We start from the raw sequence: 72,089 nt of genomic DNA, 5'->3' as shown, positions 1-72,089 counted from the left end.
TCTGGTATTTCCCTTCAACCTGAAGAAACTTTAATGAGCATTTATTGTCATGCAGGATTTAAGGTAGTAAATCTATTAGTTTTTCTTTATATGGAAAGATTTTATTTTGCCTTATTTCTTGAAGGATATTTCTAGTAAATCTAGAGTCCTGCACTGACAGCTGTTTTGATTCTTTCAGAACTTTAAAAACATTATTTCATTCTCTTTTGTACTCCATAGTTTTTTTTTGTTTTTGTTTTTTGTTTTGTTTTTAAATTCAAGTTAGTTAACATATAGTATAGTCTTCTTGGCTGCAGGAGTAGACTTCAATGATTCATCTCTTAGATATGACACTCAGTGTTCATTCCAAAAAGTGCCCTCATTAATGGCCATCACTCATTTAACCCATTCCCCAACCTACCTCCCCTCCAGCAACCCTCAGTTTGTTCTCTGTTTAAGAGTCTCTCATGGTTTGCCTCCCTCTCTATTTATCTTACTTTTTCTTCCCTCCCCCTATGTTCATCTGTTGAGTTTCTCAAATTCCACATATGAGTGAAATCATATGATACTTGTCTTTCTCTGACTTATTTCACTTAACCTAAAATCCTCTAGTTCTATCCATGTTTTTGCAAATGACAAGATTTCCTTCTTTTTGATTGCTGAATAGTATTTCATTGTATGTATATACCACATCTTTATTCACTCATCAGTTGATGGACACGTGGACTCTTTACATAATTTGGCTATTGTGTTTTTATTTATTTTAGTTTTTTTAATGTTATTTTTGAGAGAGAGTGTGAGGGGGGAGAGGCAGAGAGAGGGAGACACAGAACTCAAAGCAGGCTCCATGCTCTGTGCTGTCAGCACAGAGCCCAACATGGTGCACAAACCCATGAGCTGCAAGATCATGACCTGAGCTGAAGTCAGTTGTTTGACTGAGGCACTCGGGCACCTCCATGATTTGGCTATTGTTGATAGTGCTGGTATAAACATTGGAGTGCATGTGCCGCATTGACTCTGCATTTTTGGATTCTTTGGATAAATCCTTTGTAGTGCAGTTGCTAGGTTGTAGGGTAGTTCTGTTTGATGGCTAACAGACACATGAAAAGATGTTCAACATCACTCATCATCAGGGAAATACAAATGAAAACCACCTTACAACTGTCAGAGTGGCTAAAATTAACAACTCAGGAAACAACATGTTGGTGAGGATGCAGAGAAAGGGGAGCCCTTTTGCATTGTTGGTGGGAATACAAACTGGGAAAGCCGTTCTGGAGAAGAGTGTAGAGGGACTCCATAGTTTTTGATGAGAAAGAAACTGTCCGTTAGTCCACTGTTTGCTCTGTTATTTAAACTTACTCTTGGGGCGCCTGGGTGGCGCAGTCGGTTAAGCGTCCGACCTCAGCCAGGTCACGATCTCACAGTCCGTGAGTTCGAGCCCCGCGTCAGGCTCTGGGCTGATGGCTCAGAGCCTGGAGCCTGTTTCCGATTCTGTGTCTCCCTCTCTCTCTGCCCCTCCCCTGTTCATGCTCTGTCTCTCTGTGTCCCAAAAATAAATAAACGTTGAAAAAAAAATAAAAAAAAAATATTTAAACTTACTCTTGTAACTTTCAAGATTTTCTGTCTGAATTTTAGTATTTAAACAATCATGTTTGTGTGTGGTCTCCTTTGTATTCGTGGTGGGATTCATTGAGCATCTTGAAACACTAAATTTATGCCTTTCATCAAATTAAGTAACCTTTTGGCCATTTTTTTTTTTCTATCACTTTCTCTTCATTCACTCTGGAACTATATATATTTTCCATCCTGTTTTTTTGTCTTCAGATGCAGAATTTCATTATTTTGTTGACTTTTTTCTCTCTTATCTTTATATTGCTAATAAACCCCCAAATTCCTTGTTTAAGACATTTTTTTCTTTTGTATTTTAACCTCTCCTTTGATTCTTCCATATGTTTTCTAAGATTTCCTAAATTTTCATTTACTATGGGTGTTTTTTCCTTCACCTCACTAGGTTGTAAGGTAACTGTTTTAAAATTCTCTTTTCCAAAATCAAGGTCATATCAGGGCCACCTCCTACTTATTATATTATTTCTTGAAAATGGCCCATATTTACCTGATTCTTTAATACATTTTGTACACTGAACATTGTAAATATTAAGTTTTGAGGGCTCTGGGTTACATTTTTCTGAAGATTCTGAAGAACGTTGCTATTTTTAAAAATTTCTTTATATTCTAGCTGGAAAATGTCAGCATGAGTTTGATGCTTAATTGAATCTGGTACCCTACTTCTGCTCTGACCAGCTCTCTGGCAGTCATGGTTGCCTATACTCCATCTCTTGGTTCTTCATTTGCGAAAAGGCAGCAGGACTATCGATTAGAGATTTAGCATTCCTGTCCCATACAACTGAAGCCTCGCCTCATGTCATTGCCACAAAATATGGTGCTCACCTAATGGTCCTAACTGTCCTCATAAGGTTTTACTCCTCTCAAAACTGACTTCTTGTGGCACTTGGGTGGCTCAGTTGGTTAACTGACTTCAGCTCAAGGCATGACCTCATGGTTCATCGGTTCAAGCCCTGCATGGGACTCCATGCTGACAGCTCAGAGCCTGGAGTCTGCTTTGGATTTTGATTTTGTGTCTCCCTCTCTCTCTTCCCCTATGCTACTTGTACTCTGTCTTTCCCTCTCAAAAAATAAATGAATATATATACACACACACACACACACACACACATACATACATAAACACACACACACACACAAACCAACACTGACTTCTTTTGCCCATTTTCCATAGAAAAATTATTTTTATTTTGTATTTCACAGTTTGTGGTTGATTTTTGAGATGGTTACTCTATTGAGGGCTTATACCACCATTTCAGAAGCAGAATCTAGGCATCTATTTTATAATCCTGAATTGTCAAAGTGTTTTGTTTACATTACAGTAAACTCAGAGTTTACATGGGATATAAGGATTTGAATGTATGCTGAGGCTTGTACGTCTCTTAAGTGTTTTACTTCCTCTTATTGATGTGGCATGGATGCTTTATTCATTCTGCAAACCCAACAAATATATAAACAAAGGAAACCATTAAGCTAATAGTACTAGGATTTGGTTAGAGTAGTTTTAGGTAATGGATTACAAATGAATATTCTATTAAAGCAGAAATATCTTTTTTAAGCATATATATTCATAATACTAAAATTATTAAATAGAAAACTATCTGATAATATTTTTTGATAAATGAAGAAAGGGAAAGATTTTAAGAGTGAAACATTAGACTCTTAACAAATAAAGGAGAACAAAATAGGTCAAAGTTGTGATTAGTAAATCAAACACTTCATGGCTTAAAGATAATAAGACAAAAACACATCTGTATGAGAATAACATCTGTATGAGAATACATCACTTTTGTGCAAGGACCAGGCATAGAAGAAAAGAGAAATGTATTTGCTCTTTTCATTTGGCCTCGTTAACTTGCACATGGTTTTGCTTCTGTATCTCTTATGTAAATATGATACAATAATAATTACTATACATTTGAATTTCTAAATTCAAACTTCTCATTTTCATGGAAAGTATCAGTATCTCATATTCTAGAATGTTTGCCAGTTAAAAAATATTTTTAAAGTACACATTTTTATTAAAAAAAAATCCATACTACAGCTGACCCTTGACCAATGTGATGATTAGGCATACTGAACCTCCACATAATAGTTGAAAATCCATGCACTTTTGACTCCCTCAAAACTTAACAAATAGCCTACTGTTGATCAGAATCCTTATAACATAAGCTATTTATTATCACATATTTTGTGTATTATATGTATTCTGTACTGCATCCTTATAAAGTAAGCTGGAGCAAAGAAAATACAGTTACAGTACCATACTGTGTTTATTGCTGCAGCAAATTTATGCCCTCTCTACAAGACAAATTGTCAACACTTCACTATTGTTTTATAGGATACAAATCATTATAGATGTTCCAGTTTGGATTGGTTGTGGAATCCAGCCCTATGTCAGGCTCTGCACTGAGCTTGGAGCCCACTTACAATTCTTTCTCTCTCCCACTACCCCTTTCCCTCCACTTACACACGAGTTCTCTCTCTCTCTGTTTCTCTCTCTCTCTCTCTCAAAAGAATGAAAAGATGTTAAAACTCATATTTATTTACTGATATAATCATTTATGCATTGATAACCAGCAGCAATATGGTTGCTTTTTGGTAGCCTAATATAATATGATTGATACTTGGAGTCAATTAGCCTATACTAATGAATCATAATTTTTTTGTGGCATACAGTATTGCATTCATATTCATAATACAGTATTGGATAGATTTTCACATTTTTTTTAAAACTTACCTGTGATCATTGGCTTATAGGCAGTTTCTCTATGAAAGAAAGAGGCATATTGTATGGTGATATAATTCTTCCATAGCAAAGTTATAAAACAATAAAAAAACCACATTAGTTTCATATTAAATATCACTTACTTTATGCCAGTATGAGGATGGGCTATCTACTTCTATACAAGTTTTGTACATGATGTTCTATATGATAAATACTTAGGCAATAATCATAAAAACATCTTATAATTCTTTCTGTACAGTTTTTAGTTCAAATGAAGACACACACATATACAATATAAGTTAATTGTATGGCATGGTTATTTACTATTAAGAGCAAGAAGATCATCATAAAGGGGTTCATCCTCGTTGTCTTCACATTGAGTAGGCTGAAGAGGAGAAAAGGGGAGAACTGATCTTGTTATCTCAGAGGGAGAGGAGGACCCAGGGGAAGCAGGTACACTTGGTGTAACTATGAAAATGACAAATTCTCCTTTTTTTTTTTTTTTTGCTTCATTTCTCTAAAAATGTTTCTACATGCTTCCAGTCCTTCCACTGCTTGCTTTAATTTCAATACCTATATCATAGAAGGGTCTATATTATAAAAAGAAGTCAAAAGTAGCCTTGAATAATTGGAGTCCTTATGCCAGATTGTGTGATGTTGATTTGTTTTCTGGAACTGCTTCATCTTCATCAGAAGCACTCTTCTCCGTGAAGTCATCTTCTGTTAATTTTTCTAAAATCCATATCTAGAAACCCTTCACGCACATACCACATTTTTTTTTTTGGTCATATCCATAATCCAAGTTCCTTGATTGGCTCTGGCATAAATCCTGTGAAGTCATGTATAGCATCTAGATACAATTTTCAGCAGCAGCAACTTGCTTCAGGCTTGATGGCTTTCATGGATTTTTCTATAGCCATGATGGCATCTTAACAAGACTTTCACAATTGACTCTATATTAGGATTCTCTTTCATAACATTGAGGATCCTTTCCATAGAGTACTGTGTATAAAGAGCCTTGGAGATCCTTATGACCCTCTGATATAGAGGTTGAATTGAGGACATTGTATTTGGGGCACCCTAGATCACTTCATTGCTTTTGGTATTGAACTTCTGGGATTCTGAGTGGTCAGGGGCATTGTCCAATATCAAAAGAACTTTAAAAGGCAGTTTCTTACTGGTGAAGTACTTCCTGACTTTAGGGACAAAGCATCAATGCAATGGAATATAGAAAAAAAGGGTGGCTGTCCAGTCTGCATTGTACAACCAGAAGACTGGCAGCTTGTGTTACCTTTTCCCTTCAAGACTCGCGGGGTTATCAGGTTCATAGTTAAGGGCAGTCATGACCATAAACCCATTTACATTTATATGAAACAGAATTAGCTTATCCCTTTCTGCTTTAAATCTTAATGCTTCCGGGGCGCCTGGGTGGCGCAGTCGGTTAAGCGTCCGACTTCAGCCAGGTCACGATCTCGCGGTCCGTGAGTTCGAGCCCCGCGTCAGGCTCTGGGCTGATGGCTCAGAGCCTGGAGCCTGTTTCTGATTCTGTGTCTTCCTCTCTCTCTGCCCCTCCCCTGTTCATGCTCTGTCTCTCTCTGTCCCAAAAATAAATAAACGTTGAAAAAAAAAAAAAATTAAAAAAAAAAAAAAATCTTAATGCTTCCTTCTGTTCCTTACTAATCAAGTCCATTATGGCTTTTTTTTTTTTTTTTCCAGAATAGGGTACTTTAATCTGTGTCAAACCTTTCAAGGCAGATATTATTTCTCCTCAATGATTTTTTTTAACATTTATTTAATTTTGAGAGAGCATGTGGGTACTAGTGGGGGAGGGGCAGAGAGTGATGAAGGAGAATCTGAAACAGGCTCTATGCTATCAGCAAAACTGTAATGTGGGGCCTGAATTCATGAACCTTGAGATCATTCCCTGTGCTGAGGTCAGATGCTTAACCAGCTGAGCCACCAAGGCTTCCCCTCAATCATTTTTAAAAAAATGTACATTTAGGGGCACCTGGGTGGCGCAGTCGGGTAAGGGTCCGACTTCAGCCAGGTCAGGATCTCGCGGTCCGTGAGTCCGAGCCCCGCGTCGGGCTCTGGGCTGATGGCTCAGAGCCTGGAGCCTGTTTCCGATTCTGTGTCTCCCTCTCTCTCTGCCCCTCCCCTGTTCATGCTCTGTCTCTCTCTGTCCCAAAAATAAATTAACGTTGAAAAAAAAATTTAAAAAATGTTCATTTATTTTGAGAGAGCCCTTCTGCATATACAGGGGAGGGGCAGAGATGGAGGGAGGGGGGATAGAGAGAGAGAGAGAAAGAGAAAGAATCCAAAGCAGCCTCCATGCTCACGTGGAGCCTGATGCAGGGCTCTATCCCATGACCCTAGGATCATGACCTGAGTTGAAATCAAGAGTTGGCTGTTCAACTGACTGAGCCACACAGGAGTCCCTCTTCTCTATTATTTTCCTAATGGCATCTGGGAACTCACCTGTTGCCTCTTGGTCAGCTGAAGCTACTTCTCCTCTTATCTAGGCATTCTAAAAGCTAACCCTTTTTCTAAAATGATCAAACCATCTTTTGCTGGCATTAAATTCTCTGGCATTAGATATCCTTCACCTTTTGTTTGAAATTGTCATATGACTTTGTTTTTTGTCAAATTATATCTGTCCGTAGATACGTTCCTTACAGTCTGTGTTCCTTATAACAATCATGCACCCACATAAAAGCTGCATTTTCAACATGAGATAAAATGGTGTTTTGCAAAAAAGTGCCAGATTTTTGGGCCTTCTGGTGTAGCTGCAGTGACAGCTTTATGGATTTTTTTAAACAATGGTCCTTATGCCAGATTCATTTATCTTGAAATGGTGGGCAACCACAGTGGCAGACCTCAGTGTGTCTTTGGTGCACATCAAACAATTCAACTTTTTCTTGTAATGTGACAATTTTTCTCTGCTTTGTAGAGCCACTGCCAGCATCACTACTTCAGATGGGTCTCATGGCTCTATTGCAGGTTTGTGTTTTTTGCCTAAATATGATGAAAAATATGTGAGAGCCAGGAAAGATCATTTTTAAACTGCATTATGCAATTTATTGTAGAAAGGAGCTGCTCACGCAGAGATGAGTGTCACATGTCATTTTAAGGGAATATTTCCAACACTTGACCTTACTGCAGTTGAAACAGGAGGTTGCTCCAAAATGGATATTAGTATAGTAGGTACTACAATTTGATGCAGTTGTGATTTAATATGGCATTACTATGTTTGTTTACATTTCTCTCAACCGTAATTGCCACTATGTATGGTCTGCAAGATTTATGTAGGTTTTGATAGTAGATTTTGTGTATGTTTATAATACTGTTGATTATATATTTAAATTACTGATTTTGTGTATATTTGTAATATTCATAATAGACTTGTATGTATTTTATCATAATAAATGATAAAATATATTTTATGTATTCATGGCATACCTAATTTCTGATATTTTTTGGGTACATGGTTTCCTAGTGTGCTCAAATTGTTGCAAATCTTTAAAAAAATTTTCCAATGCATTTATTGAAAAATATCTTTGTATAAGTGGACCTGTGCAGTTCAAACCCCTCGTTTAAGGGTCAACTGTAGTGTTTGGCATGATACCAAAGATGTATGTTACCAACAATGCACAATGTGAGCTCACCAGTTTGATTAGCTAAATGCATGAAAATATAATCGTCATGCGATAATTGCACAATTCAATAATGTAAGTTAATGTAAGGTATTGCGAATTATCTTACAGTTTAGTGGGAGAAGTAAGGTAAGATGAATGATAAAGTAAATGAATGCTGTTATAGAAGAGTATTAAAGGCTTTGGTAGTTCAGAAATGGGTACAGTTGCTTTTGATATGAGGCTAATTACCTGGGAATCAAGGAAACCTCTTTATAGAAGTTATGTTTGAGATGAATCTAAGAAAAATATCAGAATTTCATGTTTATGATTATAAAATGTTCTCCATCTCTTAGCCCCTCTTTTGACTTTTTTGTCACTTTTTCTCTATTGGCCTTTTCCATTGAGCAGATGCTAAAATAGCAAGGTAAAAATATCCTTATTTACCATATCGTTCTTTAGTAACTGCTTTACTACTCTTCCTCCATCTTGCTTTATTTTATTTTCCCTCACAGTAAAAAGAACAGTAACAGTAATGTGTTTTAGGAAGCTTAAACTCCCTTCTTATGTTTCCTTATCTGCTAGTCTGTTTGCTTCAGACATTAGCTAAACTTTCACTACTTCTAGAATTCCTTTCCTCCTGTACCACTACCTGTTTGGAGCAGAGCTTCTCCTCTATATAGGCTTACGGTTTATGAGATTCCTCTACATTTAACATTTAGTCTAAGAAATAGCAATAGAATATGTCTATAAATGTCCCTAATGCATATGTACTCTGTTGGCATGTATGATCATTTCAAAAACAGGAGTTTATTGTCCTGAAATGTGTATATTTAAGGTCCAAAATATGCATATGCTCAATGTGTATTGAGTGAACAAATTCACAATATATTAAAAGGAAAATGTGCATATGTAAGAAATTACAACAATTAATTACGCTAACATGAATGTAGTAACTGCATTTATAGTTCAGTTATATGATAAGTGTTCAGATTGGGTCTGGTTGGATCAAACTGAGTCCAGGGTTATTTTCTTCTAGATTATGAAATAAAATTTTTTTCAGCTAAGGTGAGAGCCTATTCTTTAAAACTCATGTCATGTATATTTGTTTAAAAACTGCTTTATTGAACTGTATACAAAAGAACTGCATATGTTTAATGTGTACGATTGGGTGAGTGTTGACTTATGCAAATATCTGTAATACCATTACCATATTCAAGGAATAGACACATCCAATATCTCCCAATGTTTTCTGTGTCATCCCTTATTTTTTTTGTGTGTGTGGCAGAATGCTTAACATGAGATCTATGGTCTTAACTTTTGAAATGCACAATACCATATTAACTAAAGGCACTGTGTTGTAGAGCAGTTCTCTAGAACTTAGAATAACTGAATCTAGAATAACCGAAACTTTATGTCCATTGGATAGCTTCCTATTTCCTTCAGCCCCTGACAATAACTGTTCTTTTTTCTAATTTTATTAATTTAATCAGATACTATATGTGAGTGGAATCCTTATAGTATTTGTCTGTGGTTGGCTTATTTTCCCTAGCATAGTGTCCTCCAGGTTCACCTTATTGCAAATGGCAGCATTTCATTCTTTTTTGAAGGCTGAATAATAACCCACTGTGTGTTGACACCCCATTTTCTTTATCCATTCATCTGTCAATAGATAGTTTGTTTTCATAACTTGGGTATTGTGAACATGCTTGTGTGCACTTCAGCTATATCTTCAAGATGCTGATTTTGTTTTCTTCAGTTATTGATGGAACTGGAATTGCTGCATTATGTGATGTTTCTATTTTAATTTTTGAGGAATCTCCATACTGTTTTCTGTAATGGCTGTACCAATTTACATTTCCACCAGCAGTGTAGCAGGGGCCTCTTCACATCCTCATCAGCAGTTGATACCTGTGTCTTTTTGATAAAAACCATCCATCCTAATAGATGTGATATTTCACTGTGCATTTCCTTGATAACTAGTGATGGTGAGCACCTTTCATGTACCTATTGACCATGTGTATGTCTTTTTTGGAAAAATACCTATTCAGGTTCTTTGCCCATTTTTAGATTGTTTTTTTAAATTTTTAAACTTTTTTTAATTTTATTTTTTTAATTTGCATCCAAATTAGCGTATAGTGCAACAACAATTTCAGGAATAGATTCTTTAATGCCCCTTACCCATTTAGCCAACCCCCTCCCACAAGCCCTCCAGCAACCCTGTTCTCCATATTTAAGAGTCTCTTAGGTTTTGTCCCCCTCCCTGTTTTTATATTATTTTTGCTTTCCTTCCCTTATGTTCATCTGTTTTGTCTCTTAAAGTCCTCATACGAGTGACATCATATGATACTTATCTTTCTCTAATTTCACTTACCATAATGCCCTCTAGTTCCATCCACGTAGTTGAAAATGGCAAGATTTCATTCTTTTTGTTTGCCGAGTAATAATATTCCATTGTGTGTGTGTGTGTGTGTATACACACCACATCTTCTTTATCCATTCATCCATCGATGGACATTTGGGATCTTTCCATACTTTGGCTATTGTTGATAGTGCTGCTATAAACATTGGGGTGCATGTGCCCATTTGAAACAGCATACCTGTATCTCTTGGATAGATTTTGCTATTGAGTTGTATGTTATATATTTTGGAAATTAAGTCCTTATCAAATACATGGTTTGTGAATGTTTTATCCTATTTATAGGTAACCTTTCATTCTGTGGATTATTTCCTTTGGTGTACAGAAACTTAGTTTGATCATCCCACTTGTCTATTTTTGCTTTTGTTTCTTATGATTTGGGGATCATATCCTAGAAATTGATATGAATAAAGTCAAGAAGATTTCCCCTTATATTTTGTTCTAGGAGTTTTACAGCTTCAGAACTTATGTTTAAATATTTAATTGATTTTTAGTTGCTTTATGTGCATGGTATAAGATAGGGGTCCAGCTTCATTTTTTTTTTTTTTTTGGCATATGGATGTGTAATTTTCCTAGTAGTGTTTGTTGAAGAGATATCTTTCCGTCATTGTGTATTCTTGAAATACTTGTCAAAGGATTAGTTGACTGTATATGTGGGTTTATTTCCAGACTCTTTATTCCATTCTACTGGTATACGGGTCTGTCCTTTATGCCAATATCCTACAATATTAATTACTGCAGCCTTGTAATACATATTGAAATCAGGAAGTGGGATACTTCCTGATTTGCTCTTCTTTCTCAATATTGCTTTACCTGTTCTTAATCTTTTGTGGTTTCATATGAATTTTCAGATTGCTTTTCCATTTCTTAAATTTATTTTTAATGTTTATTCATTTTTGAGAGACCATGCATGATCATGGGTGAGACAGAGAGGAACATACAGAATCTGAAGCAGGCTCCAGACTCTGAGCTGTCAGCATAGAACCCACAAACCATGAGATTGTGACCTGAGCTGAAGTTGGATGCTTAACCAACTGAGCCACTGAGGCACCCTTGTTTTTCCATTTCTGTACAATGTGGCATATGGATTTTGATGGAGATAGCATGAATTTGTTGATCACTTTGAACAGTATGGAAATATTTAATAATTATTCCAATCCATGAACACAAGATGTCTGTGTGCTTTAATTTCACCTATTGTTTTGTAGTTTTTAATGTATAAGTCTCTGATCTCCTTCATTAGGTTTATTCTTAAGTACTTTATTGTTTTAGATGTTATTTTAAATGGGATTTTTTCTGATGGATTGTTGTTAGTGTATAGAAATCAACTGCTTTTTATATGTTGATTTTCTATCCAGCAACTTTATTAAATTTATTCTAACCATTTTTTTTGGTAAAATCTTTAAGGTTTTCTACATACAGGATCCTGCCATCTGTAAACAGATAATTTTTCTTCTTCCTTTTCCATTTGGATTCTTTTTATTTCTTTTTCTTGCCTAATTGCTCTAGTAAGCACTTCCAGTATCCATTATCCACAGTTCACTATGATGTAGTTGTGGGTTTTTATTATGTTGGGATAAGTTCCTTCTATACTTAGTTTTTTGAGTATATTTATCATGAACAAGTACTGAGTTTTGTCAAATGCTTATTCTGTATTTTATATCATGTGATTTTTCCCCCTTCATTTTGTTAATATGTGTCACAGTTATGGATTTGCATATGTTGAACCATTCTTGCATCCTAGAGGTAATTCCAGTTTTTAAATTACAGAGATTAAAATTTTAGGTTTAAATGTGAATTTTGTTATATAATGCACTTATAAAGAGTTTATGTAAGATCCACATAGTTTACAACAAGCATAAATAGGTAGTGATTGAAGATTGTATGTTGAAATGGGGTAAGGAGACCAATGATTAAACAAATAACAGACACTTTCCTTTATGGATAGGATTCAGTGGTGGTCCCAGTGTTTATGCTAATATAAATGAAAATCTCCAAGGAATACTTTAGTATGGTCTTAGGTAGATAAGTGCCAGAAAAAGAAAGGTAACCAAAAGAAATAGACTCTTCGCTCCTAAAGAAAAGATGCAACACTTATAGTTTCTGAGAATGTCAAAATACATTTTGTGTATAAAAATATGTGTGTACTTTTATGATTTTAGTTTTAAATTTTGTTTTATCCCATTCCTTCATCATTTACTATTATTTAAAATCATAATACCAAATAGGATAACATCTTGAGAATTCTCTTGCATTTTATAATATAAAAGAAAACTAACAAGATGATTGAGTTTTTTTTTTGCAAGAATAGAAGTTTTACGTATCTATCAATTTGAGAAAAAATGGAAAGATTGAAAATAATCCAGTTTCATTAAAGGATAAGAAAAAACACATGTCAGAATACATTTGTCAGATGGACTATTTCAGTGACAGTACAGAATTTTTTGGTAAAGAAGCTTCATTATTTGGAAGAATTCTCACCCTACTATGAGAATGGAAAAGGAAAAAGTACAATGTGTAAATTATCCCATTAGTTAAGATATATGTTCAGGAGACACATTTGCTTCAGTAATTCCGGATTCATTTTTTGCCACTTTCTCCTAACATATAATTAGGAGAAATATACCACATAGAAATCTGGGACATGTAATGAAGCCATATATTATTTTTAATTACACATTTAGATAAACATAATAGCTAATGTCACTTTAGACTACATTAAATTTTTCTTTTTTTTTTCCACTTTGTATTGGCAATATTTTAACTGCCTTGATTATGCACCTGATACCTCCTCCTTTATCACTGTCAAGAACATATATCATAAATAATATATTTTCCAATTACAGTTGTGTGCTTACTATTCATTAAAAGTGTATTGGCCTGGATAGTACAAATATAATAGGCTAAATTTATCATTCTTAAATGAAAACAATCACCACTAGAAGATAGGAAGATACAGAAAATGATTTAGAGGTATACAGAATAGTTCACCTCAAATTTATATGACTCTGACTTTGGTTTTATACAAAATGGTTTGTTTTCCGTATCATTTTAATTAGTTGCATTATGCTCTCAAGTGGCGCTGTGTTGGTGGTTGACAAATATGTAAATATGAAGTGGCTTCAAGAACATTCAATTATTTCTTTAGTTAATATTTTTAAGCTGTCTACCTGTCATAGAATTAAGCTTCCTCAAAATGTAACCCATAAGACGCATGCACAAATGACTGGCTTTTCAAATCTTAGGCAATCTATATAATGCTATCATAATATGCTGTTGTTTAGACAGCCCCCTCTCCAGGAAAATAGTGTCCCTGTATTCATCACTTAAAATGACGTACTTCTTTGAATATTTATAATAATCATAAATCAAAAGGTCTGTGTTAAGGATGAATAACATATAAATGACAGCATTTATATGCATATGTAACTATTGAAAGTCATATTTCCTCCATTAATATCTGACTTAGAATCTTTTGCAAAAACTCAGACATCATTAAGAAGCAAGTGGAAACATCAACTCAGTGGCAGCTGTTATAATTTATGCATGATCTAGTGCACCAGGGAGATACCATCTCTAAAATTAGTAAAACACTAAACCACATTGTGGTCAAAATTTTTATTGCACCGTAGTCTCCTCTTATCTGCAGAGAATGGATTCCAAGACCCTTAGCAGGTGCTTAAAACCAGGGGTAGTACCATATGTATCATATGTATTGCATTTTTTTCCCATGCAGACATATATGTATGATAAAGTTTAATTTATAGATTAGGCACAGTAAGGGGTTAGCAATAATAGGACAATTTATAACAGTATACTGTAATAAAAGTTATGTGGACTATGGTCTCAAATCTTCCTGTACTGTACTCACCCTTCTTGTAGTGGATGCTTATTGAGGGGCATTTCTGAGAGGTGCCTGGATGGTTCTGTCAGTTAAGTGTCTGACTTTGGCTCAGGTCATGATCTCCTGGTTTGAGAGTTCCAGCCCTGCATCAGGCTCTGGGCTGAACTGCCAGGAGCCTGCTTGGGATTCTTTCCCTCCCTTTTTCTCTCTGCCTCTCTCTCTCTCTCTCTGAAATCAAAAAATGCCTATGTGTTGAGATGAAATGAGGTGACATAGGCACTGTGTCATAGTGTTAGGCTGCTGTTGACCTTCTGACAATTTGTCAGGAGGATCATCTGCTTAAGGACCATGATTGACAGTCACTGAAACATTGGAAACATAACTGCAGATAAAGGGGGATTGGTGTATTCGCTAATTATAATTTTGAAAAATTATTGCATTTCCCTAATGAAATTAAGCAGAGACTGAGAAAATCTGTATTTAAATTGGTGAATCTAAAATTTTGGTTATGTGAGAAGCATTGAGGATCTTATTAAAGATGCATACATACCTGGATATTAGAATTAACGATGTCTGGGATAAGACTGGCCTTCTCAATTTTTATAAATATATTCTATAAATATATAAGTAACAATGTATTTACAAGCCATCTGTGTAATAGTCCAATGCAACAAATGAAACTTTACTAATAAACTGAAATCATTTGTATAACAATGATTATTTGCTCTTGGGTATTTCCCTTCTGTTTTCTCAGGGGTAACCACACTCCTCAATCCATGGTAACAAAGATAGTAAAGTATTAAAAGTCTTCTAGATGTAAACTATATTAGACCAAAAGGAAATAGAACAAAGTTATAGCTTTGTAGTATTTTCTGTCTAACTCTACAGACAGAGAACAATTTCCCCATAAGCAGAGAAATTACAAACCTACATAGGAGGTTGCTCCTTACATACAACTTGATCTCTCCACTCTGATCCAGGTAATACTTGTTCCTCTGGATTAACAGTGTAAATAACTCTCAGAAGCTATTACTTCAAGAATAGGATGAGTCATTTACATTTTTATGTTCATTAGTGTAGCTTGCTGGATTTTAAATTCCAAATAATTTTGAATTATTTCAATAATTTCAAATAATTTTGAAGCTTAAGTGCTAACTAAAGAGCATTCTGGCTGGATGGCATAGAGGGAAACTTCTTTTACTTTCAGGGCAGCAGAAAATGTGTCCTCAGAGAAAGGAGGAAAGAGGAATATTGAGAGAGTTGGGGGAGAAACAGTAAAGGTAATCTTTAACATGCTGACATTCTAACATGAAAATTACGACAGTATTTTTCGTCTGCATGGATAAGGAAGGATAGTCTACATACAAGCCATTGCAAAGATGCCCAGCATGTGGTTAGGTGGCCTTAGTGGCTTGGGAGACCTAATCTTTTCAAAGCATTGATCTACTGCATTTATTTTATTCCACAACAAATTTGTAAAAATCTTTACCCTCTGAAAAATGAAGGATGCAGACTACCTTGTGCAATTATTTAGATTGTTCTTCTAAATGTATCTGTTCCTAAGGGTTTGACTGAACATACACCACTAAAAGCTGAGACTCTGCTGACACAGACTTGAGTCCGTCGCTGCCACTTCAGACCATCGGTGTTACCAATCATATATTCTGACCAGGTCTTTGAAGCCTATATATTTGAGGTTAGGCTATAGATTAGGAATGGTTTCACACCAGCGATGTTCAAAACTACTTTTATATAGCTTAATTTATATTCTCCCATAGTTACAAAGACCAACCAAAGACAGACTGCGAGCGGGGGAGGGGCAAAGAGAGAGAGGGTGAAAGGCTTCAGGCTCTGAGCTATCAGCACAGAGCCCATTGGGGGGCTCAAACTCACAAACCATGAGATCATGACCTGAGCCGAAATTGGACTCCCAACCAAGCCACCCGGGTGCCCATGTAGAGCTAATTGTAAATGGTGTAATGGCATTTTATGGTCCAAAGTACTTCTGGATGTGCTTCATTTTGGGGTTGTTCTTGTAGTAAGCCACGCATACTGGCAGAAATTGTACCTGCAAGGCAAATAATACAAAGGATTAATCATGCAAACACACACAGATATTCAGGACTGCAATGATTAGTTTACCCATGTATCTCAAAAATACTTCAATTTCATTTTAACCAGAAAAAAACATAAAATGGAGTTTATGATCACAAAAGATTATTGATGAGTAAAAACAGATAAATTTGTCCTACTGGCAGTGTAGGATATAGAGGTGCTCTTATATGCCATCCTATCAAGTTTTGGGCAGATATCTTTCTGTATTTTAGTTACTATAATTAATAAAATAACAAATGTATGTGCTCTTCTAAATATGGTCTAGGTGGATTTTATAACGAATGACAACAGGTTGGGGAAAAAACAGCTAAGGCAGATAGAGGAACATAGTACTTTTTTTTTTTTTTTTTAAGGAGGGTGTGCATAAATTTACCAAAGGGAGAAAAATAATTTAGTGTAAAAGTTTATTTTTCAGGAGAAAAATAATTTAGCATTAAAGGTTATGCCACACAAAAGTAAAAAAGTTGAATAGGGGATATATGCCATGAGAGACAGCATTTATCAGTGTAGAAAAATTTAGAGTGCGAATTGGAGGCACAGTGTTGACCGTCACTTAAATACTTGAATGTTAGGGCTTCTCAGATGTAATTAAGCTGAGGTAGAAAGGGTCTTTGCTATGTGAATGAAGGCAAATGAATTTGGTGGGTAAGAGATAAATAGTAAATACACTATGTTTTTGAACCTAGATATTCTATTTTCCATTATTTGATATGAAGTAATAACTAAGATTATTGTACCAAGTGTCATAGTTAATTTTACATGTATTAGCTATTACATGATTTGCCTGGATATCTTTATAGGTAAATTTGCTACTTGGAGATTTCTTGGGGAAGAATGAATTATTTCCTCATCTTTACAGCCATAGTAAGCTGTTACTATTATGTATTATATATTAGCATAATCATTTAATAAGTTTGACGTAGATACTGGTCTGGGAACCCTGTGGTATTAAGAACTGGTTCTTTTTCTGTTTTGTTCCTTACACAATGTTTGTGGTATGTTCAAGTTCTGCCAATAATATCACTTTGGAGGTGCCTGGGTGGCTCAGTCAGTTAAGCATCTGACTTCGGCTCAGGTCATGATCTCACAGTCTGTGAGTTTGAGCCCCGAGTTGGGCTCTGTGCTGACAGCTCAGAGCCTGGAGCCCACCTTAGATTCTGTGTCTCCCTCTCTCTCTGCCCTTCCTCTGTTCATGCTCTGTCTCTCTCTCTCAAAAATAAACATTAAAAATTTGTTTTAAATCACTTTGGCATATTCATTTTCTATTTTCTATAAAGAGTTGAATCTTAAACTTCTAGGTCTACCTACCCTCTATAACAGTTCTATTTTGAAGGAAGATTCCAAATTTTCACACATACCAAAGTTTCAGAGTATGAGGGGAATTCATCAAGAATTTCTTTAACTTTTGAAAGTGTCTCTTCTGAGTGGTTTCATACTACCCCAGTTTTTTTTTTTAATTTGTCACACATATTGCTGAGCACTTTAAAAAATTAAAATTTTTGTGTTAATATATATAATTTCCATAAAAGGCCAAAAATAACTTTAGGAAATGTATTTATTTCCGATTTTGATATATGAATCATTTTAGAACTAGAAAAGTATAATTATATACAACATAAGATGATATATGATCTAGTAGTGAACAGACTCTAAGTCACTTAAAAATATTTAAGTAAAATCAAATAGTATTTGTCTTCTTGACTTATTTTACCTAGCACGATACCCTCTAGGTCTGTCCACTGTTGCAAATGGCAAAATTCATCCTGTTTATGACATATATACACACACACACACACACACACACACACACACACATACCACATCGTCTTTATTTAGCTATTTATGGACACTTGAGTTGCCTTCCATGTCTTGGTTATTGTAAATACTACAGTGAACAAAGTGATGCATATGTATTTTTTGAATTAGTCCTTTTGTTTTCTTTGGATAAATATCCAGAAGTGAAATTACTGGATCATACAGTAATTTTATTTTTTAATTTGAGGAACCTCCATATTGTTTTCCACAGATGTTGCTCCAATTTTTATTCCCACCAACAGTGTTCAAGGGTTCACTTTTCTTCACATGGTCACCAACAGTTGCTTTTTGTTGTCTTTTTGATACTAGCCAATCTGGTGTGAGGTGATAACTCTTTGTGTTTTGATTTGCATTTCCCTGATGATTAGTGATGTTAAGCAGCTTTTCATGTGTCCATTGTCCATCTGAGTTAATGTTTTGATATGTTTATAAAGGCACACATTTAGGTGAAATGATTTAGTATTATTTAATCTCAGTTTATAAAATTAAGCTCATAAATGTACATTCTACCTAAAATAACCGTATATGCAGATGATAGAATTGAGAATGTATCACTTGAATTTTGATTAATGTATTTGGATCATTTCTATCATTTTTTATCACAGTATCTCCCTGTTACCTCAGTGCCCCAAAACGTCAATCACATGTTTTATCATTGAGACTAATCCAGATTTTGTTTGTAAACAAAAAAACAAAAAAAAAAAACAATTATAGCAATATACTAGGTCTCAAACATCTAAAAGCTGAAAGAGTTAGAATCCAGGTAAGTGATAAAATTTTGTTGTACCAAAAAAAAGAAAAAATATTCCCGGTGATTTTTTTATAATCCAACCTTTAAAACAAAATTTCACATTATCTACCCACCCAAAATTTTCTCGTAAAAATAAAGTGCTAGTAATAATTTCTAAAGATTTATTTAGATTATTGTCTTTATTTTAGCCTACATGATGATTGATGAGCAAACTTTATTGGAGTGATTCATCAGTTTAAGCATCCCTTTTCAGCATTACTCAAAAGGACCTTGATTGCTGATACCTCAAGAATATAAACCATATTCTTCATCTCCAAGTATCTTGCTAGTGTCTTATTTAGAAAATGAATCAGTTTGACTTTTAGATTCTGTAAATAGTATACAAAATTTGCATATAGAATGACAAACTAGTGTTGTAAGCAAAGCATTAGGAATTTTATCAAAAATTCTACAATTTTGAAAGTTTAATCATGTCACATGAATGGACATTAATGGAAAGTTAGATGTATTTTTTTTTTTTACCAGAACATCACATAAGTTTACTTCAGATATAACTCCAATATTAAGTCAAAATATTAAGTCAAAGTCTTAATATTAAGTCAAAGTCCTAGTATTAATCAAAAGCCTCTTTATGAAATATGTTTTACATGTTTTTCTATTCACATAACATAAATATAGATACACGCATCTGAATCATCTTGGAGGGAAATATCAGTGACCAAGTGAACAGTGCCAACATGGGGGCTTTTTCACTTAGGAGCTTCTTGCTATGACTTACACGATCTATAATTCGGGATTTCTAACACTCAAATTGAATTTTTTATAAAGAAATTAGTGTGAATAGTTCCTTGTTTATTAAAAAAAATACTTGATTTCTATTTGAAAATGATTAAAACAATTATCTGAATGCAAGCGTCATGGGAAGAATTATTTTTCTGTCATTCTTTCCATTCACTGGCATGTTCTTAGCCTTCATCTGTTTGTGACACATAGAATTTGCCCAGTATTTACTGAAGAAATAAATACACATTGTGATATTTGATAAAATATCTTTACATTTTTCTGTTAATAAAAGGAATAGCATAACCATTTTCAAGGATTAAAGTGATTTTTTTTAATGTTAATTTTTGAGAGAGAGTGCGAACAGGGGAGGGGCAGAGGGAGAGGGAGACACAGAATCTGAAGCAGGCTCTGTGCTGTCTGTGCAGACATGGGGTTCAAACTCATGAGAGTTCATGACCTAAGCTGAAGTCAGAAGCTTAACCAAATGAGCCACCCAAGAGTCCCTAAAGTGCTGTTAATTACCCTCTGATACTAAATACCCTTTTGGGATATCAAGCTTTAATTCAACAACAAATGTTTATTGACTACTTGATGTGTGCCAGTACTGTGTTATCATATGATAAGCAGGTCAAGTTTTTGTATGTTAGAGTTGCTACACATGCTTACATATTGCAATGCTGGTAAAACCTACCTTACCTTATGTGTAAATAAGCCCTCATAACTGAAGTCTTTTCCTTCAAAAATGTTTGTAGGGAAATATGGGGATTTGTTCATACTGTTTTCTTTGCCTGAAATATAAAAATGAATGCATCCAAAATTTGTTGTGCAAACTGTTACATAGGGTGTAAGTATTAGTTTTTTGTTGTTTTCAACCTAGAAAACTGTACCCTGTTCCCATGGATCAGTTGGATATGGTAGTGTCTTCTAAGAACATCCCTTTAATGTCGGTTTCATGTAATCACTGCCTAGCTTGTGTTTAGTGAGTGATACACTCTCTTCATCGCAGAGGGCTTAGACGGTCATCTACTTCGTTGGCAGGGGAGATTTTCCAGTCCTGTATTTCTTGCTGTCTAATATATCCTCAGGAGCACACAAAAAAATACATAAGTCTTTGTAATAAAGCTAACTTGGGGCTTTTTAAAGATAAAATTGTATCCATTCACTGAGAAATACAGGTTATTGCCTCTGTCACAAAATCTGTAAGAATGATGACAAAAAAAAAAATCAGGACTAAGCTAACTGGTGGTATTTTTATCAAGCGTTCGTATCATTTATCAGTGGGCCTCTAAATCCATGTCAGCACAGATTTTAGGAAAAGCCCTAGGTGATGTCAGGATTTATTGGCAAGTACACAGCTAGCACAGCTGGAATTCTCAAATGACCCAGAGTCTGTAGAACCACCAGCTTCCTAGCTTGCAAATTCAAACAATTCGGGTCAACAAGGATGCTACGTATGAGTATGAGACCATGTGCAGACATTTTAATCTTGTAACATTAAGGCATCATTATGATGTATGTCTAATTTGGCAGAGTTTAACCTACAGCTGGATTAAAAAACAGCAAAAACCTTGGACATTTGAAATTAATTTCTCACACCCAAATAATACATACAAACAGAAAATGTACTCTTTGAGTTAGAGGTGGGCATGCCAAAATAATCAGGAAATATTACTTCTGTTTGCTCATATAAAAAAAAAAAACCTCACACCACAAATATGAATATCTACAATAGAATGTTTTAACTCAAGAAACCTAAGTTAGGGGTTCTGGAAGGAGAATTTGGGTCACCAAAATAAAACAAAAACAAAAATTTAGTTTCTCAGTTGCCTTTAACAATTTTTTCTTTCTTGAGACAGTTGTAGGGTTCAACAAAAAGACTATTTAACATTTAACACTTTATAACAATCCTTTGGGAAACTTTCAGTATTTTCAAAAGGACCCTTTTGTTAAGTGAAGACACCCGAGATTGCACAAATGCAATGTTGGCACTTTAGGCCTGTTTGGAAGGATCTTTTCATTGGATATTTTGCAGTTCAGTTGACTGAATGGAAGAGGAGCATGTATTATGGAGAAAGGGCAGTGAGGCTACCAAGATGGTTCAAATATTGCTGTTTTCCAGAAACTCAAACATAGTTGGGGACTTTGCAATCCAATAAATATGGCAAGAATTGTACAAACTTTGCAAGCCTAAATTTTATAGAGATGAGAAAGAGATTAAGAAAAGCAAATTTGAGGTAATGAGTTTGAATTGTGTCTCACATATTGATAAGACCCTTAAAAACAATACTAGCTACGTTTTAAAGTTCTAAATGAGGTTTGGAGGAGAGAGAATGAAGAGGAATTATAAGAATAGTAAATTGATCAGCTCGATAGATATGTTGGAAGAATGGGGTATGTGTAACAAAACTTCAGAATTATAGTTCCTTAGGGACTGTTTGGGTATTTACATATTCTAGTACTAATATCATTATTATTTAAGACAATCCTAGAAACATAAAACCAGGTGTGGTTGGTGTATTAAAGATAATATACTCCTATACTCTTTCTATTTTGGAATTTCTAGTTTCTGTAGGCCCCCTGATCTTTCACAGTAGGTACTGTGGAGAGACTGTCTCTGTAGGAAATCCTGGAAGTTTCAGAGCAAGGATTTCTCTTGCAATACTCAAAAAGAAACGAAGTTGAAGGTTTTAAATGTGGTTTGTCCTTGTACAGCTAGAGATAATGACCTTGCTTATGAAAAACATAAGTTATGAGAACTTTGGACCCATTTCTATTTTTTAAATCAAGACTGTAAAAAGAAAATCAAGACAGGGTATATTTCAGTGTATTAAATACAAAATATACTCAAAAGTGAAACGTTAAATTCAGTGTTGCTTTACTTTTTGTACAATAAGTGTATAATAAAAAAAAACAAACTAAGGGGCGCCTGGGTGGCTCAGTCAGTTAAGCGTCCAACTTCAGCCAGGTCACGATCTCGCGGTCTGTGAGTTCGAGCCCCGCGTTGGGCTCTGGGCTAATAATGGCTCAGAGCCTGGAGCCTGCTTCAGATTCTGTGTCTCCCTCTCTCTCTCTCTGCCCCTCCCCCTTTCATGCTCTGTCTCTCTCTGTCTCAAAAATAAATAAACGTTAAAAAACTAAAAAGGTGAAAAGCACCTCTCTGTTTTTGAGAAAATTAAATTTTTAATTTTTCATACAGAAAATTTTATATCTGGCTGATATTTTCTTTTTTGTTGTCTTTTTTTTTTACTCACACTGTCAAAGTTAGCTTTTACATATGATTTTAATGAGATAGAGCTTTATTTCTCATAATTGAAATGAACAGTTTTAGATTGCATATACCAGTGAAATAGAAAAATATTTATATGATACTTCATGTAAGCCCATCACAACAACATGCATGCCATATTGATTTATATAAAGCAATACATTCAAAGCAATATGGAGTTCAACTTGACCTGTGGATCTATTCAAAGCACAGTGACTACCTTAATTTCCTGATTTGTGGTGGTCATCTTTATAAAATTTTGTTTGTTGGGTTTGTTCTTACATTTGGTATTCAAGCCATTGATTGCAGTTGTTTTTCACACATAGGCCCATTTGTTTAAATATTTTCATTTACTTTTGGCCTTTTGCCACTTTCACTGAAGTACTTGTATTTTATAAAGTTCTTATTAAATACTAAATGAAAATGTCTTATAAATTGAGTCCTAAGAAAACTATTAGTAGCTGATATAAAATTCCTATCCATAGGCATTGCAAAACATGACCACAGACTGAAGAAGGGAAAAAACATCAGTACAAGAAAGGCTAGCCTTTATATTGTGTGTAGGTCAGAACTGCAAGCAAGTTTTAGAGATGGGAGGAAAGGTTGAAAATGCATGTATGGTGAGAGTTATCAGTATTTTTCTCTCTGAAAAAATCCTAGGTAAATTATGCTATAAAAAAAATCGAAGTACACAGAGAAGTTACGGACGGTTCATTTTTCTTCCTAACACAGATGAAAAGTACAGAAGTTGTTCGTGTATGTGTGTGTGTATTCTACTACATTCATACTTATTGTAAAAATACTTTCAGGGGGCTCCTATGGACCAGAAAGGTGGCTTTAGTAACTGGTCTGCAATCTATTTTCCTTGCTCTCATAATTCTCACGAAGAAGAAAAAAAAATCAGTGATGTGGTCAGACCTCCTTGTAAAGAAGCTAATCTTACCTCCTGATGTTGTTTACTAGCAGAAACAATGTAGAATTTTTATCAAATACTCTTAACAGGGTATACCTTGTCTGTTTAAATGGTTTATAAACCTCAACATTATGGATGTATAGGGCATAGGCTGCTAAAAAATGTCAGTGGCAGCTTATAATTATCACAGTATAAATGAAGATATTGTATGACTAAAATGACCCCATTTGTGTAGGTGATGCCCTGATGTGTCTTTGGGAGCTTGTATATTAAATTTGAATAAGAGCTTGCTCTAATATGGGAAGAAATTATCCGAAAAGCTTCAGTATTGGTCTCCAGTGTTGCCAAGTTTGTTAACCTGTGTTTTATGACTGTCTTAATCCTTTGAACTATTAGTAAAACTTTGCTGAGGATAAAAGCTATCCTTTCTGTGAGTTGACCTTTTATCTCAATATATCAAGTTAATTTTTGATTTGCAAATACGTGTTACTTAAAGATGCTAATAGTCTTCAAGTGCTCAAGTAGTTTAGCTATTCAGAAAATACTTATGGCAGTTTGTGAAAGTTTAGAGAGAAGTTTTTAAAAAATAATTCCTTGCAATTACCATATAACCCAGGAAATGCATTTCTTGCCATTTATCCCAGAGCATAGTCAATATGCTCACACAAAATCATATACAGTTGACACTTGAATGAAGCAGGGGTTGAGTGTTGACTCTGTGTACAGTTGAAAATCAAAATCTATGTATAACTTTTAACTCCTCCAAAACCCAATAGCATACTGTTGACTAGAAGCCTTATCAGTAGCATAAACCGTTAACACATTTTTGTGTTCTATGCATTATATATTGTATCTTACAATAAAATAATGTTAAGAATATCATAAAGAGGAAAAAAAAAACATTAACAGAACTATACTTCTATTTATTGAAATTCTGTGTAGTTGTGGGCTGGATGAGCCAGGCCAGCTGGGAAATGAGCTGTGGCAGCGGTGGGCCTGCCCCAGGGATAGTGATGTTCTGCAGCCTGGTGGCCTCAGCAGTAATGGCTTCAAGGTGGATGCATAGGAAGTGAAGCTCCTTATGTGCCTGGAGGTGTACCTCCAGGTAATGACCATCAGCAGGTGCAGCTACACAAGTGTGCTGGTGTCTGAGAGGCCACAGGGCCAGGGCCCAAGGCCATACCAGTGCAGCCTCATAGCCCATTGTACTGAGGTCTTGCACAGTAAGATTCCTGTTTTCTGGGCACATTCCTCCATTTCAGCCCAGCATTTTTCCTGCCAGCCTGAGCTCCACCAAACAGCCCATGGGCACAAGGGGGCAACTTGAAGCCCTGCCCATTTCCCAGGCCCTTGTGGGTTGTCAACAGCCTCAGTGGGCTTCACTGTTTATGCATAGGGCAGCAGGTGCAACTTCTGCACTAGTTGTCTTTGAACTGGTCTTGTGGAAAGTGGGATGAGCAGTTATAAATAAATGCCTTCTAGATTTTGCTGTCAACTCTTAAAAAAAAATCTGCATGTAAGTCATCCATGCAGTTCAAACTTATGTTGTTCAAGGGGTCAACTGTACATGCATGTTCATAGCAGCATTCTTTGTAATAGCTCTAAATTGGGAATAGCAGAGATATCCCTTCGAGAATAAATGGTTGAACTCTGATACACAAATATACCCACACCTACCCATCCACTCCTTGGAATACTCATCAATAAAATGAGCTATAGATTTTTTAAAACATAACTTCAGGGAATTCTGCATGTAAAAAGCTGTTTCAAAAAGGTTACATGCTGTATGGCTTCACTTATATAACATTTTTGAAATGATGAAATTTTAGAAAAGGAGAACAGGTTAGTGATTGCCAGGGGTTAGTGATGAAGGTCGGGGAAGATTGGAGATCATGGGCATGGCTATCAGCGAATATAAGGGATAGATATGTTGAACTGTTCTTTATCTTGGCTGTGGTAATGGATAAATGAGTCTGTACATTTGGTAAAATTTTTAAAAACTAAATATACCCACATAAACAAATGAGAACAAAATATCAGGATACTAGAGCAGTGTTTTTTTTTTTTATCAATATTAATATCTTCATCATGACATTATGGTTTTGTAGAATGTTGCCATTGAGGGAAAGTGTCAAATGACCTGTCATCTTCATTTGAGCCTGTAATTCTTAGACTTAAAAATTAATTATTCGAACTTAATTCAATTTCAGTTTGATATTTACATTTTTAGCTCAAACTCAATGCTACATAAATATTATTAGAAATATAGGACTTTTGCTGCAGATTGAATGTTTGCCCCCAAAATTCGTATTTTTTCCAAAGTAAAATATTTTATTCAGCATGGTGTTCTTTTCCCTTCTCCAGTGAGCAATGTATTATAAAGACGACTTCCATTCAACATGGGGAAAAGAAAATTGAATTATAAAGAACAATTCTTTTCAATTTTTTATATAATTTTATGCAATTTTTAAATTAGTTAACATCTAGTTTAGTGTTAGTTTCAGGCATAGAATGATTCATCACTCACATACAGCACCCAGTGCTCATCGTGAGTGCCCTCCTTAATATCCATCACCCATTTAACTCATACCCTGCCCTCCTCCCTTCCAGTAACCCTCATTTTGTCCTCTGTAGTTAAGAGTCTCTCTTATGATTTGCCTCTTTCTCCCCCAATGTGCATAGTCATTTCTTAAATTCCATATATGAGTGAAATCATATGGTATTTGTCTTTCTCTGACTTATTTCACTCACCATAATACACTGTAGCTCCACCCATGTTGTTGCAGATGGCAAGATTTTATTTTTTTTTTTTGATGGCTGAGTAATATTTCTCTCTGTGTACATTCATCAGTCAATGGACATTTGAGCTCTTTCTTCAATTTGGCTGTTGTTGATAATGCTGCTATTAACATTGCAGTGCATGTATCCCTTCAGATCAGTATTCTGTATTCTTTGGGTAAATACCTAGAAGTGTAATTGCTGGATCATAGAGTAGTTCTATTTTCAACTTTTGAGGAGCCTCCAAACTCTTTTCCAGAGTGGCTGCACCAGTTTGCATTCCCACCAACAGCGTGAGAGAGTTTCCCTTGCTGTACATCCTCGCCAACACTTGTTTCTTGAGTTGATTTTAACCATTCTGACAGGTGTGAGGTGGTATCTCATTGTAGTTTTGATTTGTATTTCTCTGACGATGAGTGATGTTGAGCATCTTGTCATGTGTGTGTTAGCTATCTGGATGTCTTCTTTAAAGGGAAAAATGTCTATTCATGTCTTCTTCCCATTTCTTAACTGGATTGTTTTTAATTGTTGAGTTTAAGTTCTTTATAGATTTTGGATACTAACCCTTTATCAGGTATGTAATTTGGAATTTTCTTCTTCCATTACAAAGGTTGCCTTTTATTTCACTGTGCAGAAGCTTTTTATCATGATGAAGTCCTAGTAGTTCATTTTTGTTTTTGTTTCCCTTGCCTCTGGAGACATGTCTAGTAAGAAATTTCTGTGGCTGATGTCAGAGAGATTTCTGCTTATGTTCTCCTCTAGGATTTTGATAGTTTCCTGTCTCACATTTAGGTCTTTCATCCATTTCGAATTTATTTTTACGTATAGTATAAGAAAGTGATCCTGTTTCATTTTTCATGTTGCCATTCAGTTTTCCCAACAGCATTTGTTGCAGAGACCATCTTTTTTCCATTGGATATTCTTCCCTGCTTTGTCAAAGATTAGTTGGCCATATAGTTATGGGTTCACTTCTGGGTTTTCTATTCTGTTTCCTTTATCTATGTCTTTTTGTGCAGTACCATACTTTCTGACAGTTAAGGCTTTGTAATATAGCTTGAAGTCTGGAATTGTGATGCCTCCAGCTTTTCTTTTTCACAATTACTTTGGCTATTCATGGTCTTTTGTAGTTTCAAAATTCATAGGTTAACCTAATCCCTAAAGTGATGGTATTAGGAGATTAGGCTTTGGAGATAAGGACGTGAATTTAGAGTCCTTATTAATGGGATGAAGTGCCCTTATCAAAGAGAAATCAGAGGGCTCCTCCATCCTTCTGCCTTGTGAAAACATAGTAAGTAGGTGGCTGTCTATGAACCAGGAAGCATGTGCTCACCAGTTGCAGAATCTGGCAGTGCCTTGATGTTGGAATTCCCAGCCTCCTGAACTGTGAGAAATTTGTTTATGAGCCATCCAGTCTATGGTGTTTTGCTATAGCAACCCAAACAGACTAAGACACCTTGAATAGAAATAGAAAGCTATTTATTTGTACTTATTATAGAAAAGAACTATATATAGAAGATACTATATAATCACATATAAAAACATGTCAACAGAGCAGACACCACTTTGCTCTTATGAAGGCATGATATAGTGGCAGTTTAGAAAGATACTAATGCAACAGAGCAAAGTTTGCTCCAGCATATTAAGCAGGTTGTCCATGGAATGTATTGCCTTTTTAAAGTCTACTTCCTCATCAATAATGCACAAGTGAAAAATATCTCGGTATCTGATGGGAAAGGAGAGAGTCAAAAATTTATTAAGTTTGGGCAAGATAGCACCATGAATTCATGTGACAATTTGAATTGCTTTGATTTTATTCATCATATTGTTTATGAGATACTTCATTAAAGACTTGTTCATTTCCTACCCAATTTCAAGCACTATTCTGGGTGCTGTAATTAAACTGGAGAGCAAAATTAAAGGTCTTGCTTTCCCTGAGTTCACAGTCTAAAGAATTAGACAAACATGAATTGGATAAGTATGTGAATAGTGGTCACATTAAAACCAGCTGTCAATTCTAGTAATTGCTATGAAAGTAAAGTAAAAGGTATACTATTGGGGAGCCGGGAAGCTGGTATAATCCTAATTTTCCTTGAAATATTACTAGAGCTGAGGTCTGAACAAATGTTAACTCCTCAGAGGGAGACATCTTGGGGTAGGACAAGTGACAACTAAAGGAAGAAACAATGCTCAAGGTGCCATGGAGAAAAGATGTGTGAGGCTGGGACATAACAGATAAAGGGTGAGTTTGAAGATGAGAAGTAGCTTGTCTATTTAAACACTTTTTTCCCCAAATTTCTTAAATTTGGCCTTGAGCATGTTAAAGGGGAACACTTATATTTGGGAAAGGAACTAATGCAAAGGGAAATTATTGTATTTTCATACTAATGCTGTGCCTATGTTGTGGAGGCTAGAAATGAGCAAAAAATGGCTTTCTAATGGATATAATGAGATGAGATTATTCTGCCATTTGAAGTAAATGATAGCTTGGACCAGACAGAAGGAACTGTTTGAGATGTTTTTGATATTGTATATTTTGAAGTTCATGTGTGTTTAAAATGGACATGTCATGGAGTCAGTGGGCAGAGGAAGAAGATCTGAAGATGACAGATCTATTTAGGTTTATTATGTTTAGATCTATTTGTTTTCTGGGTTGTGCAACTTGATTGAGTGGTCTTTGTATTCATTGACCTTTGTGACCATGGAAGAAAAAATAAGATTAGGATGACCTTTAGAATATTTTTGCACAATAGAACACATAAATCTCGAGTACAGATTCAGAGAGGAGACTGCTGACCTTGGCCACAGCTATAGGTAGATAGTCTTTGTAAATGAGTCACCTTCTCTCTGACTTGAGAGAAGAAGTGGAATTTCAGTTTTGAAGAATGGTACCAATTAGAGGCCATGCAAAGATGGAAAAAAAAATGTGTGTGTATACATATATATGTGTGTGTGTATATATATATACACACATATATATATACGTATATATACACATATATATACGTATATACATATATACATACATAGACATATACATACATATACGTATATATGTATATAAATATACACACACACACACACATATATGGCAATGGCTGGATAATTTATTGTTTGAGCTAAAATAAAATAGACTTTCCAAAGGGGAATCATTATTTGAGAAGAATGTTTTGAATAAAAGAAACCTGAAGGAAAATAGGTAACATTCTTAACTGAAAATACATGGCTCTAGTATAAGTTTTGTTCTTTAGTTAGACATTGGACTACTCCCGTATTGTGAAAGGAAGAAAGAGGGGAAGGGGTGCTTGTATGGCTGCAAGTAAGTTGATGTCACAAACACACAGGTTAAGAGGCAACATCTGATAGTTTGTTTTCTCCACATCAGAGGCAATTTTGTTTAAGACAGAGGAGATGGTACTGATGGAAGAGACATAAATGGTTGGACAGAGTAAGGGAAATTTGTAATTGTTACTTTGAAAGTATCAGCATTCACCAGAGAAATATAACATGATTTTCAGACCAGATTGACAACCCACTTGAGAATTATGGCTTTTTATTTATTGTGGCAATAATCCACCCTCCTTTTTAAACTTCCATAGCATTGTTAGGGTATCCAGCGGCAGACCTGGAAAAATCAAATTATTGACTTCTTCCAGGGTTAAAATTCTCAGAGCTTGTGGCAAATACTACTTGTTCAGCATAATTCTTTTCATGGATACAAAACTGGGTCACTTAACTCCATCCTCCCTTGCAAGTGGACTGACTAGTGGTTGATTTCCAGCCAAAGATATGTGAGTGAAATTAATCTTAGGCATATTCAGGCCTGACACATCAAATATTCCCATCCAGTCTTCTGTGGTCTTCCTTTCATCTGAGTGAAATAAAAATAGCAAGGCAATCTTGACAGCCACATGCTATATATGGCACAGCAACCACCAAACAAGTTCCATAAAAGACCACGTGAAAGAGAGGTACCCATTGAAACTTAAGACAAACCAAGACTTTTCTGTGAGCAGGAAATTAGGTTAAATAAAAGCAATAGTATTTTTTTTTGTCATAAAACCAGATAGTAAACAGTTTTTGCTTTGTTGGCTAATAAGGTCTCTGTAACAACTATGCAACTGTGTGACTGTTAATGCAAAGGCAGACATAGACAGCACATAAACATTTCTGTGTTCTACAAAACTTTATTTACTACAACAAGCTATGGGCCAAATCAACTAGAATGTACCGTCATTAGTATTAAATGTTTCTTACCTCGCACTAGCCTGTTCAAGCTAATATACATGTGTTACGAGAACAGGCACAAGGAGATTTAATGTACTTTAAAGTGTGCTTTTGCAGTTACAGAGCATAGAAATAAAGAGATGAAGAAAGGGGATAATGATGTACTAAATAGTGGAGTCAGAAATGGAACATCACAGTAAAACTGGAGAATCGTGCTAGTGGATGTGATTTAACAGGCAAGCAGGAGTAATTTTCTATTAGTCACATGGAAGTGTGACTTAAGAAACTTAATCCAAATAAGGTGGGCATATGTGTGGTAACTGTAACATTTTATTACTCTAGTACATCAATACAAAAAGCCCAGGGTCAATTAAGTTTCAGTATTTATGCAATGACAATGATTTGAATGCCATAGTTACAGATTTATCTATACACACACACACACACACACAAGTATCCCTTATTGATAGGGTATCAACAGAGACATGAATTCACACATACATTATATACCCTATATGTGTATATGTGTGTGTGTGTGTGTGTGTGTGTGTGTGTGTGTGTATTTACAGAAATAAGATAGAGACACATATAAGCATAAGTAGAGATATGGGTAAAGATGATTGGCCATACAGTCTTTGCTACTTAGTTGCCAAACAGATCATCCATTTCAGATTTGCATAATGTGAGTTTCTTAAGTGTAAAAAGCATTATCCATGAGCATATACTAAAGCAGAATTTAACCATAATTAAATGACCTCTGCATGAAGAAAGTCCATCTCTACAATACAGTTGACTTCTCTGAAGTAGTCTAGAATAGTGTGATGAGCACATAAGATAATCTATTTTATTATCACTATTACTACAAAAATAGCTTTGAAAGAAAACAGGAAAAAACATGATTTAAATGGTTATAACAAAACATAACTTAAATGTAGAATGTTTTGTTTTAGGTTTTCTAATACATGAGGTGATTTATGGCAGATTTAGGACACTTGTAAACAACACTACTTGTTGATGCTACTATATTAGGTCACTGAAAAATAAAGCATCAATTCATATCACCACAAATAAGGTAAACTATTTCCCAGTTTTCCATAAAATAATTCCTCAATAAGTAGCTCATTTATTATGCACAAATTCCTTTTAGCCAAGTGCATTAACTGATGTTACACTTGATGAGGTGCCAAAACTCTGATTAGCCAAATTACTTAAAATATTTTGCCCAAACAAGAGTGGAATAATCACAGCGTTATTTTTTCGATTACTAAGGAGCCTCATTGCAGTATTTGCTGAGATTTGTGATGCAATAAAAGTATTTAGTTCTTAGGGTATAAACTAAATATTTGGATTGAAACATGACTTCAGGTGGAATGATAGCATCTGTAGTGGGGGTTCTCACAGCTGTCTTCTATTGGCTCCCAGCAAATACTGGCCAGTGATGATATCAAGTACAGAAACAGATTGTATCCTTACATTTTCTATTAAGCTTTTTGTTACAAGGTAAGACTTCTGTTAAAGCTATTTTTTTCTTTCCTTTTTAAAAAGTTTATTTTTAAGAGAGAGAGTGCGAACAAGTGGGGGAGGGGCAGAGAGAGAGGGAGACACAGAATCTGAAGCAGGCTCCAGGCTCTGAGCTGTCAGCACAGAGTCTGACGCAGGGCTTGAACTCAGGAGCCATGAGACAATGACCTGAGCCCAAAAGTCAGATGCTTAACTGAGCCACCCAGACGCAATTTTTTTTCTTAGAGAATTCAAATTATTGACACTTGATACGTCTTGTTTGAAATGTCATTTACACATAGTTTAAATGTAACTGAACATTAAGTATCTTTTGGCTTTCTACTGAAAGACTAAGGGACAAACTAGGATTTAAATTACTGTTTCCCATTCACTTTGAGTAACAAAGCACTTTTCACCTTGGAGAAATTAACATTTGTGGTATCCAGATTGTATAGTTAGTTGAAGTCACTGGATGGAGTGAAAGTTGAGGTAGAATAAGCTTTGCTGTTAAAGGGAGGGAGAAAGAGAGAAAAAAAAAAAAAAAAAGCAGGGCATGAACTGCCACCAGACAACAATTTTTATTTGCCTTTTCACACAGCTAGTATCCAGGATGCATGTGCCAGGCTTTTCATCCTACTTACACATTGCTAAATGGCTTTATTTTTCAGGTAAATACTATATATATATATATATATATATATATATATATATATAGTATTTTAAAATATGTTTTAAATATACATATTTATATATGAATATATAAATATATTTATAGTATTTTTAAATACATATATGAATTTTTTTGTACCTGAGTTTATGCCTCTTGTTAAGCACTGGTTGGAGATAGGAGACTGTCGATCTCCCTGCATCTATATGTCTCTCTTGAGTGTTCCAATGTCATCCCTTTCTGAGTTTTTATTTTCTGCCTCACTAATTATTCATTATGTAAGACGGTATAGGTTTAAACTGTCTCCTTGTATTTCACTGACTTTGTTTAACTGTTTTTGTGACCATTATATGTTGGATTTAAGAAGAGAGGAAGACATGCATTGATTACTTTTTTTTTTTTTTTTTTTTTTTTTTTTTTTTTTTAAGGAATTCAGGTGTGGTCATGGAGTCAACTGGCTATAGAACTTTGTCAGGAAAAGGGTTTGATTGTTAAAACCTATTTCCCAGACTTGCATTCACTTCCACTAATTGGGAAAGGCAAGGGTAGTGTTTTCTTGGATTTTACCTTACACAATATGGGTGGTCCAGAGGAGATTGCCCAAGAATTCTACCCTGAATGAGAGGCAGTAGTCAACACTTTTCACATCTGGACTAAATTTAGTACTCATAGTAGATTATCAATCTCACAGGTAAAGAGATTTCTATAGTAGGTACTTATTTTTGCTTATACTGTGGCCATCTTGCTCAATTTATGATTAAACCAAAATGTCAGTTGTGGAGAATCTTACCTTACATTTCAGCATCCATGGATGGTTTCTCTACACTTACTCAGATATTCTGACTCTCAAGTGAGAAAATCCAAGGTCTTCACTAGCATTTAATTATTAGTTTTACATAGAGCTAAGAGAAAATCTTCGATAATTAATAGTTATAATGACAATTTTCCTCCTATTTTCCTCCTCTTTAAAAGTAAGAATGATATTTGTAGATTGAATTTTGTGCCTAGTTAAAAAAAAATATTTAAATGTCACATTGCCTAAAACATTAAGCCTGTAATACTTGATTGAAGAACAAATAAAACAATGCATGGAGATTTAGACTGCCTTTTCGGCTGTCATCACTACTTTACAAATGGATTGGTACAGTGAAGATTTTTGTACTTGTCTAATTTATTAAGCTGCTTTAATGCAGAAAATATTATCCTACTGGCCTAGATAGTTGTGGCAGCTTCCAGAAGTCCCGGTTAACCATTAAAAAGCTAAGTACTAGGTGTATGTGATTTAGTCTGTATATTAATATGGTTACTTAGAATGGATTCATGGGTTATACCAGCACAGTGACTATATTGACATATATAGTCTGTTTACACTTTCCACATCTACTTACATGGCATGATGTACATTCATAAGTTAATCAAACCTTTCCTAAAGGGGCTGCCAAAGAGGCACTGCTTTGGAAGGGCAAATGAAAATTTTGGAAAAGCAAAGGCAATATAAGGAAACCAAATTAAATTACTATGTTGAAAGTCACAAAAATCTTGAACATTACTTGATTTCTGAAGAATAGGGAGATTTTGGATCAAAAATGTTATGTAGATTATATAACTTATTTAAGGATATCCATTTAAACATTGAGAAAATTAGTATAATATGATTAGAAATCTTAGTCTCCTATCAAGTAGGCAACTCTAGATGAGACTGTCACTCAAATGATACATTTAGATACTTGTAATTCTCTTTTTAAAGAACACCAAGTCTTTAAAAAAAAAAAATTGGCAAGATACTTCCTTCCCTTTGGCATATAAAACTTTCTATGAATCTGACAGCTTTTCTCTTCCCAAAGGGAAACACATGACTAAGTGATGTTTTTCTCACTTAGTAATAAAAGATTGTGTTTTGAAACTGTGTATTTTAAAGAGAATAATGATTTGTATGGGTTTTTTTTTTTGTTGTTTTGTATATATAATGTTTCTTTTTGAGACAGAGAGAGTGTGAGTGGGGGAGGGACAGAAAGAGAGGGAGATACAGAATCCCAAGCAGACTTCAGGCTCTGAACTGTCAGCACATAGCCTGATGTGAGGCTCGAACTGAGGAGCCTGAGATTATGACCTGAGCCGAAGTCAGATCCTAAACCAACTGAGCCACCCAAGTGCCCCATGACTGTATGTGTTATATCTCTTATATTCTCTTTTTTAGTCATAACACTATGTACCTTTATCTAATTCTATCGTCTAATCTCTAATCTGTTTTTCTGATAATATTTTTATTCATATTGTATATACTGAAGAATAGTCTATTGAACTCCAAGATGTCTAAAATTAGCTGCTTATGTTGAAGGAATTTTATTTCGATTTATAAGGGGCTTCTGCCAAGTCAACACCTTTCAGATGACAAATAATTACATATATATATAGAAATTTCCCTCTAAAATAATTTGTAGGTATTATTTTCATTCTATATTTAAATACAGATGTGAATGCCACATTATTTAACACCTCAGGTTTTACTAATAACTGAATTTGTCTGGTAATGGTGGCTTTTGGAAAAGCTTCCGGAAGGCAATAGCATTTTTGCTAGACCTTGAAAAATGAGTAGGCATTAAGCTAATTTGTGTTGTATAGCATTGGTGTGCTAAATAGGAAGCACTTGGCATTTTTTATTGCCAGCAGAAAAAAATGATTTATATGGTAGAGATCATGAATTCAGAATAAGAACGATGTACACGCTATGACATATGTTATGGGGAAATTACCTAAAACCCTAATATTCCATGCTTCAATTTTAAGCATTTCTTGGAAATAATTGTTCTTAATTTAAATACTCATGCTGTTATAATGTTTAAATTAGGGAAGTCTAATGTTACTCCATTTGATTCTCATGCATAATTTCCATTAATGATGATAAACCCACTAAACTTTAATTGATGTTATATCTCATATTCATGCCAATAGGAAAGCCAATACAATTTGCAACAATGACCCACAGTATCCGTATATTTCTATGTAAGTCACTTTGCTGCCAAATTAACAAACATCATAATATGTGATGCCAAGATCATAAATGCTCTTTTAAAAATCTAAAATCATGGAAAAATACTGGAATGTATACATGGTAAAATTCTAACTACAATAAATCACTAAAATAACAACCACTGTTAAGTTGAAAAGAACCCAGAGTGTGCACTTGCTAAATGTGTCATGGTTCTAATCGTGGTTTGTCAGATTTCATTATGACAAAAAGATACTCATTCCTTGCCAAGAAATTTGATAGAAATGAATAATTAGGCAAAAAACATACAAACAGATTTGAGCTTATTTGAAGGAAAAAACAAGTGCTAGAAAGTGGCAAATAAAAATACTTCTATTGACTGTTATTTTTAACCACAGTGAAAATCCAGTTTTTCCTGTTTGGTGAGATAAACCTGAATTTTAGTATTCAGAGATTTCAGAGTATTCATTTTACTTCCAACTTGTCTGTAAAGTCAGCCTAAAAAGAAATTATACTGCTATTTATATACATTTTCAAAATCCTAATTAACATCACATTCACCATTTAGTAAATCATAGAGTTAGCCTTTCATCTTTAAAAATTGAAACTGTGTGCATGAAAAGACACAACTGTAATGAACTTTTGAATTAGTTTAAATATTTACATGAAACATTATTTTCTGAAAAAGTTTAGCATGTCTGTTAATTCCCTAAATTTTCATCATTGTCATACAGTAAATATATTGCTACCATTATATGTAACCACCGAGACACCTGTCTTAAGATACATATGAATAATTATCTGGGTGGGGTGGCTAGAATAACTTGTTAATGCAGTTGACTGACTTGCTCACATCTGTTCCTGCCCAGCATATCGAAGATGGTATATGTAGTATGACTTTAATTAATTTCATCAGCAAGATAAAAGTACTCTAGGATACTTAGGTATCATCAATAAATGTATTTTATAGAGATTATCTTTGAAATTTTGAATTTAAATATTGAGTCTAATGAATAAAGTTTATGCAAATTAGTTTTCAAAGTTTATGTTATTGTAGGTTAACAGAACTCAGCCAGTATTGAACTGTATTGTTTTTAAACATTGACTGAATTCATACCAAAGATTAATTGCTAATTTAAAAAAATGTAGTTTTCAGCAAATTGAGCAGATCTATTTTTTTTTTTTTTTTTTTTAGTAATTGAGGGAAAACATGAATAGAAAAGTAAAACAAAATACAAATGTCAGGAGGAAGGAGAAAAATTTAAGAGTAAGTTGTAAGTTAAGGAGGCAGAGAAACACCTGGACATTCTGATGAAATGATGATTAGGAAACTCTGGTATGGCCTTATGTCTTTTTTTTTTTTTTTTTTTGGTGTGAGGGGTCTCTTTTAGCTTGTACTCCTGGATTAAAACAAACAAACAAAAAACTGTTACCAGAGAACTGAGAGCATTTCAAAGGAAGAAAAAAAAAAAACACATATTTTTAATATGATGCAATCAAACTTCCTGAAGAGCTTTCTGTAACTTGACAAGCTCACACTAATATTGTAAGAAAGGATAGCATCAATGATAGCCAAGAAGAAAAGTGAGAACAAAGCAAGATATTTGCCTTAAAACATATTGAGACTTTTGACCATATGAATTAGTATTGGGTTACATTCGTGTAAGGATGGAGGAAAAAAGAAAACAAAAGGCAAAATGACCTCAAAATAGATATATAAATATACACATTTGATTTATTGCAGAGCTGGCCTTACAAATGACTGAGAAAATGAGATTTGATTTTTACTGTAGATTATTCAGAAAAATTAGCAGAGCCTGGGTGGCTCAGTCAGTTAAGTGTCCGACTTCAGCTCAGGTCATGATCTCACGGCTTATGGGTTAGAGCCCTGCATGGGGCTCTGTGCTGACAGCTCAGAGTGTAGAACCTGCTTTGGATTCTGTGTGTCTTCCTCTCTCTATGCCCCTCACCAGATCATGCTCTGTCTCTCAAAAATAAACATTAAAAAAAAAAAAAAAACACCTATGGTGTGGGGGGATAGTGCAAGTTGTATGTTTTAGAAGGTAGTACAGAAATTAGTAACTTTAAGGATGTATTATGACAGAGCTTGCAAGTAATACGGGGAAATTTGAAAATATTCTAATATTTAAACTTAGGATTTATACATAAAAAATATCATAAAATGAAAGACACACCAAATACTGCAAAAAAAATCCAATTGCAATAAGACAATAATAATCAGAATATAAAGTATATCTGAATCAGCAAGATATAAAAATGTGACCATAAATAGAAAAATGTCAAGAACAGGCATTTCAGAGAAGATCAATAAGTGATCAATAAACGTGCAAAGAATAAAGAACTATAATACTATAATGTGCTGCCATGATAGCCGTTAAGATCTTGAGAGCCACAGCTTGACCAGTTTCCCCTTCTCACTCTGCTCCCATGGTTCCTCTTCTAAAAAGTCCTTATTACCAAATGGAACAAGTTCATAACCTGCTTATGGTGAGTTTTGTTCCTCACCAGCCCTCAGAACTGTGCAACCAAGCAGTTGCATCTTTCAGCAGGACACAAGGATTACCTCACCCTCTTAATGCTACAAAGCCTGCTCCCCACCATATCCCCTGGCCTTTCACCATGTTCTTGACTCCAGCATCCAGACATATAACCCTGCATGACGTGCTGTGTCCCCCACACCTATGCCCTGAGTTCATGTGATAAACTAGTAAACTAAAAAACTAGTCTTGATCTTCTCTTTCTAATGTCCAGTGTCATGAGTTAGACTATCCTCATAACCCCCAGGTAGAGTCACTTCCTCACTAAAAGGGTGAACAAAAGGTGGTGGAAACCGTGACACCTAAAGGCACAATAAATATCATATAAACTAGCCATTTTGGTAAACCCTGGGAAAGCTGGGCAATAATAAGTGTTAGGGCTATACATGAGAAATGGTAATCCTCTACTACAGGTAAAATGTTTTCACAAGACTTGCAAGATGAAGTTGCACATATGGGGGGGGGAGTGTGTGTGTGTGTGTGTGACTTTTAAAATGTGTAACAGAAGACAATTCAGAATACTTATACATGTTCAAAATTAGACAAGTAAAACTAGAAACCAAATACCCACCAATAGCAGAATGAATAAATTCCAGCATATTCATAAAATGTTGGGAAAATATTTGTAGAATATTATATATCAGTGAAAAAAATCAACTAGAACTCATTTACCACATGAAGGGATTTAAAAACCTATCTTACTGAACATGAAGCGCAAGAGCTAGCAGATCATATACTCTAAGAATTCCTTTGTAACATGTAAAAACAGTGTGTAAGCATGAGATACCCATACATGTAGTAGAACTATAAAGCAGAGCAAGGCTAATGGCTAGCACAAAAATAAGGGTTGAGGGTCTCTCTGGAGGAGACAGAGGTGGCTGGTTGAGATCAGCACAGGAGCACAGAGGGCTGGACGAGGTACCAGCAATCGCCTATACAGCTAGTTGTACAGAGAGAAGGTACTCATGTTCTGCAAATGTATTGTCAGCTCTTTCTTTGCATATTTTATATCAGAAAAAGGCTTTAGTACATAAATGAGGATATGTACGTCTTTTGTCTTTGATTTATTTCATTTACCATAGTGTCCTCAAGGTCCATTCATGTTATGACAAATACATATCTATTTGTTTACAGATTTTTGTGTGGATGTAAGTTGCCAACTCCTTTGGTGACATATTTTGTGTATGTAAGTTTCTAACTTCTTTGGTAACTGTGCTGTTATGGTAAGCGTATAATGAGATCTTTAAGAGTCAAACGATCTTCCTAAGTGGTTGTACCATTTTTGCATTTCTACCAGCAATGAATGAAAGTTGCTGTCGCTCGACATCATTGCCAGAATTTAGTGTGGTCAGTGTCTTGGAGTTTAGCCATCTATTAGGTACATAGAGGTAGCTCGGTGTTCTTTTCTTTTTTTTCTCCTTTGAGGTAGTTCAGTGTTCTAATTTACCATGCCCTAATGACGTCAAACCGATTTTTAAAAATTTGGTCCTGCTTGTTTTGTTGTTCTTACAGGGATAATTGGTCTGGTCTAAGAGTGTTTAGTAGAAGTCTGGCTGTATTAGCTTAAGAGCATTTTTGCTACATTTTGGAACCGTTTTAGGTCCCTCAATTTGTCTAAAATGTCTGTTCTAGTGCTCATTGTGCTAGATAATGCAGTAAGATTAACCATTTGAATCATGTAGGTTAAGTTAGATTTACTTAAGGGTCTTCTAAAATTTTCTGCTAATTTTCTCCTAAAGAAAACATTGGAAATAATCTTAATTACATTTTTAAAAATTTTTTAATGTTTATTTTTGAGAGACAGGGGGAGAGACAGAGTGTGAGCAAGGGAGAGGCAGAGAGAGAGGGAGACACAGAGTCGGAAGCAGGCTCCAGGCTCTGAGCGTCAACATAGAACCCTGCATGGGGCTCAAACTCATGAACCACGAGATCATGACCTGGCCAAATCTGACGCTTAACCAAAAGAGCCACCCAGGTGCCCCACGCTTGATTACATTTGTTAATCTCATTGTTAAATCTGTACTAAATTATAATAACATTTAGAATTTTCTGATATGACAATTTAAGATCATGGTTTCTGTTCTAGTCGATAATAGGGCCTCTTTAAAAGGAATATGTTTCAAGTTGGATGATATTTTTGTAACTTTATAATTCTAATTTTTTGTCCTATATATAATTTTTAGTGAGAAGAATTCAAGTTGTACGTTAGATTTTTTTTTTTTTTTGTCTCTGTGGTAAAACTAGGAATATATTTTGGATAAAATCTCTAAGGAAAATAGCAATATATTTTTTTTGTAACTGGATTACAGGAAGGTAGTAGGTTTGAAATAAATTCCTGAGGGAGCATCAAACTCTGAAGAATAAATTTTGCTCACATACAAAGGAATATCACTGGCTCTTAAAAGATTCTGGAGTCTAAAGATACCTACTTAAGAGAAAATCAGACATATAAAATTTTTCCTTAGGGGGAAAAATATTTTTTCTACTTAAAATGAAATGCAAATGCAAAGTAGGGAACCTTATGCAGTAATTGAAAACCTTTTTAACTGCTAGCACTTAAAGTGGTCTGTTAATGTTACTGTCATTGCTGGTTACTGAACTAAGGTCTGATGTATAGCAGATCCTAACCACATCAGGTACTGAGCTGACCGTGAAATAATTTGTTAGATCATTTATAAGTAATCCAGGCATAAAAAAAATTCAGAGATATTAAAGAACATGCAATATATTCTTTTAGGTATTGATTTTTCACTTTTGTGTTCTTAAGTATTTTTATTGCTTCTCTGGCTTATTTTCTTTTGATGTTTATTCATTTTAAGAGTGTGAGCTAGGGAGAAGCAGAGGGAGAGGGAGAGAGACAGAATTCCACTCAGGCTCCACGCTGAGCATGGAATGCTGGGCTTGATCTCAGGACCATAAGATCATGACCTGAGCAGAGATCAGGAGTTGGACCTTAACCAACTGAGCCTTCCAGGCGCCCCTCTAGCTTCTGTTTTTTACTTGTTTGTTTGTTTGTTTTGTTTTTTAATCCTTGTTTAGAGAAAGTGTGCGCGCGCGCGCACACACACACACACACACACACACACACACACACACACACACGAGAAGGATGGGGCAGAGAGAAAGGGAGAGAGAGAATGCCAAGCAGGCTCTGTGCTGTCAGCAGACAATTCAGGACCATGAAATCATGACCTGAGCTGAGATCAAGAGTCAGGTGCTTAACTGTGCCACCCAGGTGCCCCTGACTTATGTTTTTCAAACAAAGTGAAGAGTTTAGGTTTCCTTATAAGTAAATAAATTGAAATTTAATCCAAGAATGATTCATTATAGTAAATTGGTTTTATTCCTATTATGAGATATATGGCTTTAAATTTATTAATCTGTTGCCTATTTCCCTTACATGTAAAAATAGCATCTGTGATTAGATACATATATAGTTTAGCATACTACTATAGAAATAATATATAATAGGAATAATATATACTATTTTTAGCCATCTGCTGCTATTAGATTTCCTTACTTGAATATTTATCTGAATTATTAGGATATGTGAAAGCATGTATAAATAGAGTTTGAATTTAGGGAGAAAAGCAAATAATTATGAAATATTTAGGGAAGATTAACAACAGAAAGAGAAGATTCTGAACCTAGAGACATATGTTCTAATTCATTCATATTTGAAAATTATTTTAGTGGCCTACTCAAAAATGTGATCTCACCATTTACCTCAGTCAGCACTGATTATATTTATTTCAGTGACATTATATTCTCTCACTTCATTTGCAGCTAGATGTGGCCGTGATACTAAAATTTAGACCATGGTATATGTGAATACACATATATTACTTATTTCATTGGAAGTTCAACTGTTATATTGACCTGTCAAGGCAAGAGCTTTGTGTTAAGAATGGGTAGCAATAATTGGGGTGCCTGGGTGGCTCAGCCGGTTAAGTGTCCGACTTCAGCTCAGGTCATGATCTCACAGTTTGTGGGTTCGAGCCCCGCCTCAGGCTCTGTGCTGAAAGCTTACAGCCTGCTTTTGGATTCTTTGTCTCCTTCTCTCTCTGCACCTCCCCTGCTCATGCTCTGCCTCTCTCTGTCTCTCAAAAATAAATAAATGTTAAAAAAAAAAAAACTGGTAGCCACTAAGAGTCTGGGAACTGAAAAATATCTTGGAGTTGTCATGCCAAACCTAAATAAACAATATTTAAATTATGTATTTTTAATTATATTGTTATTTTAATCCCAGGTATTTGGATTTTTTTTTTTTTTTTTGTATTGTATAGCTGGGCAGCCTGACAGATGACATTTTAAAATCTGCTTGAATATTCCAGATGTTCAGTTTCCATATCTGTTTACTTGAGGTAGAAGTACCTTCTCTGCCTAAGTTATATTGTTATAAAAATAAAATAAATGAATAAATAAATGCTACACAATTAACAAAATGGAAAACCATACAGCTTCTAAAGAAATCTTTGAGCAATTGGCATTTTCAAAAATTACCCTAGACAAGTCAAGTGATAGAGGAGTCGAGTAATTCATGTTGGATTTATCCTGATGGTCCTGAATCTCCTTCCTGACAGATGCATGTCTTTCAATTATATTGGTATTGTTTTCTATTAGCAGGTCTTATAGTGGTCTTTCAATTAAATCTGACAAGAAATGGGAATGAGATGTTAGAAGGAAAATAATTCATGAAGGTGAATGTGTGTTTATTCAGAGAAGATTCACATACACAGAAACATTATAAACATATGCACACAATCTTTATATGTGATTGTGGTGGCATTTTAGAAATCAAGAAAATCTACTTCATAAGTATAGATAAGACTTTTATTAGCATAATCTGATTTTTTCGTAAATATGTGAGATGTTTGGAACAATATGACTTTGGAGAAATGGTATAGGTCTTTTTAGAGGATTACATTTGATCCTTGACCTTGAAAAGAAAAACACTATTTTGAATGTGGGTGACAATTTAAGTTATGAGTGAAACCAAAAACTAATGGATAGGCCAACCAGGATAGAAAAAGATCAGGTTTGAATTGAGACTAAAATACCACTATTACAGAACGCCCTCTCTGGAAGCTAGTTTTTTAGTGACGTGTAAGTTAAACAGGATCATCCATGTATTTTTGCAAGTTCTGTTTCATGAAAACATTTGAAATGTCACTGGTATTCTACATTAAACGTGTCCCTCAGTTCTTTTCAGGCACCTGAGCAATCACTACCTCTAAGAAGTGTTTGGGATACTTTTAAGTCACTTGACATTAGAACTTTAATAATGGCTGCTTTTAAGCAAATATCTGATCCAAATACATTTTCTGGAAAGGCTGCAGAAGGTGAAGCTCTAAAGTAGATATTAGACCTTCATGAAAAAGCAGAGATGTAGCCAGAGTAGTCCTTGAAGACTGAACTCATCTGTGCCTGTATTTGTGTACCTCCATGTGAATCAGTGGCACAGAAGGAATTGGTGCCAATGAGTATTTGAGAAACATGCTTACCTGCTGAGAAAAGCCTGAAGACACCTTTATACTTCTCCACCTCCAACTGATGTGTCTACAGAAATGTGGCTTATAAAGGGCAAAGAGACTTAAACTGTTTTATGAGCAGTGGTTTGAATTTTAATAGCATCATTAGGCCATGGTGTGTGACTTATTGTCACTTTAAAATGTGCATTATAAAAAAAATCAAAAGCTAATAAAAGTGTTAGTTAGGTGATAACTTCATCCATAGAAGGTCAGATGTAAGAGTATAGCAAATTGACAGGTTAATTGTTCTCATTAAGCATACAGGTTATCTTAAATTTGTATTATTAATATAACCTTCAGAGGAAAAATGTCCTGAGCATCTTAGCAGCAACCCATGCTGTTTTTTTTTTAATTGTTGTTTTAGTCTTTCACATTATCATGTGAACAAATGAGGAAGAAAATGTGTTTGATGTTTTATTCGAGCATTCTATAGGATAAAATAATTGCAAGTGCTCTGTTTAAAATACATACCAAGGTAATGTTATTGGAGCCAAGGATTTGTGGAAGACACACAAAACCCTTAGGAATTGTAGGATTGAGAAATGAGGATGAACAGAATCTGATGGTTAATAGCAATGAGAAATTAACCTCAAAATGTAGCTATGCTTTATTGGAAGAGAAGAATCACTAGAATATGGATACAAAATTTGCTGCATATATTTACTACAGTCAAAGTGCTGGGCTTTGATGCACAGTGCTGATGAGATGTATTTTGTAAGCACTGCAGCAAAAGAGAATTTTTTGGAATGTGCAACAGGGGCTTGCAAGGAGATGTAAAAAACAAAACAAAAAAAGCTCTTTCAATGATGGACGCTAGATCTAAATTAAATCTTTGTAGAAGAAATTGCTCTCTTTTTCACACTGGTGCTGAGACGACAGAGCCCAGTGCTGGCACGAGAATATTCTTGTGGAATCCATCTCATATTTTCACAGCCCAGATGAGCTGTTATATCTTCTGTTCATAATGCATATAGGTTCTGATTAAGCTAGCTCATCTGACTTACGTTAGCCTCCCTCTGGCTAACTTACAATACCCTGGTTAATTGGGGCAAAGGTGTAGAAACACCACTAAGCATAATAGACAGGAATAAAAAATGCTTTCCCAAAACTCTGTTAGACATTGAATTATACCTTTTTTATAAGCCTTTGTTGCAAAAAAGACATACTCAAATACATACACAATACAAACAATGGGCTCATGCAAGAGGTTAAAAAAAAAAAAAATTCCAGGCACATAGATAGAGGTGTCTCCTGTAAGTAACAGGAAGTAATGAAGGTATTCCAAAGATGCTAAGAGAAGTCATAGGCCTGACATGTAAAACTGCTGAGTTTGAGTTTTATAAGTCATTGGTTAATCAAAATTTAGTGAACATTTGTAAATAAATGGAAAATAATTTTATGTAAAATCTAAAAATGTATCTTTGTATCACTAGTAACTTTATCATTTTTTTTTTCAGAGCACCTCATATTTAAGAATGAAAGTTCAGTGGAAAGTTGCATAGAGTTAGATGTTTCAGTTAAAGTATCAATATTTTACTCCCATAGTCAGAGTTTTTCTTTATTTCATGTGCAGTGAAGTTGAATCACAAGGTTCATTAGAAGAATACTTGGGGAAGCGAATTTAGGAGGTCCTGTTTTTACCCCAGGGCATCTTTTAAGGATTTTTGGTAATGTAGATTCAGTTAAGTCTCTGATCCTGTTTCTACATTTGCAAAATAAAGGGATAAAGAATCTGAGATCTGCTGATTACATATAATGTTCAAGGACATTCTGTTTGATTATTTAATGGATATTTTCAGTCAAAAATTATCTAAAACTTAGATCCTATTGTCTTATTTTAAATAAGAAAAAAAAGTTAGATTCAAAGATGTTACATAATTTGTCTGTAGGCTTCAGGTGTAACTCCAGTCTAATTCCAAAGATTAATACTTTTGTGTGTATAGAAGGGTTATGCTAGACCAATTGTATGATCTTTTCTAGTTCAAAATGCCCACGTATTAATGTTATATGTTCAATTGTGACTGATGATTTGATCTGATTTACATTTACTAGTGAGTCTGAATCCTTTTAACATACCGGTATGTAACCTGCTTTGGAATGTCCAAATTGCAGAAATAAATGCCAAACCAACATGGCTAAAAAATAACTGTCAAAGCCAAGCTGTGAGGATTAAATAAACTCTCCAACACTGATGACCTTCCATGTTAAAGTTGAACATGTGTGTAATCTGTTACCTCATAATTCTGTGCACACTGGGGGACATGTGTGAGAATATTCAAAGCTGTATTTCTAATTTGTATGAAATTACATGCACAAAATTCTTTCAAGATGGAATATATACTTGAACATAATGGCATCATTAAAGAACGATTCTAAACCACAAAGGGGGAGAAGAAATTTTCAGCACAAAATTGATTAAGTTCCAACTACCATCAGAAGTAGAATGGATCTGGGTGGGTGGCTCAGTCAGTTAAGCCTCTGACTCTTGGTTTTGGCTAAGGTCATGATCCCATGGTTGGTGGGTTTGAGCCCTGTGTTGGGCTCCGTGCTGATAGCATGAGGCCTGCTTGGGATTCTCTCTCCCTTTCTCTTTGCCTCTCGCTTGCTGTTTCTCTCAAAATAAATAAACTTAAAAAAAAAAGTAGAATGGATAAATAAGACTATATTCACACTATAGGATATTCTAGTTTAGAGTAATGCACTAACTATGAATGAGACAACATGGATAACCTTACAAACGTAATGTTGGATATAAGTCATATATAGAGAAATCTATATGATTCTGGTTAAGTGCAAAATCAGGCAATTCTGAAATATGTTAGAAATCAGGAAATTAGTTACTTTGAGTAGAGAGTGGATATTGATTGAAGCTGAAAGAAGGTGGCTCTCTATTGCTGGCAATGTGCTTTTTCTTCTTGAGTAGCAGTGAAACATGCGTTCACTCTGAAAATTCATTGATTCTGTGTTTGAGTTATTCATCTTTATACACAGGTCATAATTTACAATTTAAAAATTTTAAAGCAAGTCACTAAGTAAAAAGTTAAATGAAACCGTGACAGTTATTTAGTAAACCTAGGATAAAGATCACCAAACAGTATTATTTAGCCCCCAAATCCTACATGAATGACGACTCCTCTATACCCCCTGACTTGTCTAGAATAATTTTGGCAAGTGTCAGTTACTCAAGGATCCCTTCAGGGGCTTTAATTAAGCCTCAGTGAGCTTTAATTAAGCGGAGACTTTTTATTTACTTCATAAATCTTTGGCTATTTTGATAGTGACTACCTGAAATTCAGTTTAAAAAAAAAGTATTTCTAAGTATGTATTTTTTATATGGTTTATCTATTTGAAGAAGGACCTTATATTTTGTCACATCTTGAAAAGAGTTTGGTTGCATGTCACAAAAACACAGTTTTCATTTGAAAAGTATATCCTGATAGAAAAAATGTTTTTCAACCTCTCCTCTTTTATCAACGTTTATTTATTTTTGGGACAGAGAGAGACAGAGCATGAACGGGGGAGGGGCAGAGAGAGAGGGAGACACAGAATCAGAAACAGGCTCCAGGCTCTGAGCCATCAGCCCAGAGCCCGACGCGGGGCTCGAACTCACGGACTGCGAGATCGTGACGTGGCTGAAGTCGGACGCTTAACTGACTGCGCCACCCAGGCGCCCCAACCTCTCCTCTTTTATTTTTTTTTAAAATTTTTTTTTTCAAAAACCTCTCCTCTTTTAAAGTTTAGTTTTAGGTATTCTTTTCCCCAGACTATTACCTTTCATATTTTTTTGCTTTGTCACACTGTACTCTCACCCAGATATCTTTGACCTGATATCCCTAGTGTCCCTTTTTGTCCCCCAGTCATTTCATTGTCCGTCTTCGCTATTTTCATCTCTTCAACATTTCTCTATTTTATAGTTCCTTTGCCAACAAATTTTGCTTTTCTCTATTGCTTCTGTCATTCACTTACCAAATGAACCTCTTTTACTTCCCATTAACTGAAATCGGAGACCTGCCTCTACATGCCATAGATACTATCAGTGATGCTAAAACAATAGAGAATATTTACTTAAAATACTTTGCATTTCTGCAGTTGTTAGCGCTGTATGTTTCCTGCCTTCCTGGCCAGCTTTTAGCTTATTAATAGCAAACTCTGTCTTTCTCCAGTTTTTCTGATTATTTTCTAGGACCATTGTAGACCTTTTCCCCTTTGTCTACAAAAGTTGTTTCTTACTATGAATCTTTGTACCTCTATGATTTACCAAGTCTCCATAACCAGTGTCTTCCAAGTTTCTGATTGTAACGTAACTATATGCTGATGGCATCCATATTCTTTTGAAGTGCCCTGAGACCATGATTTGGGTGCTAGTGTTTTACATGTGAAAAGTTCTCAGTGAAGAGTGGTGAGTGTAAAATGAGATAAGGATGAGAAGGAAGGCAAAAAGTGCATTATCAGATGTTACTGTGATAAGCACCTGGAGAAAAATTCAGTGCGCTTTTTTTTTTTTCTTTTAATATTTTGAGAAAGAGAGAGTGCGAGCAGGGGAGGGGCAGAGACAGTGGGAGACACAATCCGAAGCAGGATCCAGGCTCTGGGCTGTCAGTACAGTAGCTGGATGTGGGGCTCGAACCTGTGAGATGTTAGATCTTGACCTGAGCTGAAGACTGAGCCACCCATGTGCCCCCTGTGGGCTACTTCTTAAGAGTCAGTAGGATGCATGATTCGGTCATATGGCCAGAGCTGCGACAAAGTAGGTGTGTTTTTCCACTGGTAGGGGACTTCTAAAGTCAGTGTCCCAGTACTTTTGGCCTCCTTGCAGTCAGAGAAGACTGCGCTGTCAAAATTTTCAGCCAAAATCACATAAGTGCTGGTAGGTAGACGTTGGGCCAGTATTTATAGAAATAGAAGTGGAGGGGATGTGGATGGGTCAGAGGCAGGATCTTTGCTCTACTCAAAGCCAGTCATGTACTACATATCAAATCTATAGTGTATTTTTGCTGATTCTGTATAGTGGGTATTAATAACTTTAAAAGAGTTTATTGAGTGAATCAGCATTCTCTGTCAATTGATGAAGTTGGTTCCAAGTCAGTAATCAGTGGCCTCATCATCTTCTACCACCCGTTCTATGGCTCTTTACTCTCAGAAGCATACCTGCTAGTCTGGGTGGCTTTCTCAGTGGGTAACCTAGATCTTTATCCCTGGGGATCTAAGCCCCCAATTATAATGTTATGTCAGGCCATCAGTGTTGCAACTGCAGAGTCAAGCACACACTCATGGAATCCACTGAATTTACCTCTCACTGCTCACATTTTGTGGCAGAAACATTCCATAATAATAATATTATTATTATTATATAGTTTATATTATAAGATTATTTATAATAATAAGTATATAAAGAGGTCATTTCTCTTGACTGGAAAGTAACTCCTTTCTTTACATACATGTCTACTTTTATAAGAGCTCCAAATGAGCATTAGCAGCAGTCACTTTAATTTTACTGGGCTGCATACTACATCCAGTGGTATGTGGTCCTATCTCATTTCCAGAAACCAGGAGCTTTAGATTTACAGAACCTAAAGTTAGACAATTTTATAAATTTACATTCCACATTTTAACTCAAAATCCCCGTTGAACCTATCAAATGTGGTGTAAGAGTAGCAGTCTCACATTTGTAAAAGCCACAGAAAATCAGGTTTGCTCTTACATTAAGGCAAGAGGATTTCTAAGTGATACAGGCTATTTAGTAGAAACTTACCAGAACATACTATTTAAACTCAGACATTTGAAAATATAGTTCATCAAAAATCAAAATCAAAACATGGAGGGCTCTTTTTTCCCCTCCACGTTATTAATTAGAAGTCAAACCTAACATAAGCAAAACTGTATCAGAAAGAAACAGTTCACACAATTGAGGAAAGATTCCATGAAAACTACAGAGGAAGAGAGCTTTGGGCTGTTAGGGTGGTTGGAGCTTGTGTAGGGGGTTTTGCAGTATTTCTTTGGGTAATTCAACTAGAGTTTCCTTCAGATGCTCTACTCAGTATTCAAGTCCTAGAAGGGTGGAGACTCTTGTGTCATTTCGCGTATTTACCTTTCTGCAGATAGCAGGAGCAGTTCCTTATGTGGATAAATGCTGAGATAAAACCATAATTAAAAAAAAAAACAAGTGTTCCCTACATTTTACCCCTTGGCTGTCAAGCAAATGCACGTGTACATACCTGCGCATACACACTATTAAATAATTCTAAAAAATGTTCATGGAGACTATGTAATGTCTTATTAGGACAGGATACAAAGTCACAGCCAGAGACACTTTTATGGGTTCACTGACCTCTGATGATGTAGTCTCCGATTGGCCTCAGCCCTCCTGTGATTTCATCACAATGGCATGGAAAAGGGAGAGAAAAGGATATTATTTATAATAATAATAATAATAATAATAACTATTATATCATGTATTTATCATATATAATAAATGCTTGGTATGTGTGTATCATGCATGTGTATCTAGCAAGCAAGGAAAAACCAGAAGTGGCCTCTTTATGAAACTGATATTTGTGACTATCATGTTCCATTTCCCATTATCTTTATTCCTGTCTTCAAGTGGGCCTTGGGCTGAATCGAAACCTTTTCTACATTGAGCCAAATTCATCATTCCTGAGAGTTGTCTAAGATCAAATAATTCCATCAGCATCTCACATTCTACCAGTTTGCTTCATCTATGCTAGGTGGCACTATCAGCCTCTAAAGAAGAGCAAATATTGTGTGTTGGCTAAAATGTCCCTGCCCATTAGTCTGAAAACTTCTGTACATGAATAGAAATATTCTCATTAGTCACAGAAATTAAAAGCATTTATCCTGTGTGTGGTGTGAATAGGGGCAGTAGGAGGATACCTCAATTCCCAGAGCAATTGGTTGGTTCTGAGACCAATATATTATGATTTTGCTAGAAAAGCACCATATATGAAACATTTGTTCAAATAAAGTTACACCTAATATTATGGTACATAATTTTTCTTTAATCCCTTAGCCAAATGTTCAGTGGGCCATTTTACTTACTGTATAAATCAGGTATAAAATTTGACTAATAAACCCTATGGTGTAAGCCTCTTATGTATTTTTTTTTCACTGAAGTATAATTGTTAACGTGTGGAGTATCACAATGGAGTGTTAGAGTTTCATAAAATTTCTAGACTGTTGCAAATAGAGACCTGAGAGGACAGAGTTATAAGATTATATGCATATTAAATGCATTTCTAGTGAGAAATAACTACTGTTGTATTGGCAGTGGAAGGAAGCAAACATAATCTGTATTGGTAATAAGATAAAAAATCTTAAAAACAGGGAAACTGAAGGAGCAAAATTACTTGTATTCCAAAGACATATATCTCACCATACTGCCCTCCTTCTCAGTCCAAACCTACTTGTAAACAAGTTCTTCACATCCAGTTAAGGCATCAGGATCACAAATGGCCCTTTATAATATGCAAAGGAGGCATAGCATAATTAAACAGTCATGTCTACATGTGAACATCTACATTTACCCCAGGAGTGCCGTTTTAAAATGTAAGTTTTAATGGGAAGGAACTCCTAGTGGTTTCATGTGGAGACTTCAAGAATAAGAGGAAATAGTGATGGGATTTACCTTGTTGTTGTTGTTGTTGTTGTTAAGTTTATTTTGAGAGAAAAAGAGAATCCAAGCAGCCTCCACACTGTCAGTGCAGAGCCCAACATGGGGCTCAGACCCACAAACCATGAAACCATGACCTGAGTTGAAATCAGGAGGCAGCCTCTCAATTGACTGAGCACCCAGGCACCCCTTACATTGTTTTAAAGGATCATTAAAACTAGATTCTGGGGGCACCTGAATTCTGGGGGCTTATTCGGTTATCATCTGGCTCTTGGTTTCAGCTCAGTTCATGATCTCACAGTTCATGAGATCGTGACCTGAGTCTGGCTCTGTGCTGACTGAGAGGAGCTTGCTTGGGATCTTCTCTCTGGTCTTCCCCTTCTCTCTCTCTCTCTCTGTCTCTCTGTCTCTGTCTCTCTCTCTCTCTCTCTCTCTCTCTCTCTCTTTCTCTCTCTCTTTCTCTTTCTCTCTCTCTTTCTCTCCTCTTCCTCTCCTCTCTCTCCTCTCTCTCTCTCCTCTTTGTCCTCCCCCTACTCAAATAAATAAATAAATAATAGATTCTGAAAAGTTAGGGAAATGAACACAGGCTGTGTTGGGAATCAAACTACATTTGGTTTGAAATGTACTTGTGTTAAAACTTAATTGTGTTTGCTTCAGTGATGACTATTTTACTTATACTTACTATAGAAATTAGTTTAATGTTTAATTTTATAAAAGGTATTCTTTTCAATTCTCCAAATTCACAGGATTCATGACTTCTGAAAAGATAGGCCCATTGAATTCCGTCAGTCCCACTAAGGTTTTCACATAAATTCAATTAACCAAAGTGACGTTAATTGTTTCTTGTTTCAATTGTCTAGAACTGTAAATGGCTAAGTGGCAAAAAGTAACTCTAAATTTACATATTGCTTAATACATGTAAGTGCTCAATACGTCATTAATCATTGGCATTATTATTACCTTAGATAAGTTTAATATAGTAAAGAAAACATTTTGGGTCGTTTAGCAGTAATTCTTTGTTTTTTGTTTTGTTTTTTGTTTTTCATTTTGTTAATGTTTATTTTTGACAGTGTGCGAGCAAGGGAGGGGAAGAAAGAGAGAAGGAGACAGAATCCAAAGCGGGGTCCAAGCACTGAGCTGTCAGCTCAGAGCCCAAACCAGATCTTGAACTCACAAATTGTGAGATCATGACCTGAGCCAAAGTCAGATACTTAACTGAGTGAGCCACCCAGCCCCTGGAATTCTTTTTTTTGTTTTTAATATTTCATTTTATTTTAGAGCACATAAGTAGAGGAGAGGGGCAGAGGGATAGAGAGACTCTTAAGCAGGCTCTACAATCTGCATGGAGCCAGGCAAGGGACTCAATCCCAGAAACCTAGGATTGGGATCTGAGCCAAGGTTAAGAGTCAGACGTTAACTGACTGAGCTACCCAGGCTCCCCAGAAATTCTTTTAAGTTCTTACTAGAATTTTAAATGTAAATCATGGCTTTCCAAATTGGGACATCTTTCTGACCAAGGTGGCTGCTTACCACATGTAAATTTGTTGTATTTACATCAGCCTCAATCTAGAAGATGAATTCTAGTTCTCCATGATGAGACCAAATAGCATGTATTACAATTCCCCCTCCCCAAATAAGAAAAGACTTTTTAGTGTGCCAAGTTAACATGTCTGGAGGCAGGTTGAGAAGCTGGTGTAGCTGGGGTCTAATGTCAAATATTAAAAGGAAGCAGCTATTGGTTTTGTGTTTAGTGTTCCAAAATGCAAATAATTACACCACATTGATGGCTTCTAAAATTTACCATGATGAGTTGGATGAATTGTCATTTGTAGAGCAACACTGTTACAGAATTACCTGAGGTTTAATCCTGTTTTCACAGTCTACTTAAGTAAAATAGTAGACTTATTTCCAGTAATAATTACCATATTTAAATCCATAGACATTTTCAATTTAGCCTTCTGTCTCATTAATCTTTTGCCCTATTTTATGTACATGTTTCCAACAAAATAAGCTTGAAGAGTACACTCTATTAGTCATCTTAAACAGTCTTATATTAAGCAATTTACCAAATTTACTAATACATTCTATTTCCTCTTGAAAATAATTATTATATAATTTTTAACAGCTTTATTGAGGAATAGCTAAAGAACTATATATATTTAATATGTACAATTTGATGAGTTTGGGCATATGCAAATACCCACAATACCATAGCCACAATAAAAGGTAACCGTCTAGATGAAGTTTTGTTGATTTTCACTATACTGCCAAGTGTACCACTGATCAAATAAGGAAATTTATTTTATTTAGGTTATTGCAATAAGAGGAAAATCCCAGAGAGAATTAAGTTGTAACTGGGTAAATTGGATTTTTTTTTGTGATCATGGGAAGTCTCAAACTGCTGGATAGGACATGTTTATCTGTGTACTTAGCTAGTTTCACAGGGACAAATAGTTCAGCTCATCTTTCATGAGATAAAAAATGGAGGTGGTGGTCCTGTGTGTCTGGCTTGTCAGCATGTTCAGATGAAAGGGAAATATCTGTGTGGCCATGTCACAGGTAAACGAGTTGTCCCTGAGTCTTAGAGTAGTCATGAGGAGGAATGGACACCCCATTTCACTGAAATTATTTGGGACAGGTTTCTTTTTGGTTGAAATCTGTTTCTCAGAACACAGAAGGATGGAGGGACTTGCTGTTTTCCAGGATCTTGTATCAGGTAACATGTGACTTTTGTCACCACTGTAATCTTTGTTATTTCCTTCCTTCTACCTGCTTAGTATTGTTTGCTCTTATTTTTCAGTTAAAGGGAAAGTTTAGGTTATTGATTTAAATTCTTTTTAAAATCCTTATTTGCAGTTATACACTTTCCTGTAAGCACTGCTTTAGTTATGTATCATAAGTTTTGGTATGTCATCTCAAAGTTCAAAATAGCCATTTCTTTTGTTCATGAAGGTTATCATTCATCACTGAAAAATTCAAGCAGTCATAAACCTCCTGTGTAGGGTTAATGTGGGCCTAACAAATAATCTCTCACAAACTCCAAAGCCAGTTGAACCTCTTGAGGCATAATAAAAAACATCAGGTGATTTACAGTCCTGGAGATCAGACCTCTTAAAAGAGGGATACATGAAATGGAAGAGACAAATATTCATGTAAAAGTTGTGGTGGTGCGCCTGGGTGGTAGGGTGGGTAGGTAGGTAGTAGGATCCTACTCTTGAATTCCACTCAGGTAATGATCTCACATTTCGTGGAATAGAGCCCCCCACTGGGCTGTGTGCTGACAGTGTGGAGACTTGTTGGAATTTTTTCTCTCCCTCTCTCTCTGCCCCTCCCCTGCTCGTTCTTACTCCCAAAATAAATAAACATTAAAAAATAATCTTAAAAGTTATGGTAAAGAGTCAGGAGATGAATCCTGAGACTCTTCATTCCAGCAAATTCCAAAAGGATGGTGAATGAAAATCTTCCTACTTGTGCTAATTCCTCATAAAATGTGACACGTTTTTAAAGATAAAGCGTTGGGGTGCCTGAGTGGCTCAGTCTGTTAAGCATTATACTTCAGCTTAGGTCATGATCTCAGTTTGTGGGTTCCAGCCTGATGTCAGGCTCTGTGCTGACAGCTCGGAACCTGGAGCCTTTTTCAGATTCTGTGTCTCCTTCTCTCCCTGCCCCTCCCTTGTTTGTGCTGTATCTCCCAAAAATAAATAAATATTTTAAAAAATTAAAAAAACAAATAAGGTGTCAATGCTCTTGGTGATATTGTCCACAGTACTGATTACCTTTTGTACAGAGGCAGGCATGACCCAAGTGTTTCTCTAGACATACTTTATGGTCCAGACATTGGCTTACTTGTTCAGGGAGAAATCCAGCCTGCGTTTGATCTGGTGCACTGATGAGTCCTTTGAATAATATGTCAGTTTGTTAGCCTTGTACTCTTAGTATTTCTTTGGATTCTGAGGGGAAACTAGATATGCATCAGTGGAGAGTTCTGATAAGGATCTTGGTGCTCAGGTCATAGTTCTTGGGGCTAAATTGGAAATGTCAGTTTGGAGGCTTGGAGCTGATATTGAAGAAAATGGAACAATTAAAAATTTCATAACAAGTTTCCATTCATGTCCTGTTAACATGTCAGACAAACACTTATTGAGTCTATACAAATATATTGCCATGAGTGTAAGATAACCCAGTAAAAGTTTCCAAATTCTGGAGGGTACAACAAAGACAAAAATACAAACATTTTATTTCTGTTTGTAAAACCATAGTCTCCTAAATTGTTTTTGAGTTATATATAGCTTAAAAGAAGAGAAAGTGGTTCCATATATCCAGAAAATAGAATATTATCATATTAGCAATACTCCAAACATAACTTAGTCATTTGGTCCTATGTATTTAATTCTTATTCCGTTTGATCTTGGTTTAGCAATCTCATGACCACATTTGCTTCTCTACTAGAAATATGGAAAAATTTATTCTATTATGTGGTCTTCAACTTATTTATGAAATGCCTTCAGGAATCTCTACCCAAAACTACTTTACTGGATAGTAATTTTCAAAGGGTCTCTGAATCCCTTTTTATTAAAGAACTTTGTGGTAGCTGATTTGCAAGTACTTTCAGGGAAGCATCAGAGTAAAACAACTCTCTGTAGATGAAAAAGATCTAAAATCACTGTGGTTGACTTACTAACGATAAATTTCAAAAGTGACAGACCTGATGAGATTTTATTGTAGGAACAATGTAACTGACAAGAAAATTTTCTTGTTTTTGTGACATGCAAAGCAAACTGAAGTCAGTCAAAAAGAGTTTTATATAAAATATCTATAAACAAAATGAAAGTCTCTATTTTCAAAGAACAGGATATTACATCTAATTTATGAAAAAAGTTGAACATAATCTCCTTACAGAGAAAAAAATACCTGATGTATAATAACCCAGAGATCTACTGTATCATAATAGACCAAGAATATATTAAGATTATCAAGTAAAAAGAGTAAGCCTGAGGAAGATACTAAGTAACTGTGTATTAATTTCATAAGTGATGTGAATCTCCAAGTGAAAACCACTAGAATATTCTGGATTCAATTTAATAAGTAAAATTGTGACCAAATCAATATTTTAATAGCAACAGGAATTATGAATCATACTAAACTCTCATGGCCTAATATCAGGAAAATTAATACCAGGACAGTGATAAACAAATAGAAACAGTGCAGTGACAAAGCTATGGAAATCTCATAGGATTTCTGCAATATTTACTACATTAATAACATTTTACTCAAATTTAACCCTGTGAAGGGTTATTTGCTCTTCTGAGTTGATAGCACTTTCACTCTAACTCATATCAAATCACCTAATTATTTCTACCATCTCTCTTTATACAAGGTGAAAGAATAAATCCTTTGTGATATTCCCAGGAGCCCCCTTCACATGATAATTGCTTTTCCATCCCTTCTCTTTAAATTTGCATGTGTCTTTAGGTCTGAAATCAGATGCCTGTAGGTGGCATATAGATGGGTCTTATTTTTAACATCCATTCTATCATCCTATGTCTTTTGATTAGAGCATTTATTTAGTCCATTTACATTCAAAGTAATTATTGATAGGTATTTAATTATTGCCATTTTTTTACTTATTTATGGTTGTTTTGTAATTCTTCTCTGTTCCTCTATTTTACTCTATTCTCACAGTTTGCTGGCTTTCTTTTGTGATATACTTGGATTGCTTTCTCTTTCCCATTAATTTTTGTATAACATGTATATAGCAGTCTATATCAGGTTGATGGTTGCTTAAGTTTACACGTATTCTTTTTTTTAATTTTTTTAACATTTTATTTATTTTGAGAGAGACAGAGACAGTCTTAATTTGAGAGAGACAGTGCGAGTGGGGGGAGAGAGAGAGGAGACAAAGAATCCCAAGCATCAGCGCTGCCCTGAAGTGGGGCTTGAACTCACGATACTGTAGATCAAGATCATGACTGGAGTGCACACCAGGAGTCGGACATTTAACCGACTGAGCCATCCAGGTGCCCCAAGTTTGAACCCATTCCTCACTCCTTTACCCCCATCATGTTTCAGGAATGTGATGTCCTACTTTATATCCTTTTATTTTGTGAATGGCCTTGACTGGTTTTTATAGATATACTTAATTTTACTGCTTTTATGCTTCCTATTTTCTTGCTCCTATTTATGGTCTTTCCTTTCCACTCAAAAAGTCCCCTTTAACATTTCCTGTAAGGCTGGTTTATTTGCCATGAATTCCTTTAGCTTCTGTATGTCTGGAAGCTTCTTTATTTCTCCTTCCATTCTGAATAGTAGCCTTACTGGATAGAGTATTCTTGGTTGCAGTTGTTTTGTTTTGTTTTTCTTTTTCAGCATTTTCAGTATATCATGCCACTCCCTTCTGGCCTGCAAAGTTTCTGCCGAGAAAATCGACAGCATTATGGGGTTTCCCTTGTAACAGTTTTATTTTCTCTCGCCGCTTTTAACACTGTCTTTCACTACTTTCTGCCATTTTAATTATAGTGTGTCATGTTGTGAACCTCTTTGGGCTGATTTTATTGGGGGATCTCTGTGCCTTCTGGATTTGGATTTCTGTTTCTTTTTCCACATTCAAGAAATTTTCAGCTATCATTTCTCCAAATACACTTCCTGCCTCCTTTTCTCTCTCTTCGGGTTCCTTATTAGGCAAATGTTATTAGGTTTGATGGTGTCACTCAGTTTCCTAAGTCAATTTTTATTTATTATTTTTCTCTCTCCTGTTCAGCTTGACTACTTTCCATTACTCTGTCCTCTAAGTTGCTGATCTGTTCTTCTGCTTCCTCTAGTCTAGTGTTTACTCCATGAGGTATATTTTTTTCTTTCATTTCCTGAGTTCTTCATCTCTGATTGGTTCCTTTTTTGTATTTTCAGTCTCTTTGTTGAGGGTCTCACTGAATCCGTCTACTCTTTTTCTCAAGTCCAATGAGTGTCTTTATGACCATTGCTTTAAATTCTCTCTTGGGCATATTACTTATCTCCCTTTCATTTAGGTTTCTTGATGTGATTTTGTCCTGTTCTTTCATTTGGAATATATTCCTGTCGCATTTTGTGTAACTCTGTGTCTATTTGATGTGTTAGGAAAGCCAGCTATGTCTCCTGCTCTTGAAAGTACTGGCCTTATGAAGAAGAGGTCCTCTAGTGCCGTGCAGGACAGTGTCCCCATTCACCAGAACCTGGAGCTACAAGTGTCCTGTGTGTGTTGCCTGTGCCCTGCTCTTGTGGCTGAGCTCATTTGCCTTCATCCCAGTCACCTGCAATGGCTCTTCTTGACTTGTGAGCAAAGTTTGGTCCCATTGTTGTTAGTGAGCCAGTCTTGGGATGCCTTAGGCTTGAGTTGGGTCCGGCCAGGTGTTTGCCAGAGCTGCAGTGGCATTGAAATGCAGGGTGCTTTTTCCCTATTGCCCCTGAGGAGCTTTTGTTGGTGGGTGGGGCCTGCAGTCAGATCATATTTCTGCCCCCACCCAGCCCACTGTTGAGCCCACTGTTGTAGGACTGTTGTGTGTGGTTATCTTCCCCTCTCCCCAGGGCAGGAGTTACTTCGGAGTGGTGGTGGCACCTGTCAGGACTGCCTGCACGTGGCCAGGTTTGTGGCACTGCTTTGGATGGACTCCAGCCTCTGCTTACTGGAGGGGCTGGGTCTGCAAGAGAACTTTAGGTTGGTCCTGAGGTGTTACCAAGGTTTGTGCAGGTGTGTTGTGGGAGGGGACCTGCAACTGCCTGGGAAAAGGCCTGCTGGGTCAAAGGGGGCAGCTCTGCAGAACACAGGTAGGAATGAGAAAAGTTTACTCACTTCTGCTGTGGGAGGAGACCTGAAGCTGAGGCCTGGCCACAAGCGGTATGTCTGCAGAAGACTGGAGTGGGTGTCCTGTGAGCAACTTAGGTGGAAAGTGTTGGTACTGTGCTGGTTAGCCAGGTGTGTGTGTGTGTCTAGTCTGGGGGTTAGGGGAGGGAAATGGTGCCCACCAGCAATTTTTTTCCCAGAGAATTCTCCTAAAGATCCCTGCCCGTCCAGCACACACGTGGAGATTAAGTGAATCTCCTTCTCTTATACCCCAGGTGCTTTTCAAACTGCTGCTTCTAGGGTATATTTCAGTGGGACTGTTTGTTGTGCTGTCGCTTTAAGGGTGGGGACTCTGTTTCCTACTGCTTTCTTCCTTCTGCCAGAGCCCCGCCTGCTGACTATTAAAGTTCTACCTTATTAAGCCCTGCTGATTGTAATAAGTGGAGAGATTAGGCCCCTGTGGTTGTCAAAGCTAAATGTTATGGGGATCCGTCTTCCTGTGAAGGCTTCTCTGTGCCTGGGGTGCCTGGTGTGGGGGTTCCTTTCTCTCCCCTCTTTGAGCCCACAGCATCTCTCCCTCCTTCCTGCAGACAGTTCTTTGGGTCCCTTTAGCTCCTGACCCTGTCTCCACCCTTTTTACCCTCTTCACTGTAGCTTCTTCTCTGCATTTAGCTTTGGTGAGTCTATTCTTACAGTCTCCTGGTCATTATCTGGGTTATTTACACTGTAATGGGTGTTGTCTAATTTTATCTATGGGACAGTGTGTGCTTAGTATCTTCCTACTCAGTCATCTCCCTGTTTTTTTTTTTTTCCTTTTTTTTTAAACAGAGAAAACCAAATTTATTTTTGCATAATTGCAGTATTTAAAACTACATGTATTTAAAAGAAAAAACCTCACATTTTGGCTAGCTTTGAATATGACAAATAAAATTCCCTTTCTGTGAGCTTTCTACAACTTTCTGTATCCATTCAGGTTTTGTCCTCTCTATTTCTCATTCTGAAAACAAGCATTTTACTTTAGGACAAAACTACTCTTTTTTTTCCTTAATAAAACACAACCAGCAAGCATATCTTACATACACAGTTGATTTTTGCCACTGTTAGTCCTAGTAGAGTCTTATTTATAATATTAATTGTGCCTAACCACAGTAACTTCATCTTCATAAAACCAGGATGTGGATCATTTCAGTTGTCCACAGTAAATCAGCATTTTGCACAGACTTGCAGTACTTATGAACATATCACAACTTTTTATAGCCATATGCTTCCTTAGAGTACAGTTTCTCAAATATAGCAAAAATAAACACATTAACATACCCAAACATGTACACACCTCCTTGTACCCTCTAGAAATAAGAACAAGTGCAAGAAACTTAATGTTATGCTTATTCATTAATATTTCAGTTGTCTGTTGTAGAAATTATGTACTTAATATGCATTTAGAAAAATCCAATATTTTTAGTTATTTAAAGATCTTTGAAACAAGCTGACATGCTAGAAAGTAATCACTGTTGGAATAAAGTTTGTCACAATAGTAATTTAAACGTAAGCTTACATCTTTTATAATCTCAAACATTGAGTAGGTATAATGTAGCTATTCAGTCAGCAAACCTGAAAATTTAGGAAGAATATATACATAGGTACAATTAAAAAAATATGCTTATATTCCACATAATACTGGCAACTCAGAAAACATAGCTATTTTTATTTGTCCAAATACTGTAAACTAATCTTGTTTGCCAAAGATTTGTGTAAATTATGGAATTCTTAAACCTTTTAGATTGGTTTCTGTGAGTATTTTTGTTTTGATGCATTGAAAGTATTAGAAGATTGATTACCTTATCTGGGAATTTTAGGAATATTCAATTTATATAATCACTATATATCTCACTTTTCTGCCAGATAAAATCTGCTGACCACTCCAAAATATCCCTTTGGTTCTTCTTTATAATTTCTGTCTCTTTATTGATTTTCTTTATTTGTTAAGACACTATTATCATGCTTTCCTTTGATTTGATGTCTTAAATCCAGGATTTGGTCCTGCTCACAAGTGGTTTCACAAGCCTGCCTTGTTTTCTGTGTATGATGCTGTATCTACCCACTTAAGATACTGATTCCTACCTATCACTCCAGTCCTTGTGTTGCTGTTACTTGTTTAGTGCCCTGAGTGGGCTATTCTAGTGAAGACTGTTTTCCCTTTAGTGTTAAATCTCTGATGTCATTCACAGAGGATACAGCCTTGTGCTTTTCCCAATCATCCTTGGATGACAGGTTTTAGAATCCAGACCTCTTTCCCTGGTCTCTCTGGCCACCTGCCTCTGTTGTTATCACATTTAAATTTTAGGTTCCACTGTTTCTCAGCTGATTGCTGTATTCTCAAAAATTCTCTGTGTCACAAATTACTTCACTATCTGACCTAATTAAGCTTCAGCTCCTTTGAAAGGGTACTTTTTTTAGGCAAGTGTTTGAGGCTTTTTCCTGACCCAAAACTCTTCATCTCTCTCTTTCCCTGGGTCTCCTCTAGTAAACTAGCCTATAGTTTAGGTATTACTCTTAATTATTTACCACCAAAATCACCATCATTTTAATAGTGCCCTAGAATTTGAATTTCCCAACACTGTCTCAAATAGTCAGTTGCCTGGGGAGAACTTTAGAGTTCTCTGCTTTAATGGAATGCCTCTCTTCCTGCGCACAATCGCAGATCCCTTGCTCTGGAGCCAGGAGTGGGGACAGTGACTGCCACTTTTTATGAGCAGTGCAATGGATTGGAGATAATAGCCTCTGTTTTACTCAGCTAGCCTTCTCAGCATGGAACTCCTACCTCACAAACACTTGGGTCCTGATATTCTCAGTCTGCCATGCCTGGAGTCAGGCTTCCTCCCTTTTACCCTGGGTTGGGTGGAGGAAGGAAGACTAATCTCTCAATAGCAGTTGGCTGATGTATGGGGATAATTAAGAAAGTGCCTCTAAGACTTATCCATTGCCTGATCATTCTTCTCAAATTCTATTTATTTTCTGTGCATGAAGTACTACTTGTGAAACCTTCTTCAGTTCTTAATAGTATAGTTTTGTAATGATGGGCATTAAATGGTGACAAAATCTATAGTATTTCTCATGGCTCCATTTTGCAAGCTTCCCTTTTATCCTTTTTTTCCAACTTTTTTGATTCATCTGTATATGACTTATAAGATGACTTTGTTCTCAACAGTTGGTTCCTAATCATTAATTCTTGTTTCATTGTCTCCAAAGCCATGAAAAAAAATACTATGTGTAAATAACAACAACAACAAAACCTTAGTAACAAATGTCTACCAGCAGAATTCATAGATGTATTGTTCAATATTAGCATAGGACTGCTGCTTACTCATGAAAACGATTAAGTCACAGCTAAAATCTGAATTTATAAATATCACAAATCTAAAATCCTAAATATGTTGAATAAAAAGACATGTTGAACAAAAATTCATATAGTATGATTCCATTTGGATAAAGAGATATTTGTATCTGATTAAGAAATAAAAGATGTACAAACAAGCAAAATTTCAGGATAAAAAGCACTTCTTAGGGGAAATGGAGAGTCATAAACTAAAGATGTGCACACAGTATTACAAGGGTTTGGTGTGGTCTTATCTCTTAATAAGAGTAGGCATATTTTCGTCTTAGTTATAAACCACACATAAATATTGCATGTATTTTATATTTCATTCATTTTATAATAAAATAATATGCTATATAATACCTTTCAGATGGGGAGAACTGTTTGGTAATATCAGGAGCTAATAGGAATTTGGAGACATGTAAACACTTAGGCACTTTTAAAATGAAAGTAAATTAGTTCAGTGTTGACCATAATTAGAAATTTTAGTAAAGGTGAAAATGTTCGGTTACTTTACTGAATCTTCTTTCTTACATTTATGGAACTATTCATATGGATTACTCCAAACACTATTGTGTTATTTCTTCAACAAGTTTTCAGGGAAACCATATTTATTAATATATTAAAGTATAGCAGGGCTTCTGTCAATGCTCTGACTCCATCTCTAGCTGGAGTGAATTCTTATTAAGTTGACTTCTGGGGCTCAAAAGTCTGACTAGTGGCTCAGTTAAGTGTCTGACTCTTGATTTCAATTTAGGTCATGACATCATGGTTGGTGAGATGAGGCCCTATATTGGGCTCTGCTCTGACAGTGAGGAGCCTGCTTGAGATTCTCTCTCTCCCTCTCTGTCATGCCCCTCCCAGCTCACATATACTCACACATTCTCTCAAATATAAATAAACTTTAAAAAGTTGACTTTTGATCAAGGTTTCTCTGTATCCTTTACTTCTTTCTTTTCTTCAGCCAACTTATTTCCTGCTTTAGACTTAATGCCCTATGTAAGCAAGATCTTTTATGTGACACTACTAATCCTTCAATAGATGGTGATATATTGTTAGAGTAAAATACAATATCAGAGGCCTATACGGCTTTGTGACATGCATTTGGAAAGACTTTTTTTTAATGAGAGTAGAGAAATTGTACTTTCATCTTTGAAATTTTGTTTGGAAACTTTAAAAGCATACCATTGTTCCGTAGATGTTTCTCTTTTCTATTGGGTCAGATGTCAGTTATTAAAGATCTTATTAAATGATATATTACATGTCAAAGTCAAACTGTGTTGTGAACAGATATATTAGGAAATCATACTAAAATATGAATCTCAAAGGTGTTTATGAGGTTGGCAGACACAAATATATGCCAAGACAACTAACGGCCAGCTACTCTGTTTGGAACTTGCTTCTGGAAGTTAACACCACACTCAGTACCCAAATCATGTGATAAGAAAAATGAACTAGACATTTCAAATGGTATGATTCTTATTTTAGCTCATTTCTAAAATGTGAGAACCTTTAAATATATAGGCAAAGAATTGGGTTTTGACAAGAATTTTATATGTAAAATTATCCGGTTGTTTTTCATAGAATAGAGTAGAAGAATTTTGGATTACAAATGAACAAATTAGTGCCTAAGAAGACATTTGGAGGGTCATACTTAAGAGAAAAATGGAAACAGTTATCCAGATAATGAAAAACAAATGGTTTCTTCTTAAAAACCAAGAATTTACCAAGAATCTATCTGCATTGATTAAAGTCACTGGATAAATGTTCAACTGCCCATTTTACTTTGTATAGACAGAACCTACGAATAGGTCATGTCATCTGGGTGAGGGGAATTGAATTTGACAGAGGACAGGGAATGGGGTCACTATATAGTAAATTGCCTCTTCAAGTGCAATTATCTATTCATGACATAAATCCAATACAATTCTACCCATCTTTGATTTTATTCTAGATACCTCTTTTTTCTTCTTTGCCTTGTTGATAACTAGTATTTTATTTGCTTATACCAAAATCTCTTTTGACTCAGTTCCAGTAGATGTTTTCATTGAAAACTGACAGGCTTTCTCTAGTACATGCTGAATGGTTAAAGAAACATTATTATGTACTATTGACCTTTATCCATGAAACTTTTTCTTAGTGAAAATGAAGAGTATATTGTAGTAAATATGTATACACTTAAAATTTGGTATTGATATTTTTAATTACTTTAAATTTTATTCTTAATAGCCACTTGAAGTATCTCTAAAACAAGCAGAAAAAAAAAAAGCTCAACATTTTCAACTTCCTTTAGATTATAGTCAACCCTGTCTCCTATCCAATAACAAACACTCAACAATACAGCCATTACTGTACTTGTAGAGAAACTGTGTTTCAATATAACCATACATATGCTGAATTATGATTTCTTGGTTTTCCAGTTTTATTGATAAATAATACATAACTTTATTGATTATATCAGTTTATTGCTATAACTATATTGTGTAATATATAGTACTTAAAATAACTAATTTTTAACATTTGTATTAGTAGTTATTTTTTAATGGTAAAATTATCTCTGTGGAGTAAAATGTTATATAATTCATCAGGAACATTGCTATTACATTATTTTTAATTATATATACAAATATAGGACTTATTGAAAGTGAAACTTTTATGTACCACTTAGTATCTGTTCTGGGGAAGACATATTTTGAATGATTTATCCAGGTTGCTTAAACTGCACAATTGTACGTTTGTGTAGAGACAATACTAAAGGCAAGTTGAAAATAATGTCAGACTATTTCCAGTTATGTGATGTTATAAGCATATAAGCTGTTTCCTGTGCCAGACTTACACAAATGATTTTTATCTCCAAGCATTAAAAATAATCATGAATGAGTTGGAGACACCAAAATTATTGTAATATCCTACTGAGACTGATGGAATAAAAAAAAACCCCAGAAACTTCCAAAGTACTTTAAATATCATGAGAGCAGATATCAGTGTTCCACCATGATTAATTCTGATGCCTTCACCTTTTTCACGTACTGTACTTGTTTCTCGGGTGCACTTTGATTCTCAAGCATCAGCGTCTGCCTCTCTATCAAGAATCTGTCCTAGTCCCTTAGATTACATTGTGCAACCAGTGTACTGAGAGGCTTAAGTGCCAGGGAATTCATGCCCCCCCCAAAAAAAACCTTAAACAATGATTGATAGGGTGTAAATATTCTAGCTTCCTTGCTCCTGATTAGTACAATTTATGTAGGATCTACATTGTCACCAAAATTCCAATGTAGCACTGAATCACGGTAACCTTTTGTGGATTTGCTTGCTATTGCATATTTGCTTGAGGTCCTTAGCTTCTAAGTTTCAGTTCCCCACTCTCCTAGTACTCCAGCCTTCTCCTGGAACATTTTCTGTGCACCTGCCACATAAATTTGTATTTCAGCATTTGTTTCTTAGGAACCCAAACTGAGACAGCTGGTTCTGGAAATGCTCTTAACTAGCAGACTCTCAGGATGGGATTCTGGGGTTGGATCCCTTTCTGGGCAGATTAAAACAGGGGCCATATTGTTCACAGTAAGTTATTTAGCCCTGCTATGTTGTAGCATTATACTATATTACAAAGGTATGCTTCATTGCTAAGGTAATTTGGATATGATTCAGTTTGAAGGGGATCTGCTACCTTGTGAAAAATTGCTAGCATTGGATACATGTGAAAAAATAGTAATTATAAAGGTGATGGAGTTGGTTGTTTTTTGCTAAGTTTGGTGCCCAGAATAAGGAAAACTAAACAAGTCAGGTTATTACCAACTCAGGGCATAATGAGCATATCAAAATGTCTTGGTGAAAACATTTCAAAAGATCTTTATCATAAGGCTAGAAAACTAGAGAGAAAGCTAACTCTGAAGCTTTAGAAAATTACCTGTGTCTAAATTAGGGCTCTGTAGACCAAGGGAGATTTTTAAGAGATGTTCTAAACCTGGGCTCCCTGTCAGTAGAGGAAATACAATTCTGGAAAAGCTGAGCCCCAACGGCAGCATTTAACCACTAGAGGCACAACAGATGTAATTAACATAAAAGACTTGAGATCAGATGGAAATCATAGGACATGACCCATAGAGAGTTGTAACCTTGGCCAATTGATTATAGTGTTCTTGGGAAAATATGGATTGACAGCCAAAAATATCAGTTGATACATTTGATTTTAAGAAGTGGATGATTAGAAGGCTGATAGCTGCTCCAGTGGAAAATCACAATCTCATACATTACCATGTCTGAGACATTTCTCAGACCACAGACAATCAATTGAAGAGGCTAATATCCCTTGAAGGATCATGATATGAAACAAAGTGTATGTAACAGTAATCTCCCTGGTCCTTACCCCAAAAGATCCATGACCATTCATCTAAGAAATTGTATACCAGGGGGAGGGGAAGAGAAAAACCAAGATTTCTCAAGAGATTTTTAACATTGTATCCAAGTTAACATTTTGCAGGGAGGTCAGTGCAAGCCAGAGAGTAAATGGAGGGATGGCCAAAGTGTGTCTTTCAGTGGTTACTATGTGTGAGGTAACTATTTCTTGGTCCCTGAGCTTGTATTTAAACGGATACACTTAGCATCTGGAAAAACAATTGTTTCCTTGAACCCTAGAGTAAGGCCTCTTGAAATTTCTCCTCTGCTCAAGACTGCAAATTAAAAGCATGCCATATACTGAGTAAAAAGTCAGAGATTACTGCCGCTTTCAGAGCTGGAAAGGATAAAGAGTTGGTTGTCCCTATCATGTCCCCATTTATTCACAGTTTAGCTTCCTGGGAGGGAGAGGGAGGGCGGGAGGGGGGAGGCAGTTCATGATAGGTGATGGTACACCACTACAAACTTAAAAGGTTTAACCATTTTTTGTACTTGATGTGGTATCTTTACTAGAAGACATTAATACAACTTCTTTGGCACGTTGGATGTTGTATGTGTCTGGCATATGTATTCTTATCAAAATGCATTAGGACAAAAATTATTCATGTATAATGGGCAGTACTTCACATGGAAGGTCTCTGTCCATGGTTGTAGTTACTCATCTGCCCTTTGCTACAATATATCCCAGAGGGACCTAAAAATCTGGACATTCCACAGAAGTCCATTGGTGATACTATGTTAATTGGACCTGAAGAACAGAAAGTGGTAATTACTGCAGATCCTCTTGGAAGCTATATAAAGTCTAAAGGATGGAAAATACACTCTGTGAAAATTTAGGGGCCTTCTATATTGTAGAAAATTAGGATTACAATGGGAAGGAGCTTGACAAAAAGTATTCTCCAAGTTGAAAGAATAGTTTTTATGTACTGCAATTACTATCACCACCGCTCTGTGCTTGGTAAGCCAGATTGGATTTTTGGCTTATTTGGTAATATTACTCTGAATACTTATTGAGTAATTTCAAAGGCTGTCTATTGTGAGAAAGTACGATCACACTTTCTCTTTTGTTGTGCAACCTAACACATGTAGTGGTGCTACTAGACAGATTGGTGGTAGATAGCATGCCGTTTGGAAACTTCAAAAGCTTTAATAGGAAATTACAGTATAGACATGTAGGACTTAAGATCAAGGTCATGCTGTCTATTACAAGGACTATATATCATTTGCAAAGTTTGAGTAAGCATGGAAGCTATTAGTGTGTAAAAATAATGTATACCTAGGATACAGATTTTGTCCTTTGCATACAGGGCCAAAGGACAAAAAAAGTTATGTGAATAGGTAGCCAAAGCTCCAGGTTAAGTACATTTGTTAGACTTAGTTAATGATGTTGCATCAGCTTACAGTTATGTCCTAATAGAGGTTCCTTAGGATCCACTGGTGGAAGAAAAATAAAGTTCTGGTTTGAGGAGAGCTTAGCTTAGCTCAGTATATTTTTATCAGCTGAAAATGACTGCTACCAGAAAGCAGCAATACCAAGTGTGGAGGTCTCTGGGGTATAGGGGGAAGTGGAAGTCTTCCCAATGGCAGACCTTTGGAGATGTGCCTAGCCACTGTGTGTAAAAAGATAGTGCTTTAGGTAAGAGTATCTGAACTCCTATTCGGTGACTAACGGCTTAGCTTGGTGGTTGGGGGTGTGAAAGGAAAAGTACTGGAAGAATGGGATAAAGGAGGTCTGGAGAAAAGACATGTGGATGCACCAGTAGGAATGGGACAAAAGTGTGAGCAATGTTGAATCTCAGGTTAATGCAGGACTTGGATTATCCACTAAATACATAGGGGCAGAAATATCACATAGATATCAGCCAGCCTCTTTTCTCAGTAATTGAGCAATGGACTCCAAAATAAGTGGTCATATGGCTGTGCATGGGCCCAACAACATAGTCTCCACCTTACCAACATCACTGCCATTACAGAAAATCCAAATTGTGAATTGTAATATCCGACCCAGTATCTCAATATGAGCTTTAAAGAAATTCACCAGGAATATCACATTGAGTACATTAGAGCTATTTAAGCTTTTAAAGGGTGGTAATTCATTGTGAACAGGACCAACTTGTATCTTGTGTAAAGATTTGCTTTTCCCACCACAGTGCCTTATGATAGCACTAGTATCCAAGGGCTAAGAGTATCTGATTTACTATCATGGGATCCCATATAACATTTTCCCTGCGTAGTCCAAGAGGTGTATTTTTCATAGAGGAGTATGATAGCATGATCATGAGACTTATTGGTCATACCTTGTGGTGAATCACTAGACCTGACTTTATGATAGAATATTGGAAATACTTAAGGGCAATACTGAAGTATCCATGAGACTAAGATACCGTTCTTCAAGGCACAATACATGCCAGGGTTCAATGGCCATTATGTGGTTCTTTGTGTATGAGAAAAGGAATAAAATTGGAGACCCAGCGTTGGATGTTAAGAGCATCTCCCTTCATCTTCAAGCCATGGGGGTTAATTGGAAAATGTGTGCTTCCTGTCTCCACAAGCTAAAATTTGGTATGTCTAGAGATCCAGGAAAACACCAGGGGACAGATTAAGACTTCTATTGAAAATAGATGTATTGCTGCCTCATGGTTATTTTTAGATACTCATTACAGTAAGCAAGTAGGCAAGTAAAGGAATACTTACTCATGATCATAGGAGAAGATAGGATATTAGATACTTAGTGTGGGTAGGAAGTGACACTGTGGGTGATACTGTTTGTGGACAATACGAGCAGATTTCTGTTTGAAGGATTGTCCATATATTTTAAGTCTGGAAACCAAGGGAATCCACTGAGCACCTCTGTATGTTCCCAGGTATGATTTAAGTGTAAATAGACAACTAACAGACAAGTGAATGGTAATCAGGCTTGGGGCTGTCAGCAGTGCAGGTTACTAAGAAAAGACCATTGACTACAAAGGTATTGGCTCAGTCTTGAGGTAAATAACAATGGGTGGTCTGAAAGGGCAGTGACTCTTCCTAACCAAGATTGAAATATTTTGTGGCAATTACAGATTTGGCAGCAACCTCAGCAACAGGGACTACAGCTCATCACAGTGATTGTGCTTTTGTACTGTTTCTTTCTGGAATCATGATTAGTAACAACCTCGAAGAAGCAGTATAGAGAATCTAGTGTGAAGCATGAGTGTGTCTGAGGCTGAAGCAGATGCTGGCATTGCTTTTCTATGCCTTGCCATTCCCCTTCATCAGTTTTGTGCACACTGCTTGCTCTCCAGCTGGCCTCTATTAGCAGCAACCCTCTCAGAGTGCCTTCGTGGAGGAGCTCCCCTTCCTCACCCAGAGATCCTGTTCTCTGCAGCTGTAGTACCTGAAAGTGCCTGGGAACAGACATCCCATCAGGAGCACTCCTGCACTCATGTCTGATTGGCGTGGGACTGCTGATTTGGACTTCACTGAAAAGTGAAGTACATGTCCTGTACTGTGTTAGGAGCTGAGTGAGACTTAATGCCACAAATTTCCTTCTTCTCTAAGCCTGCTCTCCCACCCTATTCTGGCCTTTCCTGGAAATTCTATTTCCTCTCTAATAAACCATCCCCCTAAAATTTCTAATCTCACAGTCTGCTCCTGGGGAATTCAGTCTTTGAAAAACACCAGATAGAGTCTGTTAAGATCAGCTCATTGTAAAAATAATGTTCCACATGTTTACTGTGAGATTAACCACAGTTAGAGTAAAATCTAAAGACAGTAAAAAAAAAAAAAAAAGATAAATGAATAGTATGCCACAAATACATAAATATGCTTTCATTAAGGATTCACCTGTTTATTTTCCCCACACCTCCATCCAACAATGCTTATATAAATAGTGATGATTAAAAAATTTTTTTCTGACCATATTATTCAGTGAAAAAAGTTTCTCTTGATAGTTTTCTTTGACCTGACTATAACATTCATAGACAGAAAACATCTACTTTACAACACTACATGAAGCTGGTTGAGTAATATTCAGTCATCACCTAGAGTCTGTGTGAATGCTTCACCCAGATACTCCCACAGGAGATGCTTTTGTCAACCTGAAAATGGGTGCAATGAGAGGCAGACAGGTGTTTATTTGGGATCAAAAAATTGCAATTCAGGAAACATAGATTCTAGTAGAAACCCAAATAGTGTACTGCTCGGAAGGTGAAAGCAAAGTGTTTTCATGAGGAAAAGGAAGGTGGGAAATTACATGAGTCAAAGGAAAAAAACACACTCTTCTATGGGGATTAACAAGCTACGCTACTCTGGATCATGCATTGACTGACCACTGACTATCTTCAGAAAGTCCACAACCACGAGTCCTGTGATCAGGATGTCTGTCCTGCTGACTTCTCAAGCAGTTGCTTAAAACAGTTGCTGTTTTGTCCAGTCCAAAGGTTTGCTCAGTTCAAACAAAGGCAGGTAAGGCAGTTTCTCTGCAGTCGTTGTTCCAGTCATGTCCATTTTTCACACCGTGCATCACCATAGTATGATATAAAAACATGATATATTTAAGTGAACTACGTACCTTATTCAGTTTTCATCATTTCTTCACATGTAGTCGTGTAAGTGTGTGTGCACAGTGTTCTATGCAATTCTGCCCAGTGTATAGATTTGTGTAACTACCAACAAAATCAACCTATAGAATTATTCTATCACCATAAGTCCTTCATGCCATTCCTTTATGTTTTCACCCTGTCCCACCTCCCCGCCATCCGTGTCTCTTGACAACCACTATTT

This window comes from Herpailurus yagouaroundi, unplaced genomic scaffold (genome assembly GCF_014898765.1).
Source record: "Herpailurus yagouaroundi ecotype Mexico unplaced genomic scaffold, PumYag 164, whole genome shotgun sequence".
Classification (NCBI taxonomy): Eukaryota; Metazoa; Chordata; class Mammalia; order Carnivora; family Felidae; genus Herpailurus; species Herpailurus yagouaroundi.
This window is presented reverse-complemented; position numbering follows the sequence as displayed.